Here is a 72,089-nt window from a genome sequence, read left to right as displayed (position 1 = left end):
AATCCTGCTTCTGTTATTTAATGATTAAAATACATGCTACATCTATTAGGTAAGGGCTGCATACATCTAATACTGTGTCTGCTATGTAATAATTCTGAGTTATGCTACTGCTATTATGTAAGGGTTGCAGACATCTAATCTTGCTTTTGCTAATTAATGATTCTCATATTTACTGCTGCTGATATGTAAGGGTTACAGACATATCACATTAATACCAATGCCATGTGATGCCAGCATAGATTTGCCGTGCTTAGTGCATTTGAATTGTTAGAATACAATAAAAAATAATCAGTTGCTCTTGATATCTTCGAATTACAAATTTGTTAAACTAAATATAGGCAATGACATTTTCCCTTGTGCACATTATGAAACCTGCATTATATCCTCTTTAACATGCAATTGAAAGGTTTCAATCATTTCCGTAACGAAGTAGAAATTTCAGGTTACTTTTTAAGGTATCAAGATCTTTAGGTGATAAGAGTGCCCTACACCTGTAAAGTTAAATTATGTACCTTATTTCTGAAAACATGTTTCATTCTTTTGTTTGGAATATTAAACTTTCTTACACGTATGGACAGGTGTAAAATATAACTCTACAGAGTTTGGAAATTTATTATACTAAAAAAGACTCAAGACACCTTTTTTAAGCAATCATAATTCTTTATTTTGTTATTGTGTCTTATATTTCGCACATGTCTTTGTAAAGAAACCTTTCATAAATCTTAATATCAGATAAGAATAGTTTTATTGAAATCAACCAAATTTCAAGAATTTCTAATTCTTTTATATCCAGCTTCTTCACACTTTTCATCTTGATGCTCGTCTTTCACCTTCACCTTTAGAAGATATTTGTACTGTCTGAACTTATTTTTAATGCCATCACATTCTTTTTCAGAATTTCCTATGCACACTCATTTAAGATAAAATTAAGTAAAATTTAAGATTCTTATCAAAAATTAGGTAAAAATTATTTCATACCATTTCTATACTATATTTTATTAGCAAATATCGCAAATAAACATTTTAGGCTATCAAAATAAATTATTAAATTATATATAAATTTTAAAAAAATTTTGGTGTAAAAAATACTTTATAACATACAAATACGGTATTTATTGTTTGTAATTAGAATATGCTAATCAATGTATTGGAATGAAAAGTGAGATTGTGCAGTGTAATAGTATACGTATAGTCGCTGGCCAGTAGCCGCAGTCAGTATCGTAATCTGCTCTGAACTGTCTGACCGCACGCCGTGCACTCATCAACTGCGGTACAACCGTAATGGACTTGCGGTTATCGGCCTTCGATTTAACATGATTGCTGCAAAGTAAACTATTGTTCTCTTGGCAATGCATCAATACCATTGCACCGCCTCTTATATTGAAAGCCGCGTAATTGCACACGAGCTAAATACTTTCTACCTTACTAAGGTGTACTTGAAAGATTGTAAACTGTCTTTGAAAATGTATGAAAGAATTTATAAAATTTATCATCCTACCAAAGTATTTAATTCGCGTAAAGAAAGTAAAGGGAAAACAGGAAAAATATATATCGCCAATTTGTTTAGGAATAAATTAACTCTTTCACCATGCACATCAATGTTTAAAAATTATGATTATTTTATATTAAAAGAACATCTTTTTTAATTATATTAAATAGATGAATATTTAGAATCGAATAATACCACAACCTCAATCACATCTTAGTGAAACATTTTTAGTTTTTTACCAATTAGGACGCTTAATATTTTTAGTTAAAAAAGTCACAAACTTATAAACATTTTAGGTAACTTGGAACTTGGCTTTAGTGCACAAATAATTAATTATTATATTAACTTATGGGTTACGTATATATAATAAGCCTGCTCATTATTTAGAAATTGTCTTATGCAAACTTTATGATTATACGTGATTCGTTTATATAATTATTTACAGTTGTATTTAATGTGTATTTTATTAATATCTGTACTGGTACTGATGTTAATAAGAATAATAGAGAAGTACTTGTTCTTAATATAAATGCTAGAGTTTATTGAACTTTTTATTTTTGGGTTCATTTGTGTACTTGTATTTGTATTACAAATGCTATAAGAAGTGATCGAGTGTGAACGGAAATGAATAAAATTGTGATTTAATTGAATATTCCAACCATAACTTATATGATAAATGAATAACTGACTAAAGGTGTAATTTCAACAAATTTCAAAAAACTGAATAAAGGATTGTTCATGCAATACAGTTAGTAACTATTCCTACTAGTGTAGATAGCAATCTCCAAGATCCTGGAGAAAAGAAGTAATTTATTAAATAACAGATCTCATAATTATTATTTGCTCCGTGAGGGCATACAGTATATATTGGGTAAGAATAATGACCTATGCAATTATATGGTATGATTGAAATATGTGAACATTATGTTATTTTGGAGGACCATAGATCACTCTGCTACCAGTAATGTGCAAATCCAGGCGTTTGCGGTAAGAAATGTTATAGTTTGTTTAATTATAATAAAATTTAAAAATTTTTTTTAGATTTCTAATTGTTTCAGGACTTTATTTCAGAACATGATATTATATACTGTACTATTGTATATAAGCACGTTCCATAAAAAATATATCAACCCTTTATACGGTATTGGGTGAATAATTTCCCACCACGTTTTTACTTTTATTTATGTTACTACGCTCAGAGATATCAATGTTTTTGTTCTTGTCCATACCTCAGACTTAGGATCAAGATAATTTTACTAATATACATCAAGAAATAATTTTAATATAATTAGTTTATTCCTTAGTTATCTGTAATCATTTTTTTATAATATTTTACTTGTATTTTGCAATGTAAAAATTTCTATTAATGAAAATTTAGCATTGTGAACTACAAGCTGAAAATGTAATGCTTTAAAAAAAAAAAAAAAAAAAAAATAGAAATTGTATATTTGCTTGAGGGATTTATATTTATAAGTAACAACTAAAACTTACTCTTTTTTATTAGGAATAAACTATTTTGTCCATGTTCTGGCAAAGCAGTTATTTGGATGTTACTCTGGCAGTCTTGTAAAAGTTAGGTTACTGTTTGTTGGTTATTGTGTTATTCAACACGAATAAGGCATAATTGAAAATATTATGAAACAGGAAGGTTATACAACAGGAAGTGATATATAATAAAACAATAAAGATATAATAAACAATATCACTCAAAGTGGTGATATAAGTGTTGTGAAATGGGCGTATAGAGAAAAAAGTGTGTGTCAGTAATATCCACAAAGTCCAATTCCTCAAAAAAGTCACAGTCATGCAGTCACATGGTAAAGGAGATCGAGAAGTCACTTGCCCAGAAGCAGTAGCTGAGTACAATTACATGGGTGGAGTAGATCGCTTTGATCAACACATGTCTAGCTAGAATCTAGCACAAAAGTCTACACGCTGGTGGATGAAGCTTTTTTATTTCTTTTTTGAATCAGCTATTGTCAATAGTTTCATATTGTACAGTAAAGATTGTACAGAAAGGACGCTGCATCAAAACCAATGTCGCATTTGACTTTTAGGTCAAAGTTGGTCGATCTGTTGATAGGCACTTTTACATCAAGAAAAAAAGTTGGCTACACTTCCGGAAAGTCTAGAGCCAGGAAACGAAACAGTCCGTTTTAGAAAAGCAACTGTGGGAAACAGTCTACGCCGTACTAATGTTGAAGATCACCTTCCACAAAAGATAGACACATGCAGAAGATGTGCGCACTGCTCCACAAAAACCAAAGAAAAGCGAAACAATATGATTTGTAGTGGCTGTAAAGTCGCACTATGCAAGGGCTGCTTTTTCTTATTCCACAAGACCATATAACCTATGACCATTTTGCAACATACGTGTAAAACTGAGTGTTTTGTATGTTTTGTTTCATGTGAATAAGTAAAGTGAGTGTTATTGTTTTCAGTTGTATTAGATCAGGTCAGTATCTATAATGTTGTTTCATATTGATTTTAAAAGAATAGTTATCCCAACCATGCTATTCTAGGAATACTTATATATTCCATAGTATTTATACTGTATGTAATAAACATTCACTATGATCCTTTTACATTTATGTGTGTCTATTTACAAACCCTTTGAAGTAGGAATATATTATCCCAGTGAATACAAGGCAAGACAAAAAAATACTCATTGCACAGAGATACATTGGGGTAATAATTTCATACCCTAAAAATCCCAAAAAACGTAAAAATATTTTTAAAACTATAATGTATTAGTGGTAACATAAGATATCACATTATTATTACACTTAAAAATATAACATTTTATGAACCTTGGTTTCTTGCCACTTAAAGGGTTAATAAATTATTACGTTTATTTTGAGTTAAAAAATGGTTTTCTAATATAAAAAGTTTGGCAGACAGCTGATTTGTAGAATATTCATGGTTTTCTTGCACCACTTTAGGTTTTGCATTGGGCATAACGAAAAGTAAAAAATTAAATTTCATGTATCGTAAATAAGTGTCATAAAACCATAGCTTTTTAGTTAATCAGTAACACCTAAAATATGAAATAACCATAATACACCACTGTATAAGTATAATCAATACTAACTTAAGCATAAAAGTCATAACTTCGCATTTTACGGATCTTTATTGTTCTCTTCGTTGCACATAGTGGAAAGAGAGTTCGTATTAATTTTCATTAGGCCTAATAACTATCGTGGCGTTAGTTCCACAGATATCTCTTGTAATAGTCTTTATTTAAAGATTAATTCTTTTATTAAATATATTTTACATATTTCACTTTTATTACCACAAATATCCCTTTGCCGAATGTAATATGTAAACTTTAAATTTAAAACTTTACTCTCTGCTAACTCAAACAGTGTATTATTTTATTAGGATTATATCTATATATATAAAAATGAAACTATTCGTGTGTAACAGCATCACTCACAAATGGCTGGACGGATTCGCCTAATTTTTTTTTAAATTTGTTCGTCTTGATCTGTAGAAGGTTATAGGATACTTTTTATCCCTTTCCCGATTCAGGATTCCGCCCCACTGGTTACAGAAATACCCGTAAGAAATGCATTGCAGCAAACATATGTTATTAAGTGAAAGAGTCTTTTCAAATTTTTAATCAGCTGTTCTTTGTAAACATATATAATGCGACAAAAAATATATTTAATTTCAACAAGATGTTATTCTCCTAATTACCTTTATTACAATTCATACTTTCTTGCTCTTTCAGCCACAAATTTTACGCTTCTTTGCAATTAATACTTTGTTTCAGTGTGAACAAATTTAAACAAGCTGTACACTACCCTGTGGAGTTTTTAAACTCACTTGAACCATCAGGAATGCCGTCACATCAATTACTCTTGAAAGTAGGATCACCGATAATGATGTTGAGAAACTTACGACCACCAAAATTGTGCAACGGCACTCGACTAACCGTCAAAAATTTACATCCAAATATCATTGAAGCAACGATTTTGTCGGGAACATCTGCCGGGGAATATGTCTTCATCCCTCGCATCCCCTTAATTCCATCCGACTTGCCATTTGAATTTAAGAGACTTCAGTTCCCCGTTCGACTTGCGTTCGCAATGACGATTAATAAGGCACAAGGACAATCACTTAACGTCGCAGGAATCCATCTGGAACCCTCATGTTTCTCGCACGGTCAAGTATACGTCGCTTGCTCAAGAGTCGGAAACCCGAAGAACCTTTATATTTATGCTCCAAATAATACAACTAATAACGTTGTTTACCAAAACGCATTAAAATAAACAAAAAACTTTTATAATAGATTTTATGATATGCTACGATGTATTAGTAGAGCAATAAATTAATTGGAAAAACGTATAATAAAATTAGTATTTCTTTTCGATGCTTGATTGATGTAGCCCTCTCTACTGCCACGCGAGCGGAGCCGCGGGTTTAGGCTAGTATTTATTATTTTGTATTATTACACCAGTTTATAAAGCAATAAAAGTAATACACAGATTACAGTGGAATGATACTTTGTAATATTGATAAATACCTCACTGAGGTCGTTACAAGACAGGAAATAACTTTTAGTTTCAGGTTCGGTTATTTATTGTATCAATGTAGACAAATGGAATTAATGAAAATTAAATTTAAATAAATAGTTTTTATAAGAAGGAGTAAAAATAGTTTTGACATATAAAAATAAAATAAAAGTTAAGTGAATTATGTCAAGTTATCATCAGTAGAAAAGGAAATAAAGTGCATAACATGAATATGTAACATTGTTTTACATAAATAATAATGAGTTGTAATCCTTTACTAAATTAATCCCACCCTAAATTATGTAGGAGCAGCCAAACAAAGAGTTTATCTCCCATGGCAATATAGGTTTTAATAAAATACGTTCTAGAGAAACTTCCGAAGATTCCGAGAGTTAAATATTTAAGCTTTAATGAATATTCATGCAGGTTCTACAGTGAAAAGTTTGTTAATTCAATAAAATATCTTTCTTCAACAAAGTTTGGTTTTGTTTACTATTGCGTCGAAAAGGACATAACCGACATTTTAAATGGTGTTTATTTTTATAAATTAAAAATACCTGAAGAACATACAATTAACAAAACAATAAATACATATTTTGTCGTGACGAAATAAACAAACATCATTGTTTAGTTGTTATCGTTATGTAGAATATGAAGCATGTAATTTTATAATTTAGAGAACACCCCAAGACTATTTTGTTGCAATGAGTACTAAAATTATTGGGGCAACTTCCAATATATTACTCGTCCGCAATACGGGTTTCACTGTATACGGCCTTTACAACCACATATGTCTTAATGGTAGTAATAGAAAACTCTACCATATTACTGAACTGAAAAATTCACAATAATAGACCGCCCCGTACTAAGACCGGTTTTTATAAAATTTTACCGGGCCCCTGCCGGGCCCCGCAACACGTCTATTTGAAGGGACTGTGTAATAAATGTAACATACTCTTAATCTTACTATTATTAAAAAAATAATATTTTAGCAATAGGATAACATTGGGTGGAGGGGAAAGCGTTGTGACGGAGACTTGATGGCGGGACATGGCGGGACCCTACTGAATATTTCTTCCGGGGCCCGCCAAAGTTGAATACGGCCCTGATAATAGAGCAATAATTATTCAATAGGCCACAGAGAACCCAAAAACAATAACCATTGACAGACAACTATCAGTGGGCAAAAAAACAATGCAGTCATTACAAAAGAAGCAAGATAGCAGCGAAATAGGAAATGTGGTGGCTCTGTTCATACATTGATTGGAAATTTATACATTAATATACATTGTAATTATCATAATAAACAAGGTTTTGTTACAGGCCCATAGCTCAACCGTCCGTAAGTTTAAATTAAACTTCTTTGTTTACTAACACTGAAAAAATCCAAAAAGACGTCGATAATATCTGACCAGAGTTCTTAAACATCAATGAGTACTCAAAACTGAGTTTCAAAACCTCATCCAAGGTGAACTAATTGAACAAAAAAGTGGCCATCTCTGATCCATTATTTACTAACATCTTTTCTTGGCATTATTATAGCCATTTTCTATTCTCCACTAATACAATTATTGGTATAAGGCTGCAGTTGATAATAAATGTACTGTGATATGTATTATTTTCAAACACTACAGTTGTGAGTTTACAAATTTCCATATAAATCCAGGGTCAATACACTTATAATTATTTTTATTCTATTTTTTAGAGAAGGAGATAGGATTTGTATCACACCAAAAATCAGTAACACTAAGTTTCGTAATCTGAAATCCGATCTCTTCCTCCGTTGAATAATTAACCTAACACGTAATTGCTATCTAGATTTAAAATAAATAAGCAATACCAGAGCGTTGAGACACGGTACACAGTCAACTCACAACAGGTCAGGAACACAGCAACTAGATATGAGTTTCAATTAAAAAAATATAATGTTTAGTACTCGAATGATTGTTTATCTATTATAATAATACTTACTACCACAGTCATGCTTTTAATGACACATAAAATCTCATTATTAGATTGAGAAAATATTTAATTATCAATATATTAGATTCTCAATTGTGAATATGGGTTAATGGTGTAACAACTATCTACTGTTTTATAATTAATAGCAATAATTCATTTATCTTATTAGTGCAAGAATAATTTTATTAAGTAAATAGCTTTACTTTATCTATATCTTAGCTAACCTGCAATTGGCTTGACCAACGTCGAGACAGGAACTAGAAATCGTTTGTTTCTTTTAGATTTTAGTACAACAGAGAGTAACTAAATCGTTCTCCTAATGTGGATGTAACATATATAAAATTTAGTAAAATATTTATTTTATGCTTCACACTATTTAGGGTGTTTGTCATTAATTTCATTCTCTTTAATAGCAATGATTTAAACAACCTTGTTTTTCAAACCAAAAATCTCCCAAACATAAAAAGATACATCCAATTTTACCAGATTATTTTTAACACTGTATTCCTTGACGATTAGGCAAATTCCATGGTTACACTAAACTAACATAATTATTTTTTTGCTTTTTCACGTAAAATTTTAATTCAACAAACAAAATATATCTCAAGCCATATTGCAAGAGTAATCATAACATTATCCTGTATGTGTTGAAAGTAGTTTGATACATTTTAAATGTCATGTGTTTGGACACAGTTATCTCACAAATTTATTTATTCTGTAATTTTATTGTTGCCATAATGGTTACGCATAAGACCAATGTAAAAATTTACACAATACCGCTCAGAAAAATTCAACCGAGTGACATGTGCCATCATAAAACTCATTTTTTTGCTACATATGACATTTCATGCAAAATTCAATTTCTCTAGGCCAATTAATATTCGATATTCGTGAGAATAAACATATAGAAAAGAAATGTATGCAGCTCCTCATTAAATATGCGTAGCTCTCAGTAAATCAATAATATACTAAGCATACAATTAATAGAAATTTTGTGACCATGCACACAAATATAATAGTCTTCATTTGTATTTAATAATAACGGTTGTTGAGTTGAATGGTTATCCTAGGGTCTAGGGAATTTTTACTTATTACCTATTTAAAGTTACGATTCCATTTCAAGGACTGTAACGTATCATATTTCCAGGTGTAAAAAAACAAAAAGACTTAAGGTTAGACATAGGCAAAAATATCCACAAAGCATACGTATTCGTAATGTATAGTATGGAGTGTTTCGAAAATAGTTTGAACGTCTTAAACAACATTTAGTTGCACACTGTTCTTTGTTTTATAAGCATTAGTTACACGTAGTACGCTATTTGTTTAAATACAAAAGTGTAAATAAATATCATCTGCGAAGTGTCTGTAACGGGTGAATTTTGCGGGGTACCAATAATGAGCAAATGAAAGAACAATAGGCAATAATAGGCAAAGAACAACAAATAAAAAAATTCCAATAAAAACTAAATAATTTCTTCTTAACTGTTGCTCAAAGGTTTTATGAAGAACATATTATGATTCTATTTTAAGGAGTGGAATATATACTATTTTTAGGACTATAAAAGTATAGGAGTTGAGGTTCAACACATACAATCCGTCCAGTTCACAGCAGTCAAAGAGATCAAAGTTATCGTTGATCACAGTCCACTTATCAATTATCTCCGTTACAGTTTTGGTTGCTGGGGATGAACCTTAATTTATCACTCCATGTCAAACTAACGATAAATAAACAAACTCTGCTTTAAACATATTTTGAACGTATTTTCAGTTTAACATATAACGTTATGTTAGAGGTAAATTAGAAAATAGTTGTATAAATGTAAATCCTAAAAATTTTATTTCTGTATCTGTTACTTTCTTGCAGACTTTGAATTGACAATTTCACGTAATTTATTACCAATGAATGTGAATCTAACCAATGAATTGACTTTCAATCTGTTACTTTATTTACTGGCTCATACATTTAATTTTTTTTATCAATCTTTAAACATACACGTGTGTACTTTTTAATCTTATAATCAAAGTTTAGTAAATATTTAAAATGATAGGTTTGATATTTTTAATATACTAGCCTACGTAACTATGGCTACACATAATACCAAAATTAGTATAAAAATTATCAAGGTATAATATTTTAACAGAAACGAAAATAGTGAAACATATTAAAAATAAATGTGGTAACAAAACAATAAGCAAACGTCACATTGAGAGAACTGTAAATAAATAATCTCCTGTACTTACACTCTTCGTGAATTTATTACAAAATACGTCAACTTTGAAAACTACATAAATCCGTGGTTTACTTTACGTAGAACGGCCTATACTGTTTATTATATTATACACTTAAGCATACAGCCACAAATAGAACGGAATTATTTCATTGTTTGAGTATTAGACTAATGCAGGTAAAACAAATGTATCTCTAACATAGATTATTCAAAATATTATTGTAAATCTTATTACACAATAATTAATATAATTTTATAAAAGAGAATTTAAAAAGAAATGTGTTTGTTAGATGATTTTTCATGTTTTGGTTTTAAATTTAAACCCTTTTCAGGTCTTTTTAAAGTAACCTTGACTAACTATAAAATACCAGAATAGGTAAGTATGTACACAAATTTAATACACTCATAAGGTATTCGTACATATGGCATATTAACTCATGTAACCTAAAACATATAAAACATCACTTTATTGTGACTTGGGGGTAGGGTTTAATTTTATAAAACTGATATGAAAATAAATTTAAGGAATAAAAGCCCGAAACATAATATGTGGTAGTGTATGGAAGTTTTGATATGTTCTTCAAAAGAAAACTCATTTCTACAGTAAAAAGTTCTATGATGCCTAATTTTCGTGTTAACATTTTATTTGTATAATTGTCTGCCAGTCTCTCCGTTCGCAGAAAATTTTGAGAAAGGTACTAATCAATAAAGTAGCAAACAACTACTACATGCTACTAACACAAAACAATGATAATAAAATTTTAATTTCCGGTTTTTTGTGTTTCTTATTGGTGAAGATTGATTTGAAAGTATGATATGGTTACGGACATGTTCTATATTCATTATGTAAAATAAATAGACAATATAGTGTTTTTTCACATTTCTCACGTAGAAAAATTTTAGACATAAGATTAAACATGAAAAAAATATCACCTAAATTAATTCATGGTTTATAATGATGGCAAATAATATAAATACTTTGATTGTTCGTTTACTAGCAGATTTTTTAATTTTTTTATTATTAAATCAGCATAAGTAAGTTCTATTTTAAGTTAAATTTTAAATAGCTATATTCTGGGCAATTAATGTCATGGATGAATTTCCTGGTACTAATAATGAGCACTACGCAAAGAACAACACACAATCCACATCAATAGCTTGTTAAACACAATTCTGCATGTGTGACATCACAGACCACCTGTGAAAACATTGTCCAGTTCACAGCAGTCAAAGAGATCAAAGTTATCGTTGATCACAGTCCACTTAGCAATTATCTCCGGTACAGTTTTGGTTGCTCGGGATGTACCGTAATTTACCTCTCCTCGACAAACTAACGATACATTAAAGAACTCTGCATTAAAGCTATTTCGAACGTATTTTAGTTCTTTCATTTGATAATATGTTAGATGCAAATTAGAAAATAGTTTTATAACAATCCTGAAAATGGTATGTTTGTAGTCCGTCACTGTCTTGCAGACTTTGAATTGACAATTTGGCATAATTTATACCCAGCACATGGCACTAAATAAATTTCAATAAGTCAGAGGAAAGTACGCATATTGCTTAACGTTGTCCTGGGAAGTAATTATTGACATTATTTATTTTGGTTATATCGTTCAAATACAAAAATCAGTAACTAAATTAAATTGTTAAGGTTTTTTTAGGTATTTTCTATATCATGACATTATTTATTTTTTGTTTTGGTTATATAGTTCAAATACAAAAATCAGTAACTAAATTGAATTGTTAAGGTTTTTTAGGTATTTTCTATATCATTAAATATACTTGATTGAAACATAATTGTAATAGGGAAGAGTGTGAGTATCATATTGGGTAACTGCTATCTAGATTAATGTAAAGGGTATGCTGTCCCTTTAATTATATAACGAATGTCTCAACTTAAAACTAGTTTATATATAAACTGTCTATAATTTAAAATAAAGCATACCTTTACAATTATTGAAATAACAGTTACCCGATGTAACCCGATATATATCTAAATGTAAAAATGGTGTCTCAGATCACAATTATGGTATTAAAACTTTGGAACACTTATCCCCTTATATTATCCGAATATCCCCTATTATGTTTTTTTATTATATTGCTTTTTATTTGATAAAAGATTATCCTAATTAATTAAAACTTGATATATAACTGTATACTCTAATAGCCTAATAAGAAAAAAAATCATTTTTAAACGTTTAATTAAAGATGGCGGCTTCCGAAAAGGTTTTGTATATATATATATACAAAACCTTATATATATATATATATATATATATATATATATATATATATATACAAAACGTATATATATATATTGGTCTAAAATAGTTCAAGTGTTATTGGAATCGTGGCAGCTATTCAAGCAAATACACGGAATTTTGCACAGAAATTGGAGGCGAAGCCATGGGCATGTGCTAGTCTTAGCTACAATGTTGCATATATTTTCAACGTTTAAAACATCGAATAGTAACAAAATAAAAGTTATAAAATTTTATCTACGCAATTGAATTTAAAATACTACGATAAAAAGTAAAGGAAAATTCGTTAATAAATAAGGGAGATAAATAATCAAAAATTTGAAAATTTTTGTTAAAATATATATTTAATTTAATAAAACTATTCAATTCAGCTAATTTAAATTAGCTGTCATTCAATTTAGCTATTTCAAAATAGCTAAGACTAGCACATACCCATGGTTTCGCCCCCAATTTCTGTGCAAAATTCCGTGTATTTGCTTGAATAGCTGCCACGATTTTATTAACGCTTAAACTATTTTAGACCAATGTAGAGGAACTAAAACGTTGAAGTTCGTAGCTTGAATAGTAGCTTATAAGTTCATAGCTTTCTCTGCGAAAGTACTTATAGTGTAATACGATAAGGTATTATTATATTTCAAAATATAATTAACCATATATCATTTATAAGGCATCCATTTTCAGTTTTTAGCAATAAGTGGATTAGAGGTTAAGCGAAATTGCGAGTAATTCGTGTATAAGGTTTTGCATTTTCCCTAGTATTTCTTGCTCAATTTTAACGCTAAATTAGAGTTTGCTATATTGACTTGAGAAAAAATATTTATAGCCCTATATACAATTTTTAGTATTGTTGCATGCCAAAATGTACAGTTTGGAAAGTGTCTTAGATATATATATTATTATTGAAAATTAAAAACTTAAATAATCATCAATATTACTAACAGATTTCTATATCCATCCTATGGTGGAGTGCTATGGTATTTTTGAAATGAAGCAGTTCAGCGTTAAACTTTAAGATAATCAATAGTAATAATATTGAATGAATGGATATTATAAACATGAAATTTGTAATCATCTGTCATGTGGAAGTCTAGATAAAGAAATAACATAAAGGAGGGATACCGATTTATCTTTCTTTAGACCATTTGGTTGTCTATAATATTTTAAACTTTGTCCGATTTAAGATTACAACATTCTTTTAATTTATCAAATTTAAATTTAATTGTAATTTATAAATTGCTTTTAGTTTGAGGCAATTTCAAAACGATTTTGCTTCTGTCGAATGCATCTGCAGATAATAGACTCGGCGAACGCAATTAAATAAAAAATCACCTGTACTTCGAGATTTAGTAGGCAGCAAAGTTTTTTTTCTTTAATAACTTTTTCTCTTTTTTAACTTTAATATATTATTTCCGTGTATTAAGTGTATTTTTTTCATCATTTTGCAAAAAATATGAGTTTTAAGCATTAGTAATACCTTCTTAAGAACCTTTAGTAATCAAAAAAATAGTCCCAAAACTAAGTTTGCGAATGAAAATACTTTTACTGTTACACTGAAAAATAATAGCTCTTGGTTCTTAGTAATCGGAAAAATAATAGACTCGAAGAGCCACTTTGTATGCATTTTAAGTCATTTGGTTATATATTTATCATATATATATATATATATATATATATATATATATATATATATATATATATGATAAATATATAACCTCTTGCACTTGCACACTTTACATAAAAAACTCATAAATGTTGAGAAATACATAAATACGTGGTTTAATCTCGTACATAGAACGAACTAGAATGTTTATTGTGCCATACACTGAAGCATGCAAACATGCGACAGAACGGAAATTTTTCATTGTTTAAGTTTTGCATAGATTGTTGTTATAACTTACATTACTAAATAATTATAATGCTTGTTGGATTTACAATGCAGATACCACAATATTATACAATAACTAATATTATTTTAAGTCTAATGTATTTTAAAATCAATGTGTTTTAGAGAGATTTCTCATACTATGCTTAGGTTTTAACTTTAAATCCATTTCCGTTCTTTGCAAAGTCACTTTAAGACTTTCAGGAAATTTAAGATGCACAATTTGCAGTATTTAAGTTTTTCCAACTGCCTATTTCGTTAATGCTAATAAATCCTTTCCATGCCAGCGTTGTATGTTGCAGTTGTATAGGATAAGTTTTAAAGAAGATGATGTGCATTGAAGTAAATTACAAAAAAATACTTTTTCACCGATTAACGATTATTTAACGTATCTCACAGGAGAACTAGGATATGGATTGATGATCATATCCTATATAATATTGATGGAATCTTTAGGAACATTATTTGGAACAGCCATATACAATAGATTGGACACGTGGAGTCTTTTACTAAATGCTAGTAATCAGGATCAGAAAAGTAGAAAAGTAGTACTACATACTACTTATATAAAAAAAACACTAATCAAGTTTTAAAGTTCTGTATGTCTTTAGTTTCAAGTTTCTTATGACGTGGATGATTTTACAATGATAATTAAAGACATATTCCATTATTATTATGTGTCGCGTATAGAAAGATACAGTTAAATTATTGAAATTTACCCTTTCCCTAGGTGACAATATATTTTAGGACATAACTGTAAGCTTACAAAAACAGATAAAACATCTAGGAAAATTTATAGAGTGATGCATCAGAAATCTGAAGTCACACCTGAGGGTGAGGGGCAAGGTGACTGGAGTAAGCACCAATCGGATCACTGCACAGTATAGGCGCTCAGAATACCTTATCCGTCACCCTCAGCCATTCGACTGTATAAGATAGGAACAAAAATTCTTTAATTGTTTCCCTTATTTGTCGTGCTAAGTTATTTATTTGTATTTCTAACACAGTTTCCACTATGACACATACATATAAATTTTAAGAATGCGTTTTGCCTTATAAGATGACTATTAAACCTTTAAATTTTCCTCTTTTGCTACTTTACTTCTAATAATAAAAATCTTTCTTTATAAGTTTTAATGCATTGACCCCGATAAAATTTAGATCCATAATCAGTTTTGTTATACAGCAAACATTTTAAATGTAGATTGGTATATATTTTTCAGTAAATTAAGAAATAATTTAAGCTTCCTGTTATTTTAGATAAATCTAAATAGATACCAAATATGGATAAAGGTCTTATTATTTATGTTTTAATATTTTTGTACTATTTTGCTCTTTAACTTAAATTATCAATGTACACTAAAATTGCCAAATTTGTAGACAAATTCTGTTTGAGACAGGTCACTCTTGCTGCCAAAATTAAAAATAATTGACTGTGAAATCCTACCAAATTGTAACAATAAAAGAAACCTTATTTAATACAATTTGAGATCGAGAAGAAAACCTTAAATCATTACTCTTTTAACGTTTTTAATTTCTAAGCTGTAATGTCACTGGAATGTCCCGATAATGATTTCTCATTTGTTCAACTCATCTTTTCCAGTGTGACGCATATTTTCTGCAATATGTCTGTACTGTGCAGTCTTCCTGTATTGTGCAGTGTGCCTGTATTTTGAAGGGTGTCTTTATTGAGAAGTGTGCCTGTATTGAGAAGAATGTCTCTAATGTGCAGTTTTCCTGTAATATGCAGAGTGCAGAGTGACTGTATTGTACAGTGTGTCTTTATCGTTCAGTTTGCCTGAATTGTGCAGTGTCTATATTGTGCAGTGTACTTGTATTTTGCAATGGGCCTGTATTGTGAAAGAGTCTTTATTATGCACTTTGTCTACATCTTGCAGTGTGCCTGTATTATGAAATTTGCCTGTATTGTGCAGTTTTCCGCTATATTCTTATTATCTAAAAAATACTTAACCACGCCACACCACAGTTATAGGTATCGGTGAGACTACATGCAACATTTCAACTCTGTCGCTCATATCTTGCTTGAGATGTTCTGATGTCAGATACATATACAGACAAGCATACAAAAACTAATTTTCACATCCCCGTGGGAGGCTAAAGATAAATTGTATCAGCCTACTGAGTGTTAAGCTATAAACTCAGGCAAATTCTACGGTTGGATATGAACCATCAGAGAACTCAATCTTGTACATGTATTAGTTTAATCGAATCATGATACAGCGCTTAAATAATAAAATTCTATATTACGCCAATAGAATATAATGCTTTATATTAGAAGCTGCACTAAAAAACTAATGAGTAATTGCTCTGCTATTTCTTCCTCGCCAAAAAGCAATGTAAAAAAACGTTTCTAACGCTAAATCTAATTCTATACAGTGTCACGAACCATTATTGAACTTAATGTTGCCTATATTAAAAAAGACCTTTATACAAACGTTCTAATCTGCAGGTCAGTTTGTTTTCGATATGTAGTGTGGATAGACAGACATGTAGGTAAATAACAGACCGACAAAAATACAATTTTGCCTGCCCTGTTATTTATAGGATTTTTTTAACGCTCAGCCAATAATATTTTAGAGTAATTATATGTATATAAATTAATTTTTTTTAGTTTATATGTATCTTAAAGCAAGAAAAGTTAAAGGATTTCGTATTATTAATGCCTATTCGAATAAAAAACGTTATATTTCAGCAGTAACTAGACCACAGTTAGGTGTTTACAGAAAATTTAATACATTATTATACACAATACAATAACGTTATACAAACTAGGGAGAGTGAGGACAGGCGATACCGGAGTTCGAGCCCAAGTGGACAATAAACAATGTTTATGTACCAGAAGTACAGCAGAACCGCTCAAGTTGGAGTGTCTGGGTCATTTGGCTGATTTTATAGTCGCAATTCGGTCATTCTGTAGTGCCTTATTGGAGACAGGTCAAATTATTCCCTTTTTCTGGATTATTAAACACGTGTTAAAGGTTTATGGAGCACTATAATTACGAGAAATTATAATGATTTATTCTAGCCTAGTTAATTTAGGTTTTTTATAACTCGAAATTTAACTACAGTATTAGGTAAATTAATAAAGAGAATTTTGTGAACAAATGTATGGTAAAAAACTTACTTTATTTTATATTACACATTGGTTTTTAAATAAACTAAACTTTTATCATAATCAAAAGGTATTTTAAGATATAAATACACATTTTGTATACGAAATAATTTGAGACGGTTATTCTTGATCATATTATGAAGTTAGTTCAAACACTGTAAATCCTAGTCATATTATAAATGCCAAAGTTCCTTTGATTTTAGTTTTGCGTTCTTTCACATACAAACTATTTCACGGATTGTCATGAAATTGTACATAGGCATACTTAGGGATCAGGGGATGAATATATACCTATTTTTACTTCCAACATCTCTCTGGTCTACGCCCCAGTGGTCTCTAAAATAGCAAGAAACCCCATCTTGGTCTCTAGATGTATGTAATATTAATTCAGAGAGCCTGCCAAATATAGTAAACCGTTATGCGTACACCTTGTATTGTGGCAGTACAACCATACAGTTACTGTGTAGATATTTTAAGTAAGATTTTATTGACTTTTTTACACTTCGCATTGAATCTAAATGATTATAAATAAGGTGTTGTTGATAGATGCCGACTTTAATATCCTATTAAACATATAAAAGAGATATAAAATTGTCGTTTCAACCAAGTTGAATGGCAATTTTGATGGGAATATTCCTGTTATACTAGTTAAAAAAAACAACATGTTGAGTACTTTATGTACATCATTTACTGAAGTGGCAACAGAACAACTTTTTCCTCCAACTGACTTGAAGCATTTTACAGTAATCTTTCTTCTCGTGTGGTCAAAAAAACTTTTTACTGCTGTAGAATTTATGCGGTGGAATCTTGTCACCTGTAGCTACGCGGTGACTTCTACTTGGAAACAGAATATTATTTATACACTTAAAAAAGTGATGATATTCTTTCAGAATGGAGGTTTTTTTGTGTACAAATATTACAAAATGTTTATATTGTTAATTATTCTACAGACTTACAGTAATATTAAAGAGTAAATGATGGCAAAGATTAATGTAGGAATCTATTAATCAATCATTACTTGACCTAAACTTAGGACCTAGACTTAGTATTATTGTTACCGTATATAGCTGAGCATTAGTGGTCGTTACAATAAATCGAATTTGATAAGGTAAATATAAAATTAATGTATAAATAGTAAGCTTGAAATGGCGTCCACTACGGTATAGCCTATAACACCTTATAAATACTGCAGAGGTTTGAAATTGATTAATTTATTTAGCCGGTTTAGAATTCAACAACTACGTATTATGGAAAAATTTTAAATATTTTCTTATTTTGATAAAACAGTTTTCTGTAATCTCATATTTATCCAACCTCGTCCTAAGTCTATCATATGATTCTTACTCCAAGCAGAAATCAACATGAACTAAAAATCTGTTGTCTACTCTAAAACCATAAAAATCCAATGTTATAAATAATAATTTACAGTAGTTACTATTATTAAAAACAATTAATACAATAAAATATGTATTCTGTAAACATTATTTTAAAACTAAATTAAAATAAAATTTAACAATATGAGGTTACACTAAAAGTTTAACCTAAAACAACCCTATAGGAGGAACTGAAGGGGTGGCAGGACTTAAAACTCTAACACAAGTATTTTAATATCTTAATTTAACATGAGTCGGTTATAACTGTATTGATTAGTCAATTAAATCGAACTAAAATGTAATGTGTACAGACTTATTAAATGATTAGTTGGAAAATATTAAAAAATAATTTATGTACAAAAATAGTAGTTTATTGTGAGCTTTATTTAAATATAAACGTGCCAATAACTACCATTGTTTTAAAGCCATATTTCATAAGCAATTACACGTAATATTAGAGTATTATGGTTCCCATCAGTTAATCAAAGCTAATAAGGAAAAATCAAACGTAATAGCAGCTATGTGTTTGCCGCAGGTAACTGATGGAACGTCACAATTACCGGTATCGCCTTGTCAACATTTACCAGCTCTGATGGGCTCTTTGACGTGTTTACGTGGCACACAATATTCCACAAGTCGTTCTCGGTATTGTTGTTTTTCAATTAATCACGAATACTTTGTTGAGTCACACACTTAGCGGATGTGTTTACTAATAACTCGTTATTACAGTACTAGGGTAGTTTTGTAAATATTTTCTCGCAGGGAATAATTTACGCTGAAAGAAAAACATGAGTTTAAAACTGTTTGAAGAATCTATAAAGTATAGTGAAGTCACCGGTTATGGAAGAGTTAATTTTCTTTGCTAAAACTAAGTCTAGAAAATAAAAATTGTAATAACGTGGATTGCACTGTAAGTTAAGGCGCATCAATCAGTATAAACCGGTAGACATTGCGAGTGAATGTTGCTGAAGAACTATTCTCTGCGGATGACGCGAAGCCCACTTTAGTCGGAGGAGCGGAAGATTAAAAACCTAGAATACGGGTATGATTCGAATCATGGCACCTTTATGAAACACGCAGACGTTCCAGGGAGCGATCCATATAAAGTTAGTCAGAGAACTCTGGATATTTACAGAATTTATATTATTAATTAACTACATGCCTGGCCGTTAGGTAAATCGACGGTGAGTTAGTACTGACTGAATCTTAGTAGATATTTGAAAACTGTCAAATTATTGGTCAAAATGCATTTGGATTAAACTAGCATTCTAGATCATGAATGAGTGCTATTTTAAATTTAACGTTGAAGTTACTTGACTTATTAGTACTATAGGTCAAAAGTTATATGATGCTTTGGATGGTAGACTGGTGGGGTTTAAGTCGTTCTCGGTATTGTTGTTTTTAAATTAATCACGAATACTTTGTTGAGTCACACATATGGCGGATTTGTTTAATAATAACTCGTTATTACAGTAGTGGCGTATTTTTGTAAATATGCTCTTGTTTGAAATAAGTTATGTTGAAATTACTAAAGTGAGCTTAAAACTGTTTGTTTAATGTGAAAACGAGAGTGGTTAAAAGTCGCCTGTTAGAAAGACTAGATATTTAGTTTTTTACTTATTTTATTTTTAATTAATTTAACAGTTGTTAAGTAAATACAAATTGCAGTAACGAGGATTTCATTGTAAATTATGCCACATTAATTAATAGGGAACGGTAAAGTGTCCGTCTGAATGTTAGTGAAGGACATCCCATATTAATTGTGTATGACACGATGCACGCGATTACAAACCTATCACACGGACATGATTCGAATTGATAGCACACTTATGAAGCACGCAGACCTTCCTGAGCTCGAGATACATATGCAGATTGTCAGAGAATTCTGGATCTTTTCGCAATTTTTTTTACATTTCTCTCCGTTAGGTAAATCGACGGTGAGGTAGTAGTGAAAGAATCTTAGTGGATGTATGAAAACTGTCAAATGATGGGTCAACATTTAGTTTAATTAAACTAGCATTCTAGATGAAAAATGAGTGCTTGATCAAATGGAAGGTATTTGACCTATAGGTCAAAAGGTTTATGATGATGTGGATGGTAGACTGCTGAGCCTCAAGCACCAAATCTTTGTTGCATGCATGGCTTTGATGAAAATTTGCGTGACATTTAAATGTTTGTGACGATAGATATTTAAATGGTAGATATAGTTGGAGTAAATAAATCAGCATCAGTTTTAATGGTGGATATATTAGGAGTAAAAGCTTTCACTTTAAGTTATTCTCAACTGGAATTTCTTTCCAAACGGGTCTTGAAGTTTGTCTGCTTACGCGACACCCTTTAAAAGATAAAGATTCCGAAGAAAAGAGAAATTTTCTGTATAATTAGTCAAGAATGGCTTAGGGTTTAGATTCAAAGGTCAGGGAAGTCACAGACAGCATATCTCTTAGGTAGGATTAGATGAACATCTTGTTAAAATAATAAGAAGAAAAACACTCCAATCATCGCAAATATGTTGCTGAAATGTTCAAAGGAAATTATTAAGACAAAACACTTTTTCAGAAGATTGTTATGGGATTTTAAAGATCCCAAAAATAGGCTTTGAGGAGTTTGAATAATAAACAACGCCAGAGTACTTTTGCTAGTAAAAGTACCATCCCGGATGGACTGTTAATACACACTTACCTACTGGTTTTCTTGAAACACCGTCTTATTTTAAACACTATGTAGAACCGTGATGATATTGCATTTGTAGCATAGAAGCTTTCCACTACGCACTGCTGTGTCAAACTCGTCATTTACGATGTGACAGTGATGGAGGTGTCAATCCACGCAAAGATGGATCATACAATACACTGAGTAAATATCAAAAAGTTTTTACGTAATTAACATGTACTTAGTCATATTACGGCGTTTGAAATGTGACGGGTGTGTAGAATTACGAGGCTTCTCATTGCTATATAACCAGAAAGCTATCATTTATATCTCCCATATGATTATATTAACAACTCTTTTACTTAATCTTAACGTAACTTTACGTTGCCTGTATGATGGCTACCTTCAACATTTTCTCGTTCATACTTAATCAAAACATTGCAAACACATCTAATCTTTTAAAATTTAACCTTGTTTTGTAAAGCTAAATTCAGTTAATATATGTTAAAGAGTAACTGAACAAACTTTAAAACCATGGATAGGTATCTGGAAGGAGCGGAGCTATCTCGTTGATGACTAAAGGCAACTAATCAACGATAAATATTGTGTCAATACAATACATATTAGAAGTGTCTCGTTGGGTTTATAATTTACTCACACTTGTTCTAAGTTCTGGCTTCGCCTCAGGGGCGGTGTTACTTTCAAGGCCGTACGGGTAGTGGCGACCCCGAGGTACCCTAGCTAATGCTCCAGATCCCTTCTCTTCTTGTTCTGGAGGCCTATGGCTGGCACACTTCTCTATGTGTCAGCCTATCTCTCTTCTTCACTCTCTTCTATCTGAGGTAAAGTTCCTCAACTCTTCGATCTAGTTTCCCTTTCATTTCTCCCACTAGGGGCCAAGCCACGGTGGAACAGCGTAGGCCAGGGCTGAATGGCTGGTGGCAAACCAGTCTATACTATGCGGACTCTGGACACCGGCGACCCTCCAGTTTAAAAGCAGCTTACCCAGGCATGCGGGGCTCTGTCTGGGCGGACCTTCCATTCCCTAGCTTCTCGTGGGAACAACATGGAAAGAAACAAACACAAAAAACAAAACAAACCAACCCTTGAAACAGCTCCTGAAGCTGTTTCTAACCTACCTCTTCCTGCTGAGGTAGCTCCTGAAGCTACCTCGCACATACCACCACCTGGCAACACAACTCAAGAGGTTGTTATGCCAACATCCCTACCTTCTCCTCAACAAAGTGCCTTAGGAACACAGGAGGTTCCATTGCACACTGAAGCTCCCATACATGGCAAGGCTTTATCTGAGGAAGGCAGTACAAGCGCTGAGGAAGTAAAATCCCTTCAAGATATAGAAGATCAGCTCCTCAACAGCCCAAGCACTCCCATGTCTACAGGTACGCTGGATGATGCCACAGAGCAACTCGGCAACCTCAGAATGAAGAGGCCCAATCTCACCACTGCTCAAAGAAGAGAAGCACTAAAGGCTAAACTTCTTGAAAAGGGTGAAGCTTTTGACCCTTCCAAGTGGAGGAGGGGGAAAAAGAAGAAGAAAAAGAATCCCGAACGGCAGGAGGTCTCAACTCCGGGCCCAACTGCGGGTACCAAGGCGGGGGTGGGGTCGGCCAAACGCCCCAGAGGCACCTTGGTCACCCCGCCCTCCGCTGAGGGACCCGCAAAGAAGGCTAGGAGGGAAACCCAAAAGCCCGAAGCCCACGATTCCGAGGCCTCTGGTAGCACACCCAAGGCTACCTACAGAGAGGTCGCAGCGATTAAAATGGCCATAGCCCTCGAAGGCTACCCGGAAGCGAAGCTTAGTGCAGAGCAAGGAGAAGCCATCGAGGACGCAATTATGGAAGAAATCCAACCCCTGGAGGATGGTTCCGTTCCATCGTTTGCGGGCACCTACCTAGAGAAAGGTGTTTTAATTGCTTCCTGCATCAACGAACACACCAAACGTTGGCTGGAAGAAGTTATCCAAAGAATAAAACCTCTGGGAGATGATATCTCTCTGAGAGTGGGTCTGCGTAAGGACATCTTGAGGTCCACCAGGGTGTTTTTCAGAGCTCACCCGAAGCTTCTGAAGAAGACACCTGAAAAGGTACTTGAGATGTTCATTAAGCAGAACTCCAACCTGAATGTAAACGAGTGGAAAATCCTTCCATCCAAGCCAGACCCGAAAGGTTACGGATTCGTCTGCTTCCTGGACGAGGTCTGCTACAAGGCTGTGAAGGCTTCCAACTGTAGAGCCAACTTAGGACTCTGGCAGGTCTCAATTGTCTCCTCGACAGTCAAGGACAATGCCACGAGTTCTACAAATCAACCTCCAGCACAGTAGGGCTGCCTCGGCAGCCTTCTGCCAGTTCTTCCTCCAGGAGGGATTTGATCTGGCACTGATTCAAGAACCATGGCTTCACCAAGGGAGAGTGGCGGGCCTAAATGAAACCAAAGGTAAGTTAATTTACTGTACCTCTCTAAAGAATGTCAGAACCTGCATCCTGTTGAGGAGAGGCTTGGATTTTCTAACCCTCAACGAATTCTGCTCCAGAGATCTCACTGTGGGCACACTGACCTGGAAGAATGGAGGTATAGTGCAGAGCACAATTGTAGGCTCCGTATACTTGCCATATGATGCCAGGGAACTCCCTCCATCAAGAGACCTAGAGCTCCTGGTGGAAGAAGCACAAGCCAGACGTCAACAACTTCTTCTAGGTTGTGACGCCAACGCCCATCACTCTGCTGGATGGGGCAGCACCAACACTAACCCTAGAGGTGAGGCACTTTTACAATTTCTTCTAAGTAGGGACCTATTTATATGTAATAAAGGTAACCGCCCTACGTTCGCAACACGAATTAGACAAGAAGTTATTGACATAACAATCTGCACACAAGGAATACTTGGAATGGTTGATAAGTGGCACGTAAGCGAAGAGGCCTCATTATCGGATCACAGGTATATCCTCTTTAACTTGCAAGATGAGGCTGCAGAGGTCCTCTATCGTAATCCCAGGAGGACTGACTGGTTGGGATATAAGTCTGACCTTCAGTCACAGTTGGGATCGGTAGGCGGAAGGGTGCGATGCTTCACAGACATAGATCAGATAGCTTCTGACCTGCAGAATGCTATAATCAATAGCTTCCATGACAATTGCCCATTGCGACGGGGGAAGAGTCGAACCAATAGTAAGTGGTGGACTGCAGACCTCGCTCGCAAAAGGGCTAATGTCAGGAAGCTTTACAATCAATGCAAAAGGAGCCGTATCTGGGAGTCCTATCATAGAGCTCTAACAGAATACAGCCTAGCAATTAAAAAAGCAAAACAAAGTTCCTGGAGGCAGTTTACACAGAAGGTAAATGAGTTAAGCGCGGCAGCTAGACTGCAACGCTTGCTAGCCTCAAGTCCAACCGGTCCCAGGGAGGTCAACACACTTCCGGGTCTAGTGATAGCCTCAAACTTCTCCTTGAGACTCACTTCCCTGATTGTATCTTTGAGCATGACGACACTGGAACGTCTGGTAATCACGAGGCAGGCTCACGGCCAAGAGCTTGTCGTGGTAGCTGGGCCATTGCCAGAAGGATTGTCACTCTCTCTAAAGCCAAATGGGCAATTTCTAAATTTGCCCCTTTCAAATCTGCAGGAGGGGATGGAATCTTTCCGGCCCTGCTTCAACAAGGGCCGGAGAATCTCCTTACCCTTCTATGTGAACTATTCAGGGCGAGCCTAGCCTATGGGTACATACCACAAGTCTGGCGTCTCAACAGGGTGGTCTTCATCCCTAAAAAAGGGAGAGCGGACTACTCTGTCCCTAAATCTTTTCGTACCATCAGTTTATCTTCGTTTCTACTGAAAACATTAGAAAGACTGGTGGAGAGGCACCTGAGAAAGGGAGTTCTCTCAGACACTCCCCTTCATCGCAACCAACATGCATACCAGCAAGGCAAATCCTGTGAATCAGCACTGCACCAATTAGTCAGTAGGATTGAGGATAGCCTGTCCGCCAAGGAATTGGCATTGTGCACCTTCATAGACATTGAAGGAGCTTTCGACAATGCCAAATTCACTGCAATGGTAAGTGGAGCACAGCGACGTGGCCTCGAGCCAGCTCTGTGCCGGTGGCTTAGGGCCATGCTGTGCTCCAGACGGATCAGGGCCGATCTCAATGAAGTATCGCTTGTGATCGCACCCACAAGGGGATGTCCTCAAGGAGGCATCCTGTCACCTCTACTGTGGAATCTAGTAGTAGATGGTCTACTTGAGGACCTTACTAACAACGGAATCTATGTCCAAGGATATGCAGACGACATAGTCCTTATGGTACAGGGAAAATACACAAATGTTGTTGTTGATATCATGAATACCAACCTTCAACATGTACACAACTGATGTCAGGGAGAGGGACTGAAAGTAAATCCCTCTAAGACAGTAGTTGTACCATTCACTAGAAAAAAGAACCTAGAGTCTCTTTCTAGGCTGAAACTCGCATCCACTCAGCTGGAGTGGTCAAAGACAGTCAAATATTTAGGACTGACTCTAGACCATAAGCTTACGTGGAATGATCATCTTAATAATATCCTGCACAAAGCAAAGTGGGCGCTCATGACGTCCAGGAGACTTGCAGGAATCTCATGGGGCGTAAAACCCCATATAGCACTATGGCTTTACAAAGCAGTTGTAAGGCCTCAAATCACTTATGGTTCATTAGTCTGGTGGACAAAGGTGAATCAGGTAACTGCCAAAGCCAAGCTTGAAAGCTTACAAAGGCTTGGCACAATCTTTGTAACCGGAGCATTCAGGAGCAGTCCCTCAGCGACCCTCGAGGTGGCTTTAGGACTTCTACCTCTTGATGTTCATATAAAAGCTGAAGCGCGTAAGTCAGCTTATCGGCTGATGGTTGCTGGCTTGTGGAGGAATGGCGCGTCTAACGCGAGCCATGGCGCCATCACTGAAGCTGTAAACCCAAGCGCTATTCTCGAAATGGTCTCCGACACAATGAGAACGGAGTTCGTATTCAATAAGCCATTCTCTGTTGACTTCTACTCCAGAGATGAGTGGAAATCGCAAGATAACATCCCAACAATAAGAAAGAGCTTTGTCTGGTACACGGATGGCTCGCTTATTAAGGGTAGAACTGGATATGGAGTGTTTAGTCAATCCCCTAGAACTGCCCTTAGCGGCAGTTTGGGTCGGAACTGCTCCATATTTCAAGCCGAAATCTATGGTATCCTAGCCTGTGCCAACCTAGGCCTCACCAGAAGGTACCAGGAAATGAACATCTGTATAATGTCAGAGAGTCAGGCAGCTCTTAAAGCTCTTGACTCCAACAGCATTTCATCCAAGCTTGTGTGGGAGTGCTTTAACATTCTCTGCAAGCTTGGATCACGCAACTGTGTGCGTCTTGGTTGGGTACCGGGCCACACAGGCATAGGTGGCAACGAATGCGCCGACAGGCTTGCCAAAAGCGGAGCAAGCATGCCATACACCGGTCCAGAACCGAGTTGTGGTATAAGCAAGTCAGCCGCTTATCAAAGTATAAACAAATGGTCCAGGAAGACACACCGCTTGCGGTGGCAGAGTCACCAAGGACAAGCACTCGGCAAAAGACTGCTTGCCGATTCTAGCTCCGGATTCACCAGATGGCTGATGGGGCTGGGGAGGGATCGGGTTAAGCAAGTGATTGCCTTGATCACTGGACACGGCCACTTCAGGAAACACCTAAACACTCTAGGTTTACGAAATGAGGACTCGGAGTGTAGACTCTGCAATAAGTCTGAAGAGACTGCAAAACACATAATACTGGACTGTGAGAGACTGGGAGCAAGGAGAAGGGCTCTTTTCGGTGATAAACAACCAGGCGACGAACCAGATGCTAGTATCGGGGAAAAGCTTCTTAGCCTAATTAAGGGCACGAAGATAGGCTTACCCCTCTAACATCAAAGGGGCACACATTAAGTTCAGGTTGACGTGTGAGGATCTAGGAATCCACACCAATATCCCAAAGGAAAAAAAAAAAAAAAAAAAAAAGTTCTGGCTTTTAAATTATGACTCATTACGACCGGTATGATTCGGGATTTGACTTGTTAAATCCAAATGTATAATATTGTTAGAATGGCCATAAATATTTTACGAAATATTTCATTATACAGTAATACTGCCGTAAACTTATTATTTAATGTTTTTTACAACGGTTTAGATACTAAAAACCTTATATCTTTTATCAGTATTTACTTTATAGTATGTATTTGTTATAAATAAAGAAAATCCTTTGGAAAGATAATTCCGTTCATCGCCTTAGTAAAAGTTCAGTATAAACAAGAGAAATATACGTCGAAAAGTAATATTAATTATAGAATGTGTGTTATAAACTGAAAAATATGATAATTCTGGCGCAGATTGGTGATAGGAGAGAGCGAGAGGTTGGGTGGTGGAAGGTTGAAGGAGGGGCTCAGAACTCTTTGATGCCGCGACCAAGGCTGCTACATTTATCCGGTTTAACATAAATCTGTCCTCCTATCTGTAAATTATTTTATTACCATATAAATATATTGTGGTTTGTTTTTATTATGCATATTATATATAGCCTATATATATATATATATATATATATATATATATATATATATATATATATATATTGTTTCCATATTTTTATCATTATATTCCTGCGTTGTGATGGATTCTGGGCGAATCTTTCAGTTTATATACTCTATTAATGTAAAAATTATTATTTTCTAAACTATATTCTTTGTCTAATCTGTGCAACAAAACATTTAACATTTCAAATAAAACACGACGTACTAAACACTGACTCTGTTTACATAATATCTGTCAACAAGCCATTGACATATTTGGAGATTCCCGCTTCTATCGACAGTCGTTATTCCTATTCACTGTTGTTTAATTTATCTTGTACCAACGGACCTGACTGTAATGAGATACATATGTATGTGAATATTAAATTGTGTATTCACAATCTGATAGATGATTATAGTATTGGTATATATCCATTAAAAATCTTTTTGTTACAGTAAAAGTCATGAGATAATATCCTCGAATTTGTGACTTCAAAATCTTGCCAATAAAATATTATCAAAGATTTTCTTCCCAAACATTTTAATTTTTTTTATTTCTATTTTAGGATTTTCCCCACGAATGTTTTTTATTCATAACTAAATTTCGTAAATATTAGCAAGTCAAATTTATGTAAAGGAAATTTTTATTATATTATTATAATTCTATTTTAATTGTGTAGGATTAAGTTTTTTATCTTTAGTTAAATTGTATTGACAGTATGGTATTTCCTAATTTACATGGTTGCATTATACGAGTTTTTACATACATATTTATAAAAATATTAAAAATTAAACTAAATGAAAAAGTTATCAATGATTATTGTTTATAGAACTGTTCATATTATATTCAGGCTAGGTAAAATACACTTTTATACTTTAAAATGTAACAGTTGTCATGAAAACAACATTTTTTATTGAAGCATAATAATTTAAATATGTAGTACATGCAAGCAGTATAAAATCTAAAATCCAATATCCTTAAAATATCAAATAAATGTAATAATGAAAATTAAGTAGTAATTATGAGTTTAGTTAACAACATACAATTAAGTAATCAATTTATTTAACTAGTTATACATTCACTAATATTGGCAGGTATATAATTTTTTTAAATTTGAACTTGATATTATTATTAATAACATATATTAGTGACCTAAGAAATAAGCCTACAGCTTTATCATTAGTTATTATAAAGTTATTACTTTAACCTAGTACTATTATAGATGTATATGGTAGAAGTTATTTTACAGTTTAACCTTGGAAACGTAAGTTGTATCGTTGATTAATTATTCAGTTTTCTATAAATTTTAATTTTACATTCTTTGGAAGTTTTTATGTTACTTGTTGTGTTCTTCGTGTTATATACTAAAACTATTTATAAATATTAAACATGCAGTGTACAGACCAGAAATAAATTGTATTTTAAATTAAACTATTGCATATTTTTTTAGTAAATCCAACGAAAACAAAGTTTTATTTCACGTTAAAACTTACGTTAAGAACTATTTGATTTAATTTTACTGCTTTTACGTCTATGAAAACATTTGACAAAATTGAATGCATTTTAAAAGTTGAAACTCATCTCGTAACCAGAAAAGGAATACACTTGTGTCTTTTAAGGAACAATAAATCACAGTTCAGAAAGAACAGAAACTTTGTTATGTGCTTCAGACTTGCACATCTCCAGAGTTCAAGTAACTATTATTTTCCTTACGAGTAATTGTCTATTATTTTTAGGGCGACATCTCAATCTCTATAAAACCACCTTCATATCGTAGGATCTAGATCATAGCGCTTCACAAAATAAAAACTCATTTAAATTAGTTAAAATTCATATACGTATAGTGGGCTGACAAGTCTTTTGCCTATTACATTTATAATATTTTCGAAAAATGAAGTTCTTTTATGATTAATACTTGTAAATCACAAGGGTCCGAAATTCTTTGAGACCATTATCTTTACATGCATTCAACATAAGCAAAATCGTTTTGAAATTTCCTCAAACTAAAAGGAATTTTTAAATTTAAATTAACTTAATTTGAATTTATTAATTAAAAAGAATGCTGTAATCTTAAATGAGCTAATTTAAAATTGTAGGTAAACATACAGTCTAAAAAGCATAAATGTTTTTGTACTTTATAATTATTATTTCTTAATCTACTCTTTCAAAAGTTGATGACAAATTTCATGTTTATTTTATCCATTCGCTAATTAATATTGTTTTTCTTTATCTTAAACTTAAACACGGAAATACTATATTTCCAAAATTTCGTAGCACTCCATCGTAGGATGGATGGAAGCTGTCATAATGTAAGTTTTGCGATTTGTTAGTAGTCACGAAGTTCAATTAAGTTTTTAATTATCAATAATAATGTCTATATTTATGAAATTTATCAACCTGTACAGTTTGAAATATAACATTACGAAATTAATATATTTTGGTATAAAAATGTTGTCTCAATAAAAAATCTAACTCCAAATTAGCGCCAGAAATATTATGAAATAGAGACAAAATGGTCGTAAAAGAAACTTGAAACAAGATTTACTAGCAATTTCGCTTAACGTCTGATCCTCTTATCAAAGAACACTGAAAAATAAGATCTTATCGTATTACATTATAAGTACTTACACAAAGAAAGCTACGAACTTTCTCGTTCCTACACGTAGGTCTAAAATAGTTCGTGTTACTTTACTATTGAGAAGTAGAGTAGTTTTATTAGATGGAGTATATTATATTTTTGCAGATACAGGTACCATTAAAGCAGAGTTTGTTAATGTATTGATAGTTTGACGAAGAGAGGTAATTTAAAGGTACATACCGAGCAACCAAAACTGTAACGGAGATAATTGCTAAGTGGACTGTGATCAACGATAACTTTGATCTCTCTGACTGCTGTGAACTGGACAATGTTTTCACAGGTGGTCTGTGATGTCACACATGCAGAATTGTGTTTACCATGCTATTGATGTGGATTGTGTGTTGTTCTTTGCATAGTGCTCATTATTGATACATTCATTCATCACATTAATTTCCCAGACAATAGCTATTTAAAATTTAACTTAAAACTATTACTTACTTTTGCTGAATTAAGAATTTAAAAGGAAAACAATCTGCTAGTAGACAAACGTTAGAAGTATTATATTATTTGCTATTATTACATATCACGAATATAATAATTAACTTAGGCAATGTATTTTTGCATGCTTAATCTTAAGTCTAACGATTTTCTACATGAAAAAAATGTTAAAAACATATATCTTCTCTTTTTGTAACATAATGAATATACAACATGTCCGTAGCTATATTATACAGCTAGAAACATAAAAACACTGAACTTAAAACTTTAGTAGCATTGTTTTGTCTTAGTAGCATGTAGGAATTGTTTGCTACTTTACCGATTAGTAGCATTCTCGAGATGTTCTTCTGACAAACAGAATGGCAGACAATCATACAAAAAAGTTGACACAAAACTACTCATCATTACTGTAGAAATAAATTTTCATTCGAATTACATATAAAATCTTTCTTGGCATATCTTACCATATAATATGATTCCTGTTTTTTTTTTTTTTTTTTTTTTTTTTTTTTTTTTTTTTTTTTTTTTTTTTTTTTTTTCTTAAATTGAGTTCTATGCCAGTTTTTAAACATTAAACTCTACCCCCCAATTCATCATAAAATTATGTTTTATAAGTTTTAGGTTACATGAGTTCATATTCCATATGTACGAATATCTTATGGGTATATTACATTTTTGTACATGTTTACTTACTCTGCTATTTTATAGTGAGTCAAGGTTCCTTTACAAAGACCTAAAAAGTATTTAAAGTTAAAAAAATGAGAAATCATCAAACATACAAATCTTTTCTCCAATTCTCTTTTATAAAATTATATTAATTATTGTGTGATAATATTTATCATTACTTCAGTAATGTAGATTACAGATACATTTTTTGTACTTGCATTATTTCAACCCTCAAAAAATGAAAATGATTCCGTTCTATTCGAGGTTGAATGCTTTTCTGTATAGTATAATAAACATTATAGATATGTCTACTTAAAGTAAACCATAGATTTATGTAATATTTACACATTGATGTGTTTTGTAATATATTCACAAAAAGTGTAAGTACAAAAGATTATTTATTTGCAGTTAACTCTATGTGACAAATGTGACATTCACTTATTGTTTCTTGCCACATATATTTACCACGTATATGTTTCACTATTTATGTTTCTGTTAACATATAACCTTAATTATTGTTACACAAGTGTTGATATTGTATGTAGCATTAGATACCTAGGCTATTATATTAAAAACATAAAACAAAAAATTTTAACTATGTACTAAACTTAGGTTATAAGATTAAAACTTACACCCATGTATGTTTAAAAGGTTGTAAAAAAATAAAATTTATGAGCCAGCAATTCAAGTAACAGATTAAAATTCATTTCATTGGTTAAATGTACATGTATTGGTAATTAATGACTTCAAACTGTCAATTCAAAGTCTGCAAGGAAGTAACAGATTAATAAATTACCATTTTTTATGATTTATGGTTATAAAACTATTTTCAAATTTGCATATAACATAACATCAAAATATCTTTAAACATTACTGAACATTAGATTAAAGTTAATAGGCTCCTTTAATGAATAAAATTTGCTTGCTGTAATAAAACGTTATAGACCAAGATGGGATTTTAAAAATATTTCGAGACAAGTGGGTCATTACCCGAAAGGATATTTGAAATATGAAAGACCTTTATGTAAACCAAGAACCTAAAGAAATTGAATATACACGTAAAATTTCAGTACAATCGGTCAAGTAGCTTTGAGTAATTGAACACACATACTGGATTTTTATGTGATAGAATAGATCATACAACTGATCGTTAAATTCTATTCCTCAAACCGTTTTAAGACCCCTTTAGTAATTTCAACGTACCTTATTTCAAGCAAGATAACATTTAAAAAACTACGGTACTACTGTAATAACAAGTTATTAGTAAACACATCCACTATGTGTGTGATTCAACAAAGTATTCGTGATTAATTGAAAAACAACAATACCGAGAACGACTTGTGGAATATTGTGTGCCACGTAAACACTTCAAAGAGCCCATCAGAGCTGTTAAATGTTGACAAGGCGATACCGGTAATTGTGACGTTCCATCAGTTACCTGCGGCAATCACATTGCTTCTATTACATTTGATTTTTTGTTATTACCTTTTATTACCTGATGGGAATCATAATCCTCTAATATACCGTGTAAATGCATATTAAATATGTCTATAAAAAATTGAAAAAATGGAACATATACATTTTATAAACCTCTATAAATTACTATTTGTACGTAAATTATTTTCACATATATTTTCAACAAAATGATTTAGCAAACCTGTCCAAATTACATTTAATCGATTTAATTAACTATTCAGTAAAATTGTAAGCGGCTCAAGTAATAGTAAGATATTGAAAAATTGTGTGATTCTGACACTCCTATCGTTCCTCCTATAGGGCGGTTTAGGATAAATTTGCAGTGTTATCTCATACTGTAAAATGTTATTTTATTTAAGTTTTTAAATAAAATAATTATACCAATTACATGGTATACTTTAAATAAAAATAAAAATTTAATAAATAAAATTTTATTTTAGAATTGTAAATGGATAGGGAATAAAAAAGTAAATTTATATTGTAATCCAGCGGCAGGCACAACGCGCTTGGAATCTGGTCTAGACCTGACTTGATGGCAGTGAATGCTAAACAATAGTCTACAGTGGACTCAATCTTTTGTTAGGCGGCGAACCTGCGTTGAGAGTGATTCAAACAGGCCTGCAGGAACAGGAGCGTAGTCGGTGCAGGCCAAGAAAACACGCTCTGCTTCCATTCCGAGTTGAGAAGCGATAGAGTAAAGTCTTTAGTGCGAGTTTAAAAGTAGTGTCGGGCGTAGGATCCGTTGGTATAGATTATTTTAATACCGAACTCCAAGACCTTCACGACCAAAGAGCTAAGTACTTTTGACTGAATTATTAAATTTTTCTAAATTTGAAATTTGAAAATTTAAGAAGTGAATTAAATTGAAATTGGAATTGAAATTTGAAATTAACGATCAAATTCTGTTGAGTGTGGACTAATATATATCTAAATTGTAAAGGAGTTATTTATTTAAAGTCAAACGTAAAAATTTAATTGAAATTATAGGGATTCTAGTTAAAATTAAGAGCTGCAGGTGCTGCACCATATCCTGTAGGAACTTGTGAAAAATTCCTGTTGAGAACTGTTTAGTTTTGTTTGAGAATTTTATTTTAAAGAAGTTTATTTTATTAGTTTTGAGAAGAAGCCCTTTTATTTTATTTCATACAAATTTATTCAAGATTATTATTTTATTTTTATATTTTGTACATACGTATTTAGAGGACAGTGAGTCCATGTTAAATCGAAAGTGCCTTGCCTAAGGAAGTAGTAATTTTAAACTATTGTGCAAAACATTTCATTGGTGGAATACAAGGTTAACAATTGAAGTTTGAATTGATTTAATAAACCTGAATATTTCAAAAAGGTGCAGTTTTAATTTCCACCAGTATCTACTTAAATCTTATGAGTTCGAGACTATTTAGGGTCATCATAATAAAAACAAAAAATTTTGTATATTAACATTTAGTATACAAATAAGTGCGCCAATCTGCTATATTCTGGTGAACCTTAATAAAATTGAACTTAGTGGTTGTAAATTAATAAGTGGCTTGGATACGGAAAATTATAAAGTGTTTAATATTAAACTTTTAAAATGGCACTTAAGGTGGACTTGTTAACCAAGGAGGAATTGGACTATGAAATTAGGTTAAGAGGTGTAGAAGTGTCTCCTAGTCTTAAGGTGATAGATTTAAGGAAAAAGTTACGGCAGTTAATAAGTCTTGATGTAAATAGTAATTATTTGAACCTGAGTGGAAAGGTCGCTTTCAAGGAGGAATGGGATAAAATTAAGTTAGAAACCCAAGTATTAGGAACTAGACTGGAGGAATCCATTGAACAGGGACTAACATTGGACATAGTTAGGTGTGAAACAAAAATAAATCATTGGCAGCGCCGACTGACTAACTTAAGTAAATTGTTTAAAATCGAAGAAAAGGATATAGCTAAACATGTTGAAAACCGGAATAGTATATTAAGTGAATTATTGTTAAAAATAAAAAACCTAAAAATTGACAAGGAAACATCTGATAACTTGGTGCGTAAGTTATCTGATTCCAATCTGGAATAGAAGGTGAGCTGGAAGAGGCTGGTAAACCGGAAGTGAAAGATAAGTCTGGTCTAAATATGAGAGATGAGGTGTTTGTTTCGGGACAGCCACATTTAAGTTATAATAAACTACCGAACCCCATTGAGCGTTATTTGAAGGAGTTAAAAATCTGCGATGGATTAAATGTTCAAGAATTATTAGAATTCTTTAAAATAATCTTGAAACTTAAAAAGGAAACTAGATGTACGGAAGAGGATATTATGGAGATTGCGATTTCACATAGTCAGGGAGCTCTTTTGTCGAAACTATTGGAAATAAAACAGGACAATGTCACGGTCAGATTAATGCTTGAAATATTATTGAATTATTTCGTGCCATATCATCAGCGTGAACTTTTGAAATTTGAAAAGGTGCACCGTCCCCAAAGATATAATGAAAGCTTATCCAACTACATTATAGACATTAAGGAATCAGTAGAAGTACTTTGTTGTAATATAAATGAAAGGGATGTTGTGGAATTAATTAAGGTGGGAATTAATCCTGAAACCAGAAATAAACTAGTGTTTATGGGAAATCCGAGCACATATTCCGAACTGGATGAGATGTGTATAAGGGCGAATAATGTAGATTATGCTGACAACGTGAGGAAAACAGGGAATAATTTGAATGTGAATAGGAAGTATAATGTACCGGTTAACAGCATCAGGGCGAGGCAAGAAACAATAACTTGTTATAAATGTAATAGACCTGGTCATTATGCTTATCAGTGCCGGGAGGTAAACAGGAAACCTGTTGTAAACCAGCGGAGACCCATTGTAAACCACACTCCAGCTATAAACCCCGAAAATGTAGCGCATAATGTACAGGAGTCAAAAAACTAGTTAGTAGGGAAAGTTCGAACAATGAGTTAAGGAAGGGCGAACTTTCCCGGTTACCTAAAATTGTGTCCAACAAAAATTCACATGAATTATCTGCTAAATTAAATCATACTTGGCAAAAGAAAAATTCGGAAAATATCAGTTCATTGCCCAGCTTACAAATAGATTTTGGCAAGAATATATCATTAAATGTATTATTAGATACTGGTAGTAGTATAAATATAATAAGTGATAGACTGTATAAACTATTATTAGAGAATAAGATTGTAAAGTGTTACCAGTTATCTAACCTGACATGTATGAGTGCTGAAAATAAAAAAATGTCCGTAATCGCCAGTGTAAATATAAAAATAAAAATAGATATGTTCACCTGGAAAGTGGAATTTGTTATAGTGAAGGACTTAGCTCAAAAGGCAATTTTAGGAGCGAACTTTATAAAACATTCTGGTTTGTTAATAGACTTGAAAAATAATTGTTGTCGATTTGACTTTAATATAGAAAAGTGTATAAAATTTGTGCAAAATATTACAGTAGCGTGTATGAACACCAATCACACTTATAAAATAGGATGCGAAGAGGCCAGTAATGAAATAATAAAAATTATAAAGGAATTTCCAACGGTATTTACCGACAAAATTGGTAAAACTCTAGATTATGAGTATAAATTAAAAGTTAAAGATCATGAACCCGTAAAACTTAGACCATATCCATTGAATCCACCTAAACAATTAAAAATAAAAAAAATTATTGACGAATTATTGGAACAGGACATTATTCAACCAAGTGTGAGTCAGTACTCGAGTCCAGCCTTTTTAGTAGGTAAGGAAGATGGAAAATCGGAAAGATTAGTAGTTAATTACAAGGAGTTAAACAAGAAGTTGGAAGGAGTGAGTTATCCTATAGGCGACATGCACGAACTATATTACCATTTGAAGGGAAACAATTATTACTCAGTAATAGACTTAACCAAAAGGAATTCGTTTAAAGCTGTAACTTCCGAAAGGTACCGAGAACGTAGTTAACTCCTGGCTTTCCTTCGCTAAACTTATTTGATAAAAACTTTTGGACTCTTTTAAAAAGAATTTATAATAATTAACGCTTGGTTAAAATAACTTACAACTAGTATGCTGCCACTTCTTACAACTATTTATCAAAAATAAATTAAAACAAATATTATAAATAAAAAAAAAGGTTTTGTAGATTTGATGATGCATGTTAAGGCTAGGTGGAAATACAATTTCTAAAGGATGTGAGATAAATTTCTTAGATTTAAGTATTAAACTTGGCAGATACCAAGCGCTTTAAGGGGGGGTGTGTATACCAATTACATGGTATACTTTAAATAAAAATAAAAATTTAATAAATAAAATTTTATTTTAGAATTGTAAATGGATAGGGAATAAAAAAGTAAATTTATATTGTAATCCAGCGGCAGGCACAACGCGTTTGGAATCTGGTCTAGACCTGACTTGATGGCAGTGAATGCTAAACAATAGTCTACAGTGGACTCAATCTTTTGTTAGGCGGCGAACCTGCGTTGAGAGTGATTCAAACAGGCCTGCAGGAACAGGAGCGTAGTCGGTGCAGGCCAAGAAAACACGCTCTGCTTCCATTCCGAGTTGAGAAGCGATAGAGTAAAGTCTTTAGTGCGAGTTTAAAAGTAGTGTCGGGCGTAGGATCCGTTGGTATAGATTATTTTAATACCGAACTCCAAGACCTTCACGACCAAAGAGCTAAGTACTTTTGACTGAATTACTAAATTTTTCTAAATTTGAAATTTGAAAATTTAAGAAGTGAATTAAATTGAAATTGGAATTGAAATTTGAAATTAACGATCAAATTCTGTTGAGTGTGGACTAATATATATCTAAATTGTAAAGGAGTTATTTATTTAAAGTCAAACGTAAAAATTTAATTGAAATTATAGGGATTCTAGTTAAAATTAAGAGCTGCAGGTGCTGCACCATATCCTGTAGGAACTTGTGAAAAATTCCTGTTGAGAACTGTTTAGTTTTGTTTGAGAATTTTATTTTAAAGAAGTTTATTTTATTAGTTTTGAGAAGAAGCCCTTTTATTTTATTTCATACAAATTTATTCAAGATTATTATTTTATTTTTATATTTTGTACACACGTATTTAGAGGACAGTGAGTCCATGTTAAATCGAAAGTGCCTTGCCTAAGGAAGTAGTAATTTTAAACTATTGTGCAAAACATTTCATTGGTGGAATACAAGGTTAACAATTGAAGTTTGAATTGATTTAATAAACCTGAATATTTCAAAAAGGTGCAGTTTTAATTTCCACCAGTATCTACTTAAATCTTATGAGTTCGAGACTATTTAGGGTCATCATAATAAAAACAAAAAAATTTTGTATATTAACATTTAGTATAATAATGTTTTTTTAATACATGTGTTCACAAAGAGAATACGTATTTTCTTGTATTAATTGTTTTCCATAATAATAAATAATTAAAAATATAATTTTTTAATTCGTTTATTATTTTTTTTAGAGTTCACAAAAAAGTGTCTTGTTGGAATGAGGATTATACGATTAACTTAGGACTTTAAGGAACGATGACACAGTTCAGATAAACATTAGGAGATTTAAGAAAACTATTTCATGAAAATAAGAAAGGGTTTAAAATTTACCCTAAAATAATAAGGGTTTGTTGCATTCTAAAATATCTACAATAATACAATGTTAATGATAGTATTTATATGGTGTAATAAGTAAAATCGTAGCGAACGCAATCTCAAGGTCACCAATTGTAAATTAATATTATATTGACCTTATAAATTTTTTTGTAACTACCACTAATCTCAGTTACATACGGTAACAATAAACTCAGGTTTAAACCAAGTAATCACCGATTGGCAGATTCCTACATTTCGTTTTTCCAGCATTCACTCCTTAATAATACGGTAGGTCTGTAAAATAATCTACGATGTAAACATTTTATAATATTTTGGAACTGAAAATCTTCGTTCTGAAATAACACTTTTGTAAGTGTATCAATAATATTATGTTTCTAAGTAGAAGTCACCGCGTGCGTAGCTACAGGTGGCAAGATTCCACCGCATAAATTCCTAAGCAGTAAAAAGTTGGAAATTTATGACCACACGGTAAGAAAGATTGCTGTAAAATACTTCAAGTCAGTTGGAGCAAAAAGTTGTTCTGGACTAAGTAAAGGAGTAAAGGATGTAAAGTACTCAACACGATTGGTTTTTATTGTGACTAGCGTAATATAAATATACCCCTCGATCTTTTATTCAACTTGGTTAAAACGACAATATTTTAATCTACTATATGTTTAATTGTGCATCAACAACACCTTGGATGTAAATTTTTTCACACTTAAAAGTAAATTTTTAATAAACATTTCGATCTAGTAATTTTCGTACTCAGTGTTCAACAGTGGTTGCAGAAATGGTTGCAATAATAAGTGTTATTACTATAACGCATACTCTGTGCATTCAAGACTATAAAAATAATCAAGTTGATGAAAAATCTAATAATAATTATAATGCTAAACTGTGGTCAGACTGACAAACACACAGGCAATCAACAAATTTTTACACCCCAGTGGTAGGAAAAAGATAAATTGTATCAGACTACTGAGTGTTAAACTTAATTTAAGCCAAGTCAAATTCCATGATCGGTCATGTAAGATCAAAGAACCCCATATTAAAAATGTAGAATTTTAATCAAATCTTGATATGGTACTTGATAAATTTACATATTTGTTCGTTAACTTGGGGTTCACAGCAGTGTTCAAAAAAGTCTACCTAACAAGTCACCAGAAGATGATAAAGTATGTGTTTGTGGAGCTAAATTTTTTAAAATTCAAGTGTACCAACCTGTTTACAAACGTAATTATTCTAATATTTTTCGTTGCCTTAAAAACAATTTACAGATATTTACTATCGCTCACTTTAATCCTATCCAGTGTCATTCACCATTATCGAACTTAATGTTGTCTATATTGAAGTGGACCTTTATACAAACTTCCTAATCTGCAGGTCAGTTTGTTTTCGATATGTAGTGTGGATAGACAGACGTGTAGGTAAACAAACAGATCGACTGAAATGCAATTCTGCCTGTCCTCCTAGTAATATAATTTCCTAACGCTCAATAATAATTTAGACGTTATATGTACAAAAGTGATATTTGTTCTTTGTTTGAAGGTTGTTTTTGACGATGGAAGGATTGTGAAGGAAACAGGATTTTTCCGGACATTTGCCATCGTTTAGTGAAACTATAACCAACCGTTTAGTCGTAGGTTGTTGGTATACGAATCCAGACGTATTGTGACCTGTATTCTGTAGTTCAAATTTATGATTACTGTGGTGTATGGGTTTTTATTAAGTGCATGTTTTTAGAGTTAGTGAAGTTGACAAACAACATGGTGGTTGTGATTCCTTACTTAGGCGTGCCACAACGCTTTGGTATGATTTGTTTATTTTAAACTAGTTTGTAATTATGTATTAGGTTAGTTATTACCTGAAGAAGAGATCAGATTGCATATCTTGAAACGTAGTGTTACTGATTTATTGTTTCACTAAACAATGGTAAATGTCCGGAAAAATCCTATTTCCTTCATGATATTTGTCTTTCTTTATATGTATATTTATGCAAGAAAAGTTAGAGGATTTCATAATTATATGTTTTTCTTATTTTGCTTCTCTCCATTTGGTAAGCACATTTCAAATAAAAAACTTTATTGTTAAGTTAGTAGTGACTAGAACACAGTGAATTGTTTAAGGAAAGTTATATAATAATACATTGCTATATAAAACACAATAATGTAATACAATCTAGAGAGAGTGAAGACAGGCGATACCGGATCTCGAGCCCAAGTGGACAATAAACAATATTTATGTACCAGAAGTACAGCAGCACCGCTCAAGTTGGAGTGTCTGGGTCATTTGGCTGATTTTATAGTCGCAATTCGGTCATTCTGTAGTGGCTTTTTGGAGAAGGGTCCTATCATTCCATTTTGTCATGATTAATCAATCAACACGTGTTTTTTATATTTTTTTTTTATTATGTGAAAGCAGCATCAGAATAGAAGGAAAATCTTGTTCTATTCACTTGAATCTCAATTCAGTGACTTTCAGAAAATATTTCTAGATCAAAACTCCAGGAAGGAAGATGACATTTTGTGACAGAGAAGATTACAGATTCTTTGGGTTCCTGATTAACATACAGGTCTATTCATATTTCTAAACTCCCTACGGTCTACGTCCTACTTGTCTTGAATAATGTGGAAGATCTCTTTGTCTGTAAGATTGTTATTATGTTATGTAAGATTGTCTGTAAAATGTTATTAATTGAAGGAGTATGTTAAGTTTAACTAAATGTTCAGTGTAAACATTGTTTAATGGCAGTTTAACATTATGATTTTTATAAATTTGGTTATAGTTATATTTTAAAAGGTATAGAATATGCATTATAGTTATAACACTTATTATTTCAACCATTTCTGCAAGCAATGTTGAGCACAAATAGTACGAAAATTACTAGATCAAAATGTTTATTAAAAATCCATTTTTAAGTGTAAAATTTTACATAGGCTAAGTTACAATGCTGTAATACCCACGGTGTTGTTGATAGATGCCAATGTTAATACCCTATTAAACGTATAGAAGATGGAAATATTGTCATTTAACCAAGTTGAATGAAAGGTCGTTGGGTATATTTATACTATACTATTTACGATAAAAACCAACCGAGCTGAGTGCTTTAAATCCTTTACTGAAGTAGCAGCAGAACAACGTTTTGCTCCAACTGACTGGAAATATTCTACAGCAATCTTTCTTCTCGTGTGGTCATAATTTCCAACTTTTTACTGCTGTGGAATTTATGCAGTGGAATCTTGTCACCTGTAGCAACGCGGTGACTTCTACTTAGAAACAGATTATTATTTATGTATTTACAAAAGTGTTGCTGAGGTTATGCTTTCAGAATTCAGGTTTCATATGTAAAAATATTACAAAATGTTTTTATTGTTAATTACTATACAGACCTACAGTTTAATAAGGAGTATATTATGGCAAAGAGTAAAGTACGAATCTATTAATCGATGAGTACTTGACTTAAATCTAAGGTTATTGTTATCATAAATGGCTGCTTAAAATTGTTTACATACGACAGTATGTTGAGTACTCACTAGTGATGTAATTGCAATACTGGGAATGTTGACTTTATACCTAATATTGTTCAATATTAGGTATAAATAGTATAAATAATATAAAATATAAATGATTTTTTCAGTATAAATAGTGAACTTAAGATTGCGTTCCCTACGATTTTAACTATTACACCATAAGATTACCGCAGGAATTTAAAACTGTATCATTTCAGCCGGATTAGAATTCATTAACCATGGATAAATAAAGGGCCTATTTTAAATTGCTTATTATTGTGGTGAAACAGTTCTTTTAATCTCCTTACATTTATCCTACCTCAAGGTCGTTTTTCCATATATTGTCTGAAGTTAATCATATAATCCTAATTCCAAGCAGAACTCAATATGAACAAGACATTTTTTGGTAAACTCTAAAACAATAAAAATTTAATATTATCAATAATAATTTACAGTAGTTACTATTATTAAAAACAATACAAGAAAATTTGTATTCTGTTTGCGAAAATAATTTGGAAATGAGATTTATTTCATTTATAAACTAAATTAAAATAAAACTTAACACTATGAGGTTACAATACAATTTTATCCTAAAACTATAGAAGAAACTGAGGGAGTGGAAGGGCTTAAAATTACTAAACAAGCTTTTATAATATCTTACTTTTACATTAACCGGTTACAATTTTGCATAATAGCCAATGAAATATAACTTAAACGTAATTCGGGCAGCTTTACTAGGTAATTTTCTTAAAGAGATGTATGAAAATAATTTTATGTACAAATATTAATTTATTGAGAGGTTTTCAAAATTTATATGTTCCAATAGCGATTATTTTATAGTCAAATTTAATATGCATTTAAGCGTTATATTAGAGGATTATGGTTTCCATCAGGTAATCAAAGCTAATAACAAAAAAGCAAATGCAATAGCAGCGATGTGTTTGCCGCAGGTAACTGATGGAACGTCACAATTACCGGTATTGCCTTGTCAACATTTACCAGCTCTGATGGGCTCTTTGAAGTGTTTACGTGTCACACAATATTCCACAAGTCGTTCTCGGTATTGTTGTTTTTCAATTAATCACGAATACTTTGTTGAGTCACACACTTAGCGGATGTGTTTACTAATAACTCGTTATTACAGTACTAGGGTAGTTTTGTAAATATTTTCTCGCAGGGAATAATTTACGCTGAAAGAAAAACATGAGTTTAAAACTGTTTGAAGAATCTATAAAGTATAGTGAAGTCACCGGTTATGGAAGAGTTAATTTTCTTTGCTAAAACTAAGTCTAGAAAATAAAAATTGTAATAACGTGAATTGCACTGTAAGTTAAGGCGCATTAATCAGTATAAACCGGTAGACATTGCGAGTGAATGTTGCTGAAGAACTATTCTCTGCGGATGACGCGAAGCCCACTTTAGTCGGAGGAGCGGAAGATTAAAAACCTAGAATACGGGTATGATTCGAATCATGGCACCTTTATGAAACACGCAGACGTTCCAGGGAGCGATCCATATAAAGTTAGTCAGAGAACTCTGGATATTTACAGAATTTATATTATTAATTAACTACATGCCTGGCCGTTAGGTAAATCGACGGTGAGTTAGTACTGACTGAATCTTAGTAGATATTTGAAAACTGTCAAATTATTGGTCAAAATGCATTTGGATTAAACTAGCATTCTAGATCATGAATGAGTGCTATTTTAAATTTAACGTTGAAGTTACTTGACTTATTAGTACTATAGGTCAAAAGTTATATGATGCTTTGGATGGTAGACTGGTGGGGTTTAAGCACCAAATCCCTGTTGCATGAAAGGCTTCGTCGAAAGTGTGTGTGACATTTGAAATGTTTGTGACAATATAAATTTAAATAGTAGTTCTTGGAGGAGTAAATGTTTCACTTTAGGCTATTCGAAACTCGGATATCTTTCCAAATGGGACTTGGAGTTTGGCTGCTGACGTGACATCTAGGAACTGAAGAAACGGTAAAGTTTCTGGATAATCACTCAAACGGCTTTGGGTATAGAGTCAGAGGTTTATATCCCAGGATGTCAGAGTCGGCATTCCTCTTATAATGCAGGAGACGGGAATCTTGTCTATATAAGGAGAGCAAAACGCCAACCATTACAAATACTGTCACCGAATTTTTAAACCAATTTTTGAAGACAAACAATTTTTTATGGGCAGTTTCTTATGTGATTTTCAAGATTCCTCAAAAATAGCTTTTACTTCATTTTAAGTATGTTAAAGTGTAACTGAACAAACCTTAAGCCATGGACAGGTTAGTAGAAGGTGTGGAGCTATATTGTTGTTGACTGAAGGCTTCTAATCAATGATAAATATTATTTCAGTATATATTAGAAGCGCCTCTTTGAGCTTAAAATTTACTCACACATAGGTTACATTAAATTTAAAAATTGATAGGCATGCAAATTTTATAATTCATACACCTTTTCTGAGTTATGAATTTTAACTTATGACTCATTATGACCGGTATTGTTTGGGATTTAACCCGTTAAAAAACTATTATGTAATGTTTTTATAAGCCAATTGGATAATCGAAACCTTATATTTTTTATTGAAGATTCACTTTATAGTATGCATTTTATATAAATGAAAAAACGTTTTTTACGAAAGGATTTATAAACAAGTTTCTTTGGAAAGTTATTTACGTCGGTCGCCTTAAATAAAGTTAAGTGTAAACAATATAAATATACGGAGAAAATGTATATTAATTACATAATATGTGGTATAAACTCAAAACTAATTCAGGGGTGTATAGGCGAAAGAGAACGAGGGGTTGGGTGTTGGAAGGGGGAGGGGGCTCTGGACTCTTTGATGCTGCGACAAAGGCTGCACATTGATCCGGTTTAACATAAAGCTGTCCTCCTATCTTTAAATTATTTTAATATCCTATGCATTTACTATGGTTTGTTGTTTTATTTTGTATACTATTTTTATATTTACATCAGTGTATTTCTTGTGTTGTGGTGTTTTCAGAAGAAAACTGTCAGTTGTTAGAATTTATAATCTTCTCATAAAAACAATTAAAAATAAACATGGGAACGTTACAAAATTCCGAACTAGAATTGTCAAGCTATCTTTGAAATGGTAACTCTATTGGATTTTTTAGTAATTCCAAATCAGCATAACTCAATGTAGTTAAATTTTCATAATTTCTCCCTTTATATTTTCTTATAAATGCATGGTATACATGGACTGGAAGACAGATATAAAATAATTAGTCGTCATTAAAACATTGAAATTTTACTAGTTGACGCTTCTCAATAGGTTGGACTCTGGCTAAGTAAAAACCAGCCAAGTTGGTCGTGGAAGAGTTATAGTTACTTTTTCTCTCTTATGTGTTATGTCCCTTCACAACTAATTACCCCAAAAAGTTATATACTACATAACATGACTTTATCTTAAGTAATTATTATTTCATAAATAAACCAAATTAAATGTATTGTAATAATACTTAGTTTTGTCATGTTCTTTATTTCATAACTTTTTTAGTTTAACTGTAAAAAAACTCGAAAACTAAATAAAAACGAAAATTATTCAAATATTCCCTATTTAAAGTACGCAGGCAAAAGGTGAATTTAAATTTTATATCGTTTTATAAAATATTGTTACATTTTGTATTTCGCACAAAGTGACCAACACCGTATATTTTAAACTGCTTACGAAAAACTATAAATATTTTATGTATATAAATATTTTTAAGTTAGTAAAAAAAATAAAATTTTGTGAAGTACAATTGTTTTGGAGATAAATAAGTATTGTAAGTGCTAAAGAGCCTAAAGTATATAATTCTATAAATTCAAACCTTCTTGTCATATATATTGAAATTTAGACCCGAAACGTTGAAAATGTGTTACAACCCGCAATATGACCTCTTTTTAATTCACTAGAGCTGAAATAATAGCCGGGCAATAAATCATGAAACAGTCAGAAAATAAAATATGCAGATTTATGGCTTTGGTAGTCATCTCACTCGATCTACTTTATACCTGGGAGTCTTGTCTCATGAAAAAATTTTGAGTTTTGAGATCCCCTGTCTATACTACAGAAGTGTCCCTATATATTAAAGTTCAGATATTCGTTATACTTAAACATGAGCAGTCTGAATAATATTCACATAAAAATGTGGTCAAAAAAAATCCGATATGAAAATAGGCCAATTTGAGTTCATTCCATAGGCCGCCAATTTTAAATGGTTACTGTTTATTGATATAATTTTATACTACACAAAAATTATTAATTAAAAATTGTTGTACCATATCCCCCAGTATTGTCGATATTTATATTTTATAGTATTTTAAATTTAGAAGTTATCAATATATTTACGTAGATAGTATAACTATATTTTGTTCATATAATACCATAAACTACAATATTGAATAGAAATTTATTTTACAGAATGCTTTTTACTAATACTTATATAATATAATATGATAATAATATATCATATAATGAAACTTATAAAATATATATACTTAGATATTAAAATAATTTTAAGCAAAAATTTTAAAGAATGTGTAAAATATTTATGTTACATTTTTTAATTTTCTATTTATATACTGTTATGTTCCAAACATTCGTTTACCATGTGTAATGCCCAGAAGAAAACTTTCTTATATTTATTTTTAATGGTTTTGAGATTAATAAATACGTTATTTCTGCGTTTCTGAGGTGTATGTATTTAATTATATCGCATTTTGCGAGCTTAATAATTAATCCCCACATCCCCTTAAAAATTCCACATCATACATTATACGACGTTAGTAATTTTCTTATGTGTTCATACAATTCACAAAAATTCTAATTTGTTGTATAGTCAAGCATCGTTTGATTTACCATTGACCTCATGAGGAACTGTGATGTTGGTGAGTGCAAGTTTGTATATGCATAGTCGAACATTCCTCTGGTATTTTGCTAGTGCAGAGGTCAAGGAAAGAAATTTGAATAATAACAACATATTTATAACAAAACATCCAACACTGGAAAGAAAACACGACGTACTAAACATTGACTCTGTTTATATAATACCTGTCAACAAAGCATTGACATATTTAGAGTTTCCCGTATCTATTGACAGTCGTTATCCCTATTCACTGTTGTTTAATTTATCTTGTACAAACTGCCCTGACTGTCAGAGCTACATATGTATGGGGATATTATATTGTGTACAGACAATCTGATAAATGAGTTTAGTATTTTTATATATCACGTAAAAATGCTTTTATTACTGTAACAGTGACAGGATAATATCTCCGAATTTATCCTTGCAAAATTGTTGCTAATAAAACATTATCTAAAATTCTCTTCCCATACATTTTTATTCTTTTTTGTATTTATATTAAGTGATCTTTCTACATAAATGGTAGCAACTCAAAGTTAAGTAAAGTTACTTATTTGTTTAGCATATTATCATTCAACAATTATCTATGTAATTTTTTAAGCAAATAATTATTCCCTTTCGGTATTGTAGAATAAAATAGATGATACTAAAGTATTAAATTTTATCAAAGAAATTAAATTTTTCTGGTTTTACAGGTTAATTTCTGACATAATCCAGCCCAAATGATAAAACCTTTGAGTTAGAAATTTCACTCTTTACATCCGGATTTCTAGATACGCAAAATTTACTATTACAGAATATAAGTTCAAGACCACCTATGCAATATAATTCGATGACACATGAGTACTTCAAAGTTGCCTACTATTATTTAACTGTTTTATAAGGTAAGAAAAACTGTAGAAAAAAACAAAGAACGAATTATTTCAGCAAAGAATATAAAAAGAAACTTTTCTAATAATTGGATATATGTATTACGAAAGCCACCATAATCGTAACTGGTAGTGTTGTAACATGATCATTGATGTTACTAATTCAATTACTAATAAAATCAATAATGATATCATTTAGGCTACCATATAATACTATCTGAGATTTTTGTATAATTTGAAACTTTCTCTTTTGTAATACTTATAACTAATGTATCCTTTTGATTAGTTCTAAGACGTTTCTTATCATAGCTTTTGTGTGTGTGGGTGTTTTCTTTTCCAACGTTCACCTAATTTGATTATATTGTTACACACCGCACGCTGAAGATGATGGGATTATAAGCCAATTATTTCATAGTAACCGAATGTAACATATCACCTCCAGGCAATAGCTTTGCCCTTTGCAGTATGTCAATCCCTCAATATCCGGAAGGATAACGTGAATGTAATTGCAATTTAATTAAAATCATAGCCTTATAGTTAGATAGCTCAATTTAATTCTCAAGAAGTTTTAATTTACTCGTGGTTGATGTAAACAAGTGGTTATGAGATACATTTATCCTAAACATCATTTCCACTAGATGAAATTGGTCGTAGCTAAATTATTTAATATATTTAGAAAAAAGAGTGAAAAATGTTTATTTACATTGACAAATATCATTTTCGAATATCGTATGTTAGTTTTATACTTTTCAAACACTACACTAATTTATAACTAAGCCTAAAGCAGTTGTACCCTGTCATTGAAATAGTCAATGGTAAATTTTTTTAAAGTTCATAACTACTAAAAGTCAATATGTACGCTTGTGTTACAGAATTCATTAATATTTTAAACAGATTTAATCAGTAACAGGTTGAATTATCTATATTTTACAAATAATTTGAGGTGTATTCCATATAGACTAAGGAAGCATATAAAAATGCTGTAGTGTTAATTAAAAGATTTACCTGTTAGTTCCAATCGGTGTTGTGGAATATCGAATGTAGCCTTACTTGCCTTACTTTGCGTATTGTGTTCATGAAATCATGCCGACGATTAAAAAGATGACGATTAGATGTCGCACATGATTAGAACCTGCAATATGCAACTTGCAAGTTGACAGCTGTACATATTTTAGGAGAAATAAACAGCGGCCGGTAACGTTATAAGGTCCTCGGCTATGATTGAAAGAGTTTTGTTCTATCACTAATAAATTCATGTTCTTGGAATGAATTACGCTATAATATTAATCATTATGAAATTTGAGATTTTTAAAAGCACTAATGGTAGACTTTCCTTTCCGAAATCCAGATTTGAGAAACTGGGTTTATAAGTCATTTAATTGACTGTATGTCAATGATAAAACGTTTTGGTAAAGGTTGGTACAATACTAGACGGGTGTTTGCGACCTTTTTTGTTAATTGGTAAACATTTTGACAATTTTAAAAGTTCTGAGAAGTATCCCACTTGTGGCCAATAAAGAAGAATTTTTGCAGGAAATATATTGTTTGAATGATCTGTTTGCTTTGGGATGTAATTGGATAGCCAAAACAGTAAAATAGATTTGGAATTTGAAAGTTTACGTAACACTTTGGTTACATAGTAGCCTGCTGCCAAAGTTCACAGGAACAATATTGTTTGCCGATGGACTTATAGCTGATGTTAGAGTGTTACCAAATATGTTTGCCAGCAAAAGTACATTCGTATGCTAGCCAACGTTCCGAAATATTTCAAAATTTTAAACTGTTTTAATTTGTTACATTAAATGCTTGTGAACACTAACATTTACGATCCTGAATCGATTAAAAACTAATTTGTCCACTTATAAATACATAATACTTGGACATTTCCAACAAAAATACCGTATATGTATGTGTATATTGTGAGGCTGACAAAACATACTGAAGTAACTAACAAATCATTTTGAAAATACGGATTTTTAGCTTAAATTTTATTTGAAGTAACACAATTATCAAGCACTTATTTTGCTTAGCGAGTCGGAAAATTTGTTTCCGTTAAGATCATTGAATCTATTCAGAGTTAATTTACTTAAATGCTTTGTTGAGATGCATTCAAACGTTTTCTAAATTAAGGTTTAATTGATTCCTGGATTTTCAACTTGAATAAGATTCCTGCCTATCTCTTTTATTGTAAGTCTTATGAGGGCATTATAGAATGTGCTGCCTTATGCCTGAACGAGCTGGATTTTATGCCTTGATGTTATATAGATTATGGAATTGTCACATTACAGAAAAGTAATTTTTGTAGTTTATGATCCGGTATGATTTTATCTAAGGTTAGAAAGATATAAGACTGTATATTTGAAAATTAAATAGAGAAATTATTATTTAAAGTAAGGGATACACTCAGTGAAGGCAAATATCATGTTGTCCTTCAAAATGTGTAACGAAAAACTTTAATTTACAAGTAAGAAAGATTGCTAACATACTATACGAAAATTAAGTCCTATTTTTCATAAGTCCTGTAGGTGGTTGTTATTACAAGGAAGTGAAAACTATAACACAGCTACTGTATTGAAGAAGCTATAAATTTGAATCCACAAAGTGGTTAGGGGACGTCAGCATTACACATCAAAAAACTTAATCTTGATAAGAATTGTCACACCAGTGAGCTAATCAATAAAGGTATATTACACCCCTGGCTCTAACACACATGCACATAGGTAATTTAGCCTAATACACTTACCATCGACCCGACTAGAACGTAAAATACACAGCTAATGAAATAATGACAACTCGACCTCTATTACTATATGTATCCGTATATCTTACGGATTACACGGAGTTATTATCTTAGGAAAAGATCTTGATTTTTATCTTTCCAGACAAGAAGCAGGTATAAGTTTTAACTAAAGAACAAATTAGGAATACTAACAAAACCAGTTGATGCCTCTTAAAAACCGTTTGATAAAGAATAAATTTAATTATACACATGCAACATACCGGTTCATTGACAGTTAGTTTAAAACTTTAAAAAATATTTAAATTTGGGATACACAATGAAAAAAACTTTATCATCAAATATCGTATGTCTGTATATAAGTGTCAAAAATATTGGACATGCAATAAAGTAACTTAAAAACCAACTTATATAATAAAATTAAAAAAGGTATATATATATATATATATATATATTAACATATATCCCACTGTCTTGTTTTAAAGAGGATAGAAGGGAGCCACTTTAAATCTTCAAATGACAAACCTTACCTTGTGACATGTAATTTTAGAGGTAAATTAAAAAAAAAAAACACCTTTACAACGGTACTAGCAACCCGGTCCTACATTTAAGGCTGTAATTAAGTCCTTATACACCTGGATATATTCCAAACGGATTGAGATTTCAATATAAAACTTCACCATACTTATTAAATTACTTTTTTGGATTTTGTGAGGGTAAAAAATCTCACTTTCTTTTTAAAGGGATCTTCAGGGGGTCATTTTAAAATTTTAAAACTGCAACCCCTATCTTATGATATGTCATATTAAAGGTCCATAAAATTGAATCACAACGGCACTAACAAAACACCAGTATCTAAAGTTTCTGGTGTGGATAGTTGTGGTAAAAGGTGTCTTTTTAAGGTGGCATTACAATGTAAGGGATTAATTGCCATAACTTCAGGTAGGATTGTTTTAGAGAAATGCTTTTCATTAAAAAACACCAAGTTCAATTTAAAATTTTCCATACAAGCTCCATAGTGAGCCAAACTCTGACCGTCTGTTATAGCTTCTACAGACTGTAGCCTTTGATTATATTGTGCAACTAGTAAGAGGATAATCCAAGGTATGTCGTACAACAACTTATATTCGCCATACAGCCATCCAGCCTCAGGACTACTGAAAGCTTTTGCGAAGATGCGCGGCGGCGGTAATTAATATTATTTCAGGTAATTGTGTTTCAAATTTTCTTGTTTAAACAGGAGAAAATTAACAGGGTTATCAAAATTGAGTTTCAGACACGGCAGGTTTTCTCAGTGCTATCGTTAGGCAACACATATTCAAAAAAAGTACTACACCGATGGAATTTCACTTGTTTAATACTGACAACATTGCTTATATCTCTTAAACAAATTTGGAATTTATGAAACCGAAGTATATACTCAAAAAGTTATATTGATGTACTCAAATATAAAAGATTTATTGGGTCAAATAAAGACTACTCACCTCTAATAAACATTTTGAAATCCTCAAATAAAACGCTCACTGTACTAACACATTACATTTTCTGACATTCAATATTTTATACAATAAATATCAAAGGCTAGAGCCAGGTAGAGCAGCTCGTAGCTTGTTGACCTTGGAACTCCAATTACCGTGATAAAACTGCTCTCCGTACTTTTAACAGTTCCATTCGTTTTACCAACACTACAGTTTTTTAATACAGCGTCTGATTAGTTATTGATAATAATAATTGATTATTTCATCTTTATCAAAGAGATATTTCATGGAAATATGCTATATTACCTATTACAAGTATTTATTTCTTACATGATAAGATCATCAATTTCCATGACCTTAAGTATGGTATAAGGAGCATTCAGCAGAAGATATTACGAACTACCCAATGCTAATGTAAGTTTTGAAGAAAGGAACACTGTAAGTAAGGTTTAAGAAGCATGAAATTTCGTACTATCAAAGAAATACTTCATTGTGTTGCATGTTTAAGAATGAGTGCATTTTTTATTTTGATTAATCTCTATAGCAGAAAAAAAACTTAAAACTAATTAGATTTTATTTAACAAACGGATTCACTATTTTTAAGACATTCAATATTTTCTAAAGGTTAGATAAAAATACACAGTTCTATTTAACCTAGTTGAATTATAATGAGATTGAAGCTTTCTATCTGTTTTATAAGTAACCCAATGTTGTTTGCATGTAAATAGTGGTTTAAAGAACTCTTTGTGACATAGAGCTTAACTAAGCTTGTGTGCTGATCAGGATTTATTTGAGTCTAGATCTAATATATTCCAAGGATATAGATTAAAATAAGTATATGAATATAATGGTCGCATAATGCAAACTGACATTAGTGTACAATACAATTCAACCGTTATTAAAATTGTTTTATTGGAAAAGATTGCAAAATGAAAATACTATTTCTAAACATGTATAATAAGGTTTTAGAATGTAAACCAAAATATATAGGATTTGGATAAATTTCTAGGCTAAATCAGTAAGACAAGTATTTACTGTTATTTAATGTAGCTTTATATTGAAAGTTATTATGAGATTAGAAGTAGCTAGGACACTTTTATGACTTGTAATTTGTTTTTTAGAAGCTTATCGTAAAGCATTGATTTTAATTTATGAATATAAAAATTTTAAACTGTTTGAAAAAACTTGTCTTTGATATACGATTATAAAATTTTTAGCTTAAAACAATAATTTAATCTTCTTATACAATACATTATACATGAATGTTAATTGCTTGATTATATTGTATTTATAGGTTATTACGGGCGGTTTATAGTGGGCACGACGAGCACAATCTTTCTGATTGTGCTAGTTTAGCAATTGATCAACACTAATACATTCAAAAAATAATTCCATTAAATAACTCGTATTTTTAATACTGATATCATAAAATATGTGTACTAATATGATTAGTTATATGAATATGAAACAGTTGCAGAGTGTAAGACAAACTGTGCTTAAAAGAAAAGTAAAGAAAAAGATATAAGAAAGCTATTAAGAGCGCAAACAATATAAAAGAATAACATATTCATTAATCAAAAATGTTCATTATTCGAAGTCGATCCTCATATTGCCATAGTGATCATTTTGTTAGTATGGACATCCTTCAACAATATTATTGTTTAATAGTATTGGGATACTCGTAGACTTACTTTGATCTCATAGCCATCTAACTTAAAATATGTGTTTATAAATATGCTTATAAATCAACACAACAGGTTAGAAGAAGCAATGCCTATGTATGTTACTGCAGAATACAGGCAATTTACAATATAAAGTAAATATTAAGAAAAAACTTCTCCTAAACAGTGAAACAAATAAAAAAAATTACAGAAGAAATTTATACAAAACCTATTTGTATGATTTGTGCACCTATGCTTGTTACAACACTCTGGTACAATTAGTTTTTTATATAAGTAGGTTGTAGTTTAGTATTAGGTTAGTAATCCACCTGAATAAGGAATTAATCAAAGATTTCGAAACTTAGTGTTACCAATTTTTTATCAATAAAGCATGGTCAAATTCAAAAACAATTTAGTCAGTCACCTTCACACATATATATCATATATATATATATATAACTTTTCTTTATTTTTGTTTTTATGTATAGTACTTTGTAGCATATAACTTGGGTGTGCTTGCGAATATATTTTAAACAGTAAATTACATTTGCAACAACTGAAAATGGGTGGAGTTGCGTAAAATGAGGGCAAGTGGCAACAATTACCAAACGTAGGTCGAGTACCGTCTTCCAAGTACCTTCGTATGATACATAAGCATATGCTACCCACAATGAAGTTTAAGCTCCAAGATATATATGTCTGATTACTATGAGAATGCTTGATTATACAGTATAACAGTTAAAGTGTAGTACCCACTCATCCTTTAACAGGTGTATTTTCCCTCATTCACTACTCTTTTCGGCGTTCAGCACGGGAACGTTGAAGATTAGGGTCTTATTTCACACTATTCGCCTCGTTTGTCGTAACTATGTGACTGTTGCATGTGTACTACAATTTTCTTCATTAGAAGAAAACAGTAGTACACATAAGCAAAGTACTAATACAATCCCTTATTGTTTTTATTGTTGTATAAAAAATTCATTACACTAATAAACAATAAAAAAATATTTAGTAATAACATATTATATACTATGCATGCTGTATAAATTATGGAAGAAAATATAATTGCTCAAACAAGAATTGTCTAAATGATTGATATATTTTCTTTCAAAATTTTAACTATAAATGGGAAACTATATTCTTATATATAGTCTAGTATAATTAGAATCTTTTGTATTGTTTCATTCTATGTAGAACACTGCAAAGAAAATATTGTTTAGCAAAATTTGTACTATTTCTATATTTAGATGGAATAAATTTTACCGTGATATCGCATACTTTCAAAAATAAAATAAAATTTCAAACTGGGAAATAATAAAAAATATCAGAAAAGACATTTACATGTTCAACTTGATATTACTCATCTCTAGTTCCAAAGAAAAGTAATATTTACATAAAATGTGGGCTGGACAGGCGGGCTATTGATCTTCACTTGTTAGGAGTTAGGCCAATGTCACCTCAGTAGACTTTACAGGTTCATTCAATAGCAGGAGTAATACACTTCACATGATATATAGACGCCTGTAAAGTTAATAAAATAGTTATATAGTTTAAAATGTTCCTTGTTTGAAAAAAATCCATGCATAGCGTTAGTGTACTACGGACATTAACTACGAATGATATGATATTGCTATAACGTGGTTCTTTATCAAAATTAGAAAAAAAGGTTAAACTCCCATTATCTATCAGGACATTACCCTATATCAAGATAAAAAACTAGTTTATTAGAAGATGTATTATGCACAGCATGGTATTATTATGTTCAGTACTGTTATTTCACTTCGTTATAAACAGTACTAAGCGAACGACGTGATTGTTTTTGAACTCAATGAAGCAAAAGTAGCTTTCAATCAAAGCAGAGCCTTCAACGTGACGTCACGGCCAGCGGCGGCTTTACTGCCACCACTTTTATTGGAGGCTTTGACTTTTAATTGAAACCTGATGAAACTGTGAGTGTAAACTCTTTTGTGTACAACATTCTACACTGTAGATTGTGAGGTTATCTGAGGTTTTTGCTTTTATTGCAGTACATATTGTATTTGGTGCAACATATTAGGCATAGTGTTTATAAAAACACTTTATAGAATGAACTGTGATAATTATTTAATAAACCAATTGTTTTATAAGTCAAAAATATATTTATAATTCTTATATTGCTATTGAATAAATTCCTAGTGAAATTTATCTAATACGTACGTTTAATATATATATATATATATATATATATATGTATATATATATATATATATATATATATATATATATATATATATATATATATATATATATAATATATTCTATGAACCTCAGGTTTTTTTCCGTGTCACATCAGGACAATATACAGATTTTCCCTGTCTTTTTTGAGTTATTTTCACTCATTTTGTATACAAATCATTGATCTTGTGTTCATTATATAATACTACCCTCGTTGATATCATAGATATATTATAAAAAGTTATATAAAAATAGCCTTAGGTACCATTCAAAACTTTAATATGTCAATAACTTGCTGATTCTTTTAAATTTAATAAGAGGTAATCTCTTACTTACATGCGATGTCAGGCCACCTCTCGAAATTTGTATTCGATTTTAAAAGCCTGTTACTGTTCATGTATAGCAGCACCAAATTTAAATAGTAGAAAGTTATGTTCTTATAATCTTTATTTTCAAGGAATAAAAAATCACATACCAATTTCTTCGCGTTTTACTTTTTTTAAATGTTTGTCATTGTTTAAGTATTGTCTGAAAATCCTCAATTAGCGAATCTACTAACTACTATAAAATCTACTTAGATTGTTTTAAACAGAAACGTTAAAATTAATATACAAAAACACTTTCATGTAAATAAATTTTAAATGTTAATAAATACAATAATTTTTTTAGAAATAGCTTTTATAAAATAAAGAATATTTATCGTTAGCTGAACTGATGTGCAATATTGGCTGAACTAACGATATTCCTAGTATGCGGGAACTCCACGGTCAGTATTATCGTTACAAACGATTCTCTTTGACACAAGGTGCTCTGACAATGGACGCTTTTATTACAGTCTGCACATTACAAAAGCTTATTGGACTCATCACCGTGTATTAACTCTAATAACATAAGATATTTAGAATAATTATCGACTCGGTGTATTGATTTGCCTTAAATATGTAAAACAAATTTCGCTTAGTTATAGAATTAAAATAATTGCAGATTATTACCAGATTTACATTTAGAATGTGGTACAGTTTTGAAAAGTACTACTATAATACTACGTAACTAGTGTATTAAAGATAATACTACCACTGTTATCTATCCAAACACCAAAAACTGAATCTGTTCTTTGGTATTTTGTACCCAGAACAATATCAGTAGGCCTACTTCTACTGTGCTGACGAATTTACGTTGGAATCACTAATATATTTACTCCTATAAATGTGTTTTGATATTCAAAAAACGTTAATGGTGATAATATATATATATATATATATATATATATATATATATATATATATATATATATATATATATATTTGTGTGTTAAGGTTTTGAAGTCATAGTCATCAGTTTATCCTCATCATTAATACTTGTTCAGGTTTTTATATTAATAAAAACGATAAATATAAATATATCATGTACATTTCATGATAATGACAGAACTGATTTGAGTTTATCTCCAGTTTAACTTCCTCTAGGTGTTTAAAAGAGAGATTTAATGGAGCTAAATGAAACGTTAAAATTGGTTCAAGCCATAGCTACGTTGTGCGTAAAGGCGATTCATTGATGATTTCACAGTAAACATTGCTCTAAGCATTGATATAATAACGTACTGAGTAATGTAAAAAAGTATCAACGAGAGATTCTTTAATGAAATATAAATAATATTATTTCATATGTATCACTTTTTTAAATATTGTTTTAAATGTTGCAAAATACATCGTTTGGGTTTTCATATAGTATAATAATTAATTTAGTTTATATTCTACTAAATGCTTTAAATCTTAATAGTATACAATTCTATATAAGAATTAAAGTCTAACAGTCTATAAATGCCAGATATTATGCTAAAAATAAAACAGTATAAGTCTACCCGTTTAAAACGAATCATGTATTTTTACTTACTGTTTGCACACTTATGTTATGTTTTTATAAAGTGTAACGGAAGTAAAAAAATATATAAATAATATCGTTAATCTAAAATTATGTAACAGTTTATTCATTAGTTCACCGTGCAACCCCTGGTCGATAACTGTGACAAGTTCTCATTAATGAGTAAGCCTACAACAGTCTAGTGACACGCAGTTAATGAGCTACTTTCAGCGTTTATTGCTACTCATTACCAGCATCTCGTTTGTTTCTCATTATTTTTATTTATTTTTATGACTAAGATACACGTATTTATAAAACCGTTAATTCAGTTCAACAACAAATCTTATAGTCAAGTAGTTCGTACCTGTAGGGTTATATATATGCCATTAAAAATGTATTTTTTTATTTCTATACGAATTGGATTGATGTTTACAGGAGTTTGAAGATTGTTTTTACGATGGAGGGATAGCGAAGGAAGCAGGATTTATCAGGTCATGTTCAGCGGAAAAAATCAGCACTAAGTTTCGAGATCTGCAATTTGATCCCTTCTTCAGATAAATAACCAACCGATTATATACAAACATCCTAGATTAAAATAAAAAATCATACCAGAGCTTACACGTATACGTTTCGAGAATTGGATCCATCCTCGTCTTCAGGCGAGGAAACAATTAGTAACTTACATATCATAAAAAGATACAATGTGTGGCAATGGATTGTCCTAAACAAGAAAGTAAACAAATAATGATGTAAAATCTATTATCGTTTAGAACCTTTCAATGTCATTAAGAAACTTTAAACAAGGACCTAAAAATCATTGTAATTTGTGATATACCACTACCAAAAGTGCTTACTTTTTATTTCTGACAATTCACTAAATGATGGGGAATATTGCAGGTTGGTAAATAGGAAGATTCTGGTGATTAACTGTTTCTTGTCCACGGAGTGGTTGGTTTAGGCAATATTCCAAGATTACCTCAAGATTGTGCCCGATACCATTGAATTCCACCATCGTGGTGATAAATACACGTTATGAAACTTTACTATCACCATCGCCTGTCTCGTGTGCAGTACATTTGGTAGACGATGTTAGGAGTACGCCACACCCAGATCCAAACAAGCTTCGCTGATGTTTCGTGCGAGATTTCGATACTATAGCTCGTTTCCGTATTCGATTTGTGCTAAAAATTCTATTATTATAGTACTAAGTATGATTGTAAGTTTATTCAATATTTATTTATTTTTTCATAATTTATTATTCCCTCAATTTTACACAGTTAGCATAGAAATTTTGATTAGAAACTGAGACTATTCATAAATTGTCTTACAATATGTTTTGTTCTTTACTATTTATAACATAAAACACACTCCAAAATCTGAAATTATATTTATTAAGGGTTTAAAACTATTTAAATTCCTAGTCTGAATTATGCGGTGTTTGTAAATACCTACGTACGTGTGATATTTAATCGCAATCTATGTCAATGTGTTTGGGGAAGTTAACACGTGAAGCAGGTGTTACCGTCAAGTTGTAACAGGTATTATGCCTTAATTAGCGGGTACACAGTAACATTTGCCGATGTGCCTTGTACACGTAATAGTAGAGTTTTACTAACTTCAATAATCTAATTCTGGTGTTTGTTAGTTTAATCACACATCTTGTGGCAAATCACGAAAAATATTTGGTAATAAATTAAAAAATTTTATGAAATAATATTTAACAACATATTTAACTTACACATGTTAAACAACCAGAGTATTAGTGCACTTATTTTTAATATCCAAAACATATTAGTAAAAATGGTATAATTTTTATATTAATTTGAAAGCCATACAGCATTTCCTTTGTGCTTATTACTGTGTTTTCGTTTGACACTAGATTTGTTTATACGAGTAAGTTTATGCTATTCATTAACGATAAAAATACCAGATTAACAATATATCTATTAATATTCATTTGACAATTTTGTGACTCAGTGCAATTTTGCTGTGTGTGTAACAGCTCTTAACTATGTTTACTAAATGTAAATAAATATTTGAAGAGTAAACTCTTTTACAATACAATAATATTTCTTGCATTATTTCACTCTGTTAGTGTAATTTACAGCGAAAAATGTTGACTTATATTGAAAATTTATTTACTTTAACTACTTCAAGATAGGATATTTACTTCTGAATATTAAAACGCATACTAACATTCTGTTACCATAATTTTATAAATTATAAAATTTAATTAAGTACCATTTTTGAATTATTCGCATATTTAGGTAAACCAAATTACACTATATCCTGCCACATTCACTGAAGGGGCAGAAAATATACAGACCCATTATTGCAATCAAGCCGTAGAAATAGTCCATTGAAAATACTGATCGTGACCGTATTGTACTAATTTTTTGTTATGGAGCCAATAGCTTTTCATATTTACCTGAAACCTGCAGTCGCTAAGATACCCAACTTACCTTATCATACTGAGATAAAAATAAAGTAGATAGAATATATATATATGTAAACAGGAGCGAAGACTATTGCAAACTAATTAAATGTCTATGTTAAAAAATCGGTTAATAAACAATTCAGATATACAATTATAGTTCTATATAGTATAAAGGACCAAAGCTAATATGACAAAGCTTATGGTGTTTGGCAATATGAAAATATGACAAATAAATACGGTTTGGCACATACGCATACCAATCACTTAGTAGTTGACTAAATACCAAGTTTATGATCGTAGCATAGCAAGATAGGACGGATAACATGATAATGATATTTTAAAATATTAATACAGTGATAATACATGTTTTTTTCAAATACACGTGTCCATAAAAACTGAGCTGGAATTCTAGCTTCATATGATAGTTTTTTTTTTTTTTTTTTTTAAGATTGTTACGATGGTTACGTCCCGGTATCTGAATGCAGGGATTCTCTAGAAAATCTTGATCTGGTACTTGATTCTGCGTATTGTCAAATAAGCTTAATTAGTTGGGAAATTACTATTATTAACTTCCTATATTCAAAAGATAATTGGTAACTGGACACAGCCTTAATTCCCAGTCATAAAACAATCAAGTTTCATTGCAGTGTGTTGGTTAAGCAAATCAATATGTACTTAAAGGTTAGAAGGATTTTCTTACTTAAAAATCGTTATGGCATAGATATTTACTCCCTTTCTTAGTCACCTAATTGACTAAACATAAAACATAAAGAAAATAAGTTATAGAGATACTGATACATAATTGAAACATTGGCTCGTACATAACTTCAAATGTCAAACCGAACTATGACGTTGCCTGAAATTTGCAAGTATCTTCATTAAAAGTTTTTAACTGAAACGTTTTGCTTTACAAGAGAAGATAAATACTAATAAATAAAATAAAAAGTGATCTATAACCGACTTAATAAATGTGTACACCATAGTGAACTATTATGTAGAGAACCACATTTTTAAATGTCTTGGTTAAACGTTTTCTCACAAAACGTTCTTATTATAGAAACAAAAAACAAGGTACAAAGAAATAATTAAAACTACCGATTTAATAGCTGTTATACAAGAGAATAAACCATTGGAAGCTGCACTGCCTTATTAAAGGCTTCCTCGTTGAAATTATTCACTTACGAGTAAAACAAAGGATGCTCTATCGTTTGTGCTGCAACCACAAATAAGAATTATCAGCCGTTTCAAGTTGCTATTTACTCTACACATTTTTTAACCTTACGTTATGAAGTATTAGAAAAATAAAAACTATATATACTAAAGTAATACAGTAAATAGTGGCAGAAAATTCTGAATTATACAATAATTGTAAGATATAATTTCAAACTGAAATGATACTATACAACATAAAAATCGTGGAACAACCCTTATATATCTGTCTCAGTAACATTTACATAAGTGCTTTTCGAATGTCCCAACGTACATATTTTAACAATATTATTTGTATTTTTGTATCGTTAATAAAAATAATGAACACATTATTTCTAGTTTACCTTCTTCCTTGCAAAAAGTAATACGTTATAAAAGTAAATGTTGTACTTCAACGTAAACATAACTAAAATAATAATTTTAAGGAAAATACAATGAATTTTTTTAAATTTACCCTTTGTGATTTCTAATACGCAATACAAATTGCGCTTTAAAGTTTTACTCGTATTTCCCAGTATATTAAAACCACAAATAAACCAGTAATTTGACAGAGATTTTTGTCGGCATATTGTGGCATGTAATTAGGTCACGTGTCCACATGATGAATTCTACACCATAGTCCACAAAACAGCCAACGAGCCACAAACAAATGTTTGTTCATTACGGTTACTCTATGAGCAACAAACTGTGGTGTGTAATGTGAGCAGCATGGTGCGCTACAGCCAAATCCTGTCGTGGCAATATTGTTCTGTCCGTGCCATCATGCTGGAGCCATCAAATGCATTTTATTTCACTATTCTACGTTAGTCTTCTCTTACTGTTTTTAATATTATGCTGTGGTACACACGTATAAATGGATAAACCTTTTTCTAGGATAAACCTCCTAGAAGAGGTCCTTAAAGAGATTTAAGAATCTCTTTAGAATCTCTTACACTTAATTAAGTAATACAAAAATAATTCATACTAGAAGTTTAAACTCTTTTATGTTTGACCTATTAAAAATCTATTTAAAAATTTTAATTTCTGTTGACGAAGTCATAGTTTTCGATGTTATAATATGATATACTTCTGATTGATTGTTATATTTTACCTATAGTTAAATAAATATGGTTTAATATCATAAACATAAAATAATGTTTTTGAAATGATTGTTTATTACCTGCGTAATATATCTAATGTTGTACGGTTTCGAGCTACAATCAATAATTATAGTGCAAAATATTTCCAATAAGTAAGTGTATATGAATAATAAGAATACAATTTTTCACAATTAATAGCTATTGAAACATATATTTGTCATTGCTTAAGTATTAGAGATTTAAAATAATTTAATATATATGGAGACCTGCGAATTCAATAAAAATACAAATAAATAAAATATCAACTTATATTACAAAAAATAATAACCCGTATTGGCCAATTATATTAAGGACAATTTTCATTTTCGTTTGAAATGGGGAATGAAGTTGATTCTAAGTCAGCATGGGAATATCAGACTGAAGCAATATTTTGTCGCTGAACACATTTTGTGGCGTAACGAACTGATATATTCTGTGACTGAAATACCACAAGTAGTCTTTCTGACGGCGTCATATGTAGTGGACAACCCTATCACTGTATTTGTATAGAAAAGGGGTAAAGATTATTGCCGTAACGAACTGATTTATTGAATTAATGAATTACCACATGTAATCCTTCTGCAGCATCTATATGTAGCGATAATCCATTATTATATAAATGGGTTAAACAAATATGGCTTCTTCTGGTATCTTCCGTGACTAAAATACCCCAATTATTCCAAAATGGCGGGGTTATACGTAATTCAATTTCTACCGTTGAATTCTTAAAGAGACTGGTCAACATTTTGTGGTGGATTGAACTATGCAATGACTGATATGATGACCCAATCTACAACTACTGCTATAAACTGACTTTGTTTTTGCTTTTTAAAATTACCATCATTTAAACTAGTTACTATTATTTTAACTAATTAATTTTATTTGTTATTAGAAATGGCCCTTGTTTCAATGATGAAGGATGGCATACTTAACTGTAAAACCTTGGTGCTATCCTAAGCTGAGACTCGTAGAATCGTAAAGAAACAGCTAACAATGACAATTAAAGTAACTTTTCACGATGTTAGATTTTATTTGTCTTCTAGGGGGCTGGTTCCGTGCATTATTTTCTATATTTTGTTTGGATTGGGTGTGTTGAATGTCATACTTAGAGGAACGGGGGAGCTACATCAACAATGCGCTGAAATTTGTCTACTGGAGTTGGTCTTAGGCATCCTATAATTATTCTGCACATATCGTCTAGTCGAGTGTGTGTATATAGATGTTTACCAGTCAGAACACGCATATTATCTATTTAACAAGGAAAGAACCTCCAAGAAGAATGGTTAAATTTTTTATTTTGGTGTCCTCTGCAAATTCATCTTCCAGCCTTTCCACTACAAAAGCGTAAAGATTTATGTTACGGAGATGAATCATTTTATGAAATTTTATGAATCTCAGAGAACCAGAGACCTGAACCAGACACTGCCTGTACTTTGTATAGGAATATACCGCTATAAGTGAACACACGAAGATAACATACTATGCAGGATAAATAATTAATATCACTTTAAAAAACTATGGATTCGTAGAAAAGTTTGGTGTATTAGGTTATTCAAGGTTTACCATCAGATAAACTGAATAAAATGTTGAGACTGTAGTTAGTAACTAACTTACCAAGTTCTCACAAACGAAGTCAGTTGTAAACTGCGAGTGTTTTCAAGTAACATACTTCATAATATGAGTTTACAGGTAACGAATAAATCATTGCTGTTTGCTTATAATACTCGGATAATTTTAGAAATTCCCCATATCTGACTAGCTTCAATAATATTTATTAGTAACATTTAACTCAAAAATATGATATTAGTTATTACATTACCATTGGACATAATTATGCAACAACAAATATTTTCGTAAAGGTAACGCGTATATTCAAAGTGGTGCAAACAAGGAATGGATATTTAAAAAGTAAAAAAAGTATTAGTAACGCCGCATAATCCATTTAGTAAGAAACGTAGATTTAGAAATTCAATTACTGAAAGAGCTTTATGTGTCACATTGCGTAAAACTTACTGTCATTGAATTTCCTCTGCCTTCAGATTTTTAAGAATCATTCAATTTCCAGATGCGTAATATAACTCTGCAATGCAATATGATTAGAATTGTATATCTCCACTTTACCAGTAACGTTACAAAAATTATACATAAAATTAACAAATAGTCTTATGTTGTTCACTAGGAAATAACTTGTACTTATATAAAATTATATACACATATTTATAAATACACATAATTATATTTTTAACACATATATAACCGTTCTTATGTTGTAAAATGCTTGGTTTTTTAAACAAAAAATAATTTTTAGGTGATGTTTTACGGATCCTCGGTCTGAAGTCATTTTATCAACATGGCAAAAGTATACATAATAGGAATAATAAGAATTAAGATTATACACATACTTATATATCGATGCTGTTCGGACTAAAATCTTTTCGTGTAAGTTAGTCAAGTATGCTGGGCTGATAATGTATGTTAAAAGCATTCATCCTTGTTCTTCTTAGGAGTGTGTACCACCAATTTTAACACAACGTGTACCACCAATTTTATTCTGTGGTACACGTTGTGTTCTATAGAATTCTGTTCGGTCTCGGCCTTTCAGGAGAAAATATATTCTAACCTGGATTATTAACAGCATCGCTTCAATGCATATTATCAACTCTAAGACACATTTCGCACTTCTCATATAGTTTCTTTGTTTGAAAGATGGAAGGATTGTGAAGGAAACAGGATTTCTGGACATTTGACATCGTTCAGTGATACAAAAATATAAGGGACACTACAATTCTATATCTATGTATAAATATTATGTAGTTACATAATTATTATGTAATTACACATAATTACATAATTACGTGTTAGGTTAGTTATTTTAATAAGAAAAAGACCAGTTTTCAGATCTCGAAACCAAGAGTTACTAATCTTTTGTATCACTAAACGATGGCAAAGACCCGGAAAATCCTTTTTTCTTCTCATATCGGTTTACAGTCTAAAATCTTAATATTTTTAACAGGAATCAGACTTACTTGCCTGGAGTACATGGGTATCTGCAACGGGTTTCATTATTAGGGTTTCAATATCATCTCAAATTAACGAATCTATCATAAGATTAATAGACAGATCTTGTTGTAGTTAGACATTGCGCTACTGTAGTACGTGACATCATATCTTTCGTACAACCATATTAAAAATACAGAAAATATATTTTTAATCCATCTAAGAAATGCAGTTTCTTCACTTCACTGTAAGGACTTTTATTTATTTCCCTAATACAAAGGAATCGCAGATTATATACTAGTATTTGTTTTCTTTACTATTACAGTTTACCAATTGTTACTAAAATACAATAATAATAATAAATAAAACTTTTCAATCAGATAAAACAGCTTATTAACATTCATCCTTTAGCATGACAATGTGTTATATAATGATTTTTATTTCGTAGTGTTATTATGCTTGAACACCTTTAAACTGTCACTTCTCATGCCCAAATCAGTCCTAATAGGACCAGAAGTAAATAAATGTATTTATTTATTATAACATCAATACAAATTGCCGTAAAAAATGAAAGCACAACAAAATTATAGCCTATGGTATTAAAATAGACTAAACACATTTGTATGTTTCAACGAAATATTGTATTCTAGTCAATGTGTTGAGAGAGATTTTATGATATTTATTACTCCAAACAGGCTTTGCCTTGGAGTTTTTTCTCTTTATTTCTCATAGTGATAGTGTTATAGTAGTTTTAGTTGCATATGTATGTATTGTTTATGTGTAAGTAAATGTAATGTTTTTTGGTTAGTTTGTAAAATTTTATAAAAATCGTATCTGTAATTTTTATTTGTGAGAAATAAAGTTTCTTTCTTTCTTTCTTTCTTTCTAAGATACAGATTTATTTTTAACTGAACTATCAATGAGTAAAAAGGCGGTTGTCACATATATAAAATTAAAGAATCATTTTATTTGTAATAGACATTAAGTGCACACGACTTCAGTTTACTAACAGTCATTTACTGTAAGTAACAGTACTACTTAAAGTTACTAAAAGTTAAAAATTTATTAAGGCAATCAATATTTATTTATAATTTTATCCACACCAATATGAGGAAGCAGTTTTGAAAAGAGTGACATAACAACATTTATTTAAAAAAATTAAATATTATGTTTACCATTTGATGTGATATTACAGCTAAGAGATTACTCAATATATGGGAACAAGTAAACGGTTGAATTCCATTTCCACCAAGTTGCTGGGCACAAGTTTCAATAGTTTATGATATTGCCGAATCCGCTTTAGCTACGCATCTTAATAATATTGCTAATATCATACGCTGCCCCATTAGGATGTCAGACATCAATGTTATCAATATTAGTCACTGTAGCTTCAACATATTTGTCAAGGGATTTATGGTAAAATAAATTTTACAATTAGTACTCCTGTAACTAATACAAAATTTAATCCAGTTTTTAAATACACCTTGACATTAACGTTTCACTTCTAAAATTATTTTATATCTGGAATAATAGTGATGTTGCAGATTAATATATGCTATAATTAACCCATTCATATTAATGGCTAGAATACAATTTAAATTGTAAACAAAAGCACAAAACATATTAAACAAGATTTTTAGATTATAACGAACTGTAAAAGAGATTATGAGAGTTTACTCAAGATTAGGCAAGGTAAGAATTAAAAACCTATAATGGAAAGATATGTACACCGAAATGGGTGTTAAAAAAATACCAAACTAATCACGTAATTTTATTCATTTACTAATGCCAATTTGTAATCAGTCTCATAATGAAAGTTCCAAAAGGTTTTTGTATTCCCGTAATTACAAACCACCATATTCTAACATTTCTTATTCAAATATTAAGTGCGAGCCTTCTCGTATGTAAGGCTTGTGCAACATAATCTAGGCTAGTGTGGTAGAGAGACTGAAATTATATTATACATATATATATATATATATATATATATATATATATATATATATATATATATATATTGGTTGAGTTCCTTAGGCAGTCTGAAGTAACAAAATGATTCAAGATGGCGGAGTTTTGCATTTAGGCAAAAATTGTAACTCAAAAATTTATTAGAATAGACTGAAATTACATGTTTGGAAAAAAATCTAAACTGATTGTAGTACGGTACGTTAAATTATTAGTTCAATGTAGAAAGTTTAGCTATGAATATTTTTCGATATCTCATCAGAGTCGAGATGGTGGTAACAAAGTTTTGAGAGAGAATGCTTAAATCTCAGTTACTATGCCTCGCAGAACAAAAATAAAAAGTTGTGTTTTGAGTGTTTTCCAGATAATACTGGACGAACAAAATTTTCGTAGTGTGAAAAAGAGTTGCGGACAAAATTCAAACACGAAAACTGAGATACATTATAATAGAATGAGGCTAATCTTTATAGATAAATGACACTTGTAATTAAGTTTTAATCAATTCTCGTTCATTTTAAAGTTTAAAATGGTGGTCGTTCAATTGATGCAACCGTTGACTTTACAACATAGATCTAAAATTATCTAAACATGTATTGGTCAATTAAAATGTATACGTAATAATCTTCTTATATTTTTTATATATAATGAAGTTTCAAGATGGTGAAACCTTATAAAAATTAAACAATAATAAATTTTAATGATTTGTGTACATAATTACAATCATGATTTTAGTAATCGCTAGTATATGTACTAAAATATATTGTCTTTGAGATCCTGAGAACCAATATAGTAGAGTTTCAAAATATTTGTGTTCTACCTATATTAAAATGCCAACTTATGAATATACACACTATAATTTTTATGGTTTTTACTAAACCCATCTCCAGTTCAAGAATCCCGACTACCTCTCATCTAAGTAAGCCAAAAGGAATAGTAAACATTAATAAACTATCAGCTTGCGTATGCAAAACTTGTACCATAGTTGGCACTTTTCAATAACCGTCTCTATTCAAATTTTACTTCGCGTTCCCCATCTATCATATTGTACATTCTATATAAGTTAAATAACACCCTACAAATATTTATTTAACATTGTGGGTTTAAACAAATTGCAATTAGGATTTTGATCTTTTGCAGGTCATGAAGAAAGCTTTGATGTAGGGCCTCATATACAGTTATGAAACAACAAATTGTTTAACAAAATAATATCTTGTATTTGTTTCTAAACCAGAGTTAACTTTACGGCCACTGAATTGCTGACTGTGTTCTAGTACTAAAAACATTTTACGGCATTCCAAAGTAATAATGTTTTGATTGCTGCGCAACAATGGCTCAAGTGAAGTGTAACAGTTCTTACTTAAAATACTTTAATTTATTTTGCAAAAAACATTGTAGCGATAAACATAAATTATACAAAAATAATTATATACGTTATCTCTTTATACAAAACTATATGAAGGATTTACAGGGAATAAATACAATTTGACCAGTACATCATTTTGTTTGTTTGAATACCATACTGTGAGAAAAACGTATAATAAAATGTACACCATACAATTTACAGTATCTTAATTTAAACTTATACGAGAAAAGGCTCACCCAGTTTTGGCTATTAATCTTTCTAATTTGAGACCTTAATTTGTATTCATTCATAATATGCTTTATACACTAAAACGAATCAGTTATGACATTGTTCTAAGAATAGTTGTGAGAGGAATAAAATAAAATATTTATCGCGTCATGTAATTTAATTAATCATTAAAGTTTCATTCGATTAAAACTGTAGTTTCAAACCTGACCCGCTAGTAGCTTATGCTTCTTCGTGTTTAGAAATTATCACGCAGCACTAAAGAACATATGAATAAGTTTACAATCCAGTTGTTTTTAAATATAAAAAATTACATTTGTTAGTACCACGTTCGTTTTTGGCATAATCAGATAAAAATATTAAATAATTTTGTGCAGACTTGTTCACAGAAAATACTATTTTTTATTCTTCATTAAAATTTTTCATTAAAAGCTTTCATATGAGTTACAAATCTTTTCGATAAATGTACATTTCTACCACGGTTTTCAGCTAAAAATTAGACATTTGTATTTAAATATTAATTTTATATTATAACGTAATACAATAACTAAATATACGTAAATGTTTTTATATTGTACAGTTGTACCGTATGATGATAACACATGGGGGTGGTGACTTCTGAGGTCGTAGTAATAAATACTCGAATGGCAAAGTTTACTCATAAGTTCAATTTAATTTACTAAAACTTACAAGCACCACTTTTAGATGGTAAAAGAAAAGTTACGTAATGCCACGTTGCTGCCAATTAGAATATAATAAATAAAAACGTATATCTTCTAGGTGGGTCTAAGATATCCAATGTTCTCTGAAGATATGCCTACGATGTTTTACTTTATAAGACATTAAGATTTTACTTCCCTTCGCGAGAGACGAAAATATTCATACGCGTGCCAATTAGGTAGTAACTCCGCCCAATAATTTAGTTCCGGAACATTGGATAGAAATAATATTAAATTATACTGGCTGACTAGGTTGCGAAATTTACATTATATGAAATTTAATTAACCAATGAACGGTACACAGTATAAAAATGTTATCAAGACAACTTTGAAGTATAATACTGTTATATCAAGTAAAATGTCATTTTAGATGCTGTTGAGAGAGAGAATTTGTCTAAAAGTTATGAATGGCTCTCTTTTCATGGAATCAGGATGTATAATTTGTTTAACTGCGAGGCAAGGTAAAATATAATGAAAAAAGAGTTTATGCAAAAACCATTGCTCACATCTGGGAAAGGTCCATGTATATTGGAGTCCTTAATTTGACGTCACTCAGAAGTGAGGACATGTAACAATACATGATTTCCAAGTAATATTGCTCCTGTGGGAAAGTACCAGTTCACACACAAATTTCTGGAGTTCAAATGTGTTGATTTATATGTGCCTGTTAAAACCATCATGAGAAAATTCAAAACGTATAAAAAGTATTTAAATTCAATTAAATATCAAGATGTATTCCATAAAAATCATATAAAAATGATAAAATTGTTTATAAAATTGTAAACTCGGATTAATTAAATCCTTTAAAATTTCAGGTTTGAACTAAAGAGTGTCGATTGTAATGTAAAGTAATATATACAACTATATTCTCCCGTGACTAATTCACTGAGATAAAAAATTTATTGTTTTGAGGTATTGTTATATATTTAAGATAATAATGCAAATTTATCGCAATATAATATTTAAACGTACTATGTAACAGCGACTCAATTTTGTATATTATGTGTAAATAAATTGCACCGGTAGCATATCGATGCTGATTCGATATACAATGTAATGGTCGCTTCGTAATATTAGGAAGGAATAAAGCTATTATTTAAACGATAATTTTCCAGTTAAACACGATTTTTATATCTCACAGAATTGTAAGAATGCCATTAGCAGGAACAATTCAGCAAATTGTGTCATCTTGTCTCCTCTGTTATAATTGGATGTACTCGGCCTGGCTTCTCTTATAATAGCAAGTTTTAACCGTAACAGGTAATCGTATTTTAATTAATTAATCATTTTCACCATCAATTTAATGTTTCAAAAAAAAGTAGCATTTTGGAACCGATCCTTTTTTTCATACTCATAACGGTATTATACAAACCATGAAATTATTGTACGTATAAAAAGCAATTACTGAAAAAATTAAAATATTATCTAGCTAGTTTTTATAGGAACAAATGATTGGTTTTTGTAATTATAAAAATATCAGAGTAAATCTATTCCTATTATTATTATATGTTAGAAATCTGAGTGCAGTTGACTTAAATTGAAACTAGTGACAAACTCCAAGGCTTAAATTGGTGAAACAGATTATTCTTTCATCCAATAATTGGCTGAGCGTTAACAAAACCTATAATTTTGGGATGGACATATAGAACTTATGTATGTCTATATGCCTGTCTACATGACTTTCTGCCCGCACAGCATCTCGAATACGAACTGACCGACAGAATTAAAGCTAAGCATGTAAATGCAGAACTACTTCAACCGATGATGCATTCGATGAGTTAAGCATTTTTTATATCTTATATTATATATATATATATATATATATATATATATATATATATATTATATTATATTATATCGCATATTATATAACGTTTGCCTTAAGAATGATTTCAACGAAAAAAAAATATGGTTGCCTGTAAAGTCGGTTTTACGGGCGAAGATTTTACGTGACAACGTCTTTTTCTCGGTAGAATATTTATTGATATGAATATTATTAAATTGCACAATAGGAACAAGGAATTGA

This window comes from Homalodisca vitripennis, chromosome 1 (assembly GCF_021130785.1).
Source record: "Homalodisca vitripennis isolate AUS2020 chromosome 1, UT_GWSS_2.1, whole genome shotgun sequence".
Lineage (NCBI taxonomy): Eukaryota > Metazoa > Arthropoda > Insecta > Hemiptera > Cicadellidae > Homalodisca > Homalodisca vitripennis.
Note: the sequence above shows the minus strand (reverse complement) of the source record.